Genomic DNA, 72,089 nt, shown 5'->3' with positions numbered 1-72,089 from the left:
TATAAGCATGGGTCCAAGTACTTTCATTGTTTAGCAAGGAGTTTTCTCCCCTAAAGCAGTCTTAAGTACTGGTAGAGTAGAGGTCCTCCCATTTCTGATCCCGGTGAGTTCTCACATCAAAATAGGGAATGTTTCCAGTAGGGAATTTGTTCCACTGGAGGATTCCTCAATGTGGAAATTTTTAACATTCATAAGTCTGAGAAATTTCAAGATTTACAGAAGGGAAGCTAGAGAGAGCTCATGGTAAGGTTCAACTAAGATTGGAACCAGAAGCTTCCTTTTCTGCCTCACAGTCTACTTTTAGGCCAAGGAAAGGTCTAACTGGAGAAGCTACCTCTGCCAGGGTTAAGATACTGAAGAGGCCAGGGGCCCTCATAAGTGACTCAAACCACGGTCCCACTGGGGAGGCCACATGGGAGAGGGAAATGCAACATTTACACACTTTCAGGATGTGAACAAATGAGGGCTAAATAGCCCACAACACTTTAGTGTAATGAAACAATTCTGTTTTATTTTTATTTTTTTTTCCATTTGGTGTAGTTTATTTAGTCAATTTAGAACATTATTCCTTGGTTACAATAATCACATTATTTCCCTCCCTCCCTTCCACCCACCCTTCCCACAGACCATGCACAATTTCATTGGGTATTACATGTGTCCTTGATCAGAACCTATTTCCATGTTGTTGATGTTTGCATTAGGGTGTTCATCTAGAATCTATATCCCCAGCCATATCCCCTCAACCCATGTATTCAAGCAGTTGTTTTTGTTCGGTGTTTTTACTCCCACAGTTTTTCCTCTGAATGTGGATAGTGGTTTTTCTCGTAGATTTCTCCTAGTTGTTCAGGATCACTGCATTGCCACTAATGAAGAAGTCCATTACATTCGCTTCTACCACAGTGTATCAGTCTCTGTGTACAATGTTTTCCTGGTTCTGCTCCTCTCACTCTGCATCAGCACAATAGTATTCCATCACCAACATATAACGCAATTTGTTCAGCTATTCCCCAATTGAAGGGCATCCCCTCATTTTCCAGTTTTTTGCCACCACAAAGAGAGCAGCTATGAATATTCTTGTGTAAGTCTTTTTCCTTACTATCTCTTTGGGGTACAAACCCAGCAGTGCTATGGCTGGATCAAAGGGCAGACAGTCTTTTAGTGCCCTTTGAGCATAGTTCCAAATTGCCCTCCAGAATGGTTGGATCAATTCACAACTCCACCAGCAATGCATTAATGTCCCAACTTTGCCACATCCCCTCCAGCATTCATTACTTTCCTTTGCTGTCATTGTAGCCAATCTGCTAGGTGTGAAGTGATACCTCAGAGTTGTTTTGATTTGCATTTCTCTGATTATAAGAGATTTAGAACACTTTTTCATGTGCTTATTAATAGTTTTGATTTCTTTAACTGAAAATTGCCTATTCATGTCCTTCGCCCATTTATCAATTGGAGAATGGCTTGATTTTTTTGTACAATTGGTTTAGCTCTTTATAAATTTGAGTAATTAGACCTTTGACAGAGGTTTTTATAATGAAGATTGTTTCTCAATTTGTTGCTTCCCTTCTAATTTTGGATGCATTAGTTTTGTTTGTACAAAAACTTTTTAATTTGATGTAATCAAAAGTATTGATTTTACATTTTATGATTTTTTTTCTAGCTCTTGCTTGGTTTTAAAGTCTTTCATTTTCCATAGATCTGACAAGTATACTATTCTGTGTTCTAATTTGCTTATAGTTTCCTTGTAGGGTGTGATATGTTGATCCAAACCTAATCTCTCCCATACTGTCTTCCAATTTTCCCAGCAGTTTGTTTTTATCAAATAGTGGGTTTTGGTACCCAAAACTGGGATTTTGGGGCTTACTATAGACTGTCTTACTGAGGTCATTTGCCCTAACTCTATTCCACTGATCCTCCTTTCTGTCTCTTAGCCAGTACCAAATTATTTTGATGACCACTGCTTTATAGTATAGTTTGAGATCTGGGACTGCAAGTCCTCCTTCCTTTGCATTTTTTTCATGATTTCCTTGGATATCCATGATCTTTTGTTCTTCCAAATGAACTTTATTATGGTTTTTTCTAATTCAGTAAAAAAGTTTTTTGGTAGTTCAATGGGTATGGCACTAAATAAGTAAATTAATTTGGGTAGGATTGTCATTTCTATTATGTTAGCTTGTCCCACCCATGAGCAATCAATGTTTTTCCAATTGTTTAGATCTAGTTTTAATTGTGTGGAGAGTGTTTTGTAGTTGTGTTCATATAGTTCCTGTGTTTGTCTTGGCAGATAGATTCCTAAGTATTTTATATTGTCTAGGGTAATTTTAAATGGAATTTCTCTTTCTAATTCTTGCTGCTGAAATGGGTTGGAGATATATAGAAATGCTGATGACTTATGTGGGTTTATTTTGAATCCTGCTACTTTGCTAAAGTTGTTGATTATTTCAACTAGCTTTTTGGTTGATTCTCTGGGATTCTTTAAGTAGACCATCATATCATCTGCAAAGAGTGATAGCTTGGTTTCCTCATTGCCAATTTTAATACCTTCAATTTCTTTTTCTTCTCTAATTGCTACTGCTAGTGTTTCTAGTACAATGTGAAATAATAGAGGTGATAATGGGCATCCTTGTTTCACTCCCGATCTTATTGGGAAGGCTTCTAGTTTATCCCCATTGCAGATGATGTTTGCTAATGGTTTTAGATATATACTGTTTATTATTTTTAGGAAAGGCCCTTCTATTCCTATACTTTCTAGTGTTTTCAATAGGAATGGGTATTGTATTTTATCAAAGGCTTTTTCTGCGTCTACTGATATAATCATATGATTTTTGTCCATTTGCTTGTTAATATGGTCAGTTATGTGGATGATTTTCCTAATATTGAACCATCCTTACATTCCTGGTATGAATCCTACCTGGTCATAGTGAATAACCCTTGTGATAACTTGCTGGAGTCTTTTTGCTAGTATCCTATTTAAGATTTTTGCATCTATATTCATTAAGGAGATTGGTCTATAGTTTTCTTTCTCTGTTTTTGACCTGCCTGGCTTTGGGATAAGTACCATATTTGTGTTATAAAATGAATTTGGTAGAACTCCTTCTTGGCTTATTCTGTCAAATAGTTTGTATAATATTGGGATTAGTTCTTTGAATGTTTGATAGAATTCATTTGTGAATCCATCTGGACCTGGGGATTTTTTCTTAGGGAGTTCTTTGATGGCTTGTTCAATTTCTTTTTCTGATATGGGGTTGTTTAGGTAATCTATTTCTTCCTCTGTTAGTCCAGGCAATTTATATTTTTGTAAGTATTCATCCATATCACCTAGATTGCCATATTTGTTGCCATATAATTGGGCACAATAGTTTTTAATGATTGCCTTAATTTCCTCTTCATTAGAGGTGAGGTCTCCCTTTTCATCTTGGATACTATCAATTTGGTTTTCTTCTTTCCTTTTTTATTAGACTTACCAGTACTTTGTCTATTTTATTTGTTTTTTTTCAAAGTACCAGATTCTAGTCTTATTTATTAAACCAATAGTTCTTTGACTTTCAAATTTGTTAATTTCTCCTTTGATTTTTAGAATCTCTAATTTAGTCTTCATCTGAGGAATTTTAATTTGTACACTTTCTAGTTTTTTAATTTGCATGCCCAATTCATTGACCTCTGCCCTCCCTAATTTGTTAATATATGAACTCAAGGATATAAATTTCCCCCTGAGAACTGCTTTGGCTGGATCCCATAGGTTTTGAAAGGATATCTCATCATCATTTTCTTCAATGAAGTTATTGTTTCTATGATTTGTTCTTTAACTAACCGGTTTTGGAGAATCATATTGTTTAATTTCCAATTAATTTTTTATTTACCTCTCCATGTACCCTTACTAATTATTATTTTCATTGCATTGTGATCTGAGAAGGTTGCATTTATTATTTCTGCTCTTTTGCACTTGTTTGCAATGTTTTTATACCCTAATACATGGTCAATTTTTGTGAATGTACCATGTGCTGCTGAAAAGAAGGTGTATTCCTTTTTTATCCCTGTTTATTTTTCTCCACTTATCTACTAACTCTAATTTTTCTAAGATTTCATTTACTTCTCTTACCTTTTTCTTATTTATTTGTTGGTTTGATTTATCTAGTTCAGATAGAGGAAGGTTCAGGTCTCCCACTAGTATACTTTTTCTATCTATTTTATCCTTGAGCTCCTCTAGTTTCTACTTTAGAAATTTGGATGCTATGCCATTTGGTGCATACATTTTGAGTACTGATATTTCCTCATTGTCTATACTGCCTTTTATCAGGACGTAATTATCTTCCCTATCTTCTTTAACTGTATTTATTTTTACTTTGGCTTTGTCAGATATCATGATTGTGACTCCTGCCTTCTTTTTATCAGTTGATGCTCAATAGATTTGGCTCCATCCTCTTAATTTCACCCTATGCGTATCTACCTTCCTCATGTGTGTTTCTTGTATACAGCATATGGTAGGGTTTTGGATTCTAATCCACTCTGCTATTCGCTTGCATTTTATGGGTGAGTTCATTCCATTTACATTCAGAGTTATGATTACAAGCTGTGTATTTCCCAGCATTTTGATTTCTACTCCTGGTCCTGCTTTTCTTCTTTCACTATTTCCTTCTACACCAATGTTTGTTTTTAGTCAATCCCCCTAGTTCCCATCCTTATTTTACTTCCCTTTCTACCCCCCCCTTCTTATTCCCCTCCTTATTTTCCTTGCAGTCTTTCTAAAATTAACCCCCCCACCTTCTCCCTCCCTTGTACTGATTCCCTCCCTACCAGTCCATTTGTTACCCTTCTATTCCCCTATAAGGCAAAAATCTATTCTCTGCCCCAATGGATTGGATTGTTCTTCCCTCTTTGGGTCAATTTCAATGCATGTAAGAGTTGAGTATTTCCTATCTCTAACCTCTTTACCCTTCCAGTGTATTGATGTCCCCCCCCCCCGCCATGAGCTTCTTTGTGACATATGAATTTACCCCCCTTTTGTTTCTTTTCCCATTTCTTTTAGAATTAACCTCTTTTTTTAGCTCTAGTTGTATATATATATATATATATACACACACATATATATATACACATGTATATGTATTTATGCATACATATCTCTATATACCTATTTATATCTTGTCATTTCATCCTATACAGTTTGTCACTGTTCCCTCTAAGTATAATTTTTCTAGCTGCCCAGTTGAAAATAACAATTTTTAAGAGTTACCAATGACCTCTTTTCTTATAGGGATATATATCATTTTAACTTATTGAGACTCTTAAAAAATGTGTGAGGTTTTTTTTTGTTTTGTTTTTCTCTCCCCCCCCCCCCTCTTTTTTAATTACCTTTTGATGATTCTCTTGAGTTCTGTGCTTGGGCATCAAATTTTATGTTCAGGTCTGGTCTTTTCTTTACAAATTCTTGGAATTCTTCTATTTTGTTGAATGACCATACTTTCCCCTATAAGAATATAGTCAGTTTTGCTGGGTAGTTGATTCTTGGTTGTAGACCTACTTTCCTTGCTTTCTGGAATATCATATTCCATGCCTTTCGGTCCTTCAGTGTGGATGCAGCCAGATCCTGCATTATCCCCACTGTGGTTCTGTGGTATCTGAATGACTTCTTCTTGGCAGCTTGTAATGTCTTTTCTTTGGTCTGATAGTTCTTGAATTTGACTATACAATTCCTGGGTGTTGTAAGTTGGAGATTAAGTACAGGAGGTGATCTGTGGATTTTTTCAATCTCCACTTTTCCCTCTTGTTCTAGAATATCAGGGCAGTTTTCTTGAATAATATTTATTTGAATAAATATTTGTTTTTAAATATTTTCCCATGGTTACATGATTTATGTTCTCTCCTTCTCCTCTTCCCTCCCCCCTCCTGGAGCTGACAAGCAATTCCACTGGTTATACATTACACGTAATTTTTAACATTTTTAAAACAATTTTTAACATTTAAAAAAAATCTTGAGTACCAAATTCTCTCTCTTCTTTCCCTCCCCTGTTCTTGAGATTGATTAACTGATTTATTCATTGTCTAGACTCAAGAAAGTGATGAGAAATTTTAACAAGGCAGATTTAAAAATGTGCTCTGCCTTTTGAAGAGCCATTAAACTTTTATTGGTATACTTCTGGCCTTGGGGCTAAAGGGAAGAAACTGAAGCCTTCCTCTTCTGGATTTGTGTGTTGGATTTCCCAGTCAATTGCACCATAAACTGTTGTATAGGTAAAAGGCCCACAATCTGGATGGCTCAGTGGATTAGAGAGCCTGTGTGGAATCCAGAGGTCCTGGCTTCAAGTCTGGCCTCAGATACCCTAGCTGTGTGACTCTGGGCAAGTCACTTAACCCCAACTGCCTGGTCCTTATTGCTCTTTTTTCTTGGAACTAACTCTTGGTATTAATTTTAAGACAGAAGGTAAGGGTTAAAAGAAGAAGCACCACATCTTTCTCATAAACAGGCCTGTAAAACTTTACTAAAGGAATACAGAAGATAGCCTCACTTATGGCCTTAAGGAGACTCTTTTAAGAAAGCAGCTTCCTCTCTCCACATAGTTCTTGATACAGAAGAACAATTAGCTTCTTGAAAGTGAATCTGCATTTCAACCTTGATGGAAAAATTTACCATTATTGGCCATAATTAGACCTGTGTCACTTACAAGCAAGGACAGAAGTGGAGAGAAAAGAGAACAGAGACAAAGGAAAACAAGATTCCTTCCAGTAAGTAAAATGTAGGAGTTTCTCATATCAAAAAATGGGAGGATAGAGGACTCCTCTCTTTTTGCTTCCACAAATCTACATTCCTCTGGTGCCGGAACCCTTGACTTATGGCTCAAAGAATAATCCTATATTTCTTCCCTGAAAGTTCTAAATTCACTGGAAGGAAAGAGATGCCCCCCCCCCCAAATCAAACCTTCATGAGTAGAAAGTTTTTCATGAAGCCACAGTTGTAACTAAGATCTGATGGTCTTCTTTGAGCTACATTGGCCAACGTCAGAGTTGATTCTATCTTGACCATCCTCTGATACTGTTCAAGACAGAGGTGGGCCTAATCCTCTCCACCAGAAAGTTATAGACTCTCAGATTTGGAAGGGACCATAAAAGATATCTAGTTCAACCTTTACGCAAAAAACAAATCCCTTCAAAAACATCCTTGGAAGGCTTACTTTGATGGGCCGCTCACTACCCATCTCATCTTGGACAGCTCAAAGGGTTAAAAAGCTTTTCCTTCAACTTGCCTTGACAACTTCCATTCACCTCTACCTGTTCTTTCATCTGGGAGCAACTGATTCCACTAACATGTGACTTACTTCCCTTGGAAAATATTCCAAATTGAAGTCAATTATCATAGCCTCCCTGTCTTCTCTCCTCCTGGCTAGGCTAATCATTCCAAATTCTTTCCATTTATTCTGGTGTGCCATAGTTCCTTCGCCGTCCCGGGTCACCTTTGGCTATTCATCAGTATGTCAATGTCTGACCTAAAAAGTGATCCTTGTGCTTGTCACAAAATAGGCATTTAATAAAGGTTGGCTGACTGATTGATCCTCAGCACTAAATATACGCTGTGTATTATATCAGAGTTGGAGATCAAGGCAAAAACATTAGCGCTAACCTTCCCTTCCTTCTTCGTCTTCTTTCCTTTCCTTCCTCCCCCCACCTCCTCCTTAATCCTTTTCCCTCCTTCCTCCCTCTTTTCCCTCCTCCCTCCTTTTCCTTCCCTCTCTTTCCTCCTTTCTTCCCCTCCCCTTCCTCCCTCTCCTTTTTCCTCCCCCACAGCTCCTTCTCTCTCCTTCTCTCTCCTTTCCTTCTTCCCCTTCTTTCCTCTCCCCCTCCCTCCCCCTCTGCCTTTCCCCCTTTCCCTCCTTCCTTCCTCTTCCTTCCCTCTTCTCCCTCCTTTCTTCTCCTCCTCCCCTCCCTCCTTCCCCTTTTTCCTCCCCCCCACAGTTCTCCTCCCTTCCTTCTCTCTCCCTTCTTTCCTCCCCCTCCTCCCAGGTTCTCCTCCTCCCTGCTTCTTCCTTCCATCCCCTCTTCCCTCTTCCCCTCTCCTTTCCCTCCTTCCTCCCTCTCTTCTCTCTCTTTTCTCTTTCCTTCCCCTCTCCCTCTCCCCCATCCCTATCTCCCTCCCTCTCCCTCTCTCCCTCCCTCCCTTCTTTTCCTGCCTTCATCCTACAGTCTACAGTCTCCTCGGTGGCCTCTGGGTGGCAATCATGCCTCATAGATGCAATAAGGATTCAGGCAGGAACCTGTGGCTTAGGCTGGTGTGGCTCACCTTCTCAGTCTTCACTGAAGGGACCTTTGAGTCTTCATTGAAGGGACCTTTGGGGTCGTCTGGTCCAACTCCTTCCTATACTGAATACTGAGTCCCAGCAAGGGAAGGTGGCTCAGCTAGTCAGTCACAGCGGCAAGGCCTGTCCCCCTCCTTCCTGCCTAGGATTCTCTGCCTGGCAAAGGACAGTGGATTTAGGAACACTACAGCTCATCCCTTGGCTCTATGGTCTGAGGCCCACAGATGGGCAGTGACTTGTCCTAGGGCAGGAGCAAGCTGGTCCCATGACTCTTCACAGCCCTGCAGTCCAATCCAGCAGCCATTTATTGCCTGGCTAAGAGGCAAAAAAAAAATTTTTTTAAAGAAATGCATACTGCCAGGTTCTATTAAAGTGCAAAATCAGAACATCTCAACATAAATGATGAAAAAATCCAATGAAGTGAAGGCTTGGGAAAGGGTAGAGGAGAATTTCATCTTTCAACTTCTTGGGAGAGGACCCTCTTTCCCCCAAACCCCAAAAGAATAAAAGGCTCTCTGGTTAGTGGCTCAGGGAATAGATTACCAGGGCTGGTATTAGGAAGACCTGAGTTCAAATCTTGCCTCAACTACTTCCTAGTTGTGTGACCCTGTGCAAGTCACTTTACCCTGTTTGCCTCAGTTTCCTCATCTGGAAAATGAGCTGGAGAAGGAACTGGCCAACTACTACACTATCTTAGCCAAGAAAAGCTCAAATAAGGGTTAGGGTTGGACACAATTGAAAATGACCAAACAACAAAGAAGATCAGGAATGGAGTGAAATTATTCTCCCAGTTAGTTCTGTTCACTTTATTCTGTATCCATTATGACAATTCACAGAATTCTCCAAAATCATCTCCTTCATAATTTCTTACAACAGAGTATTCTGCTACAAGAAGCTACCACAACTTGTTCAATGTTCCCCAATTCATGAATAGCCACCACAAAAAGACTGATATAAGTATTTTTATGTGAAACTGGGGACTGTCTCATGCACAGAGTGCATCTGCATATGTGACTGATCCAAATTCTCCTTGGAGAAGAGCCAGGAAGCCACGATGGCATGTGATAGCAATGACTTAGAGAAACACTAAAGCATGTGTAGACATTTTGTAACTGGTTCAGGTCAGCTAACCATGTGTTGAATAGGAGGCGATTGGCAGGGATGCTCAGAAAGGATGAGTCTTGGCCATTTTTTTCTTGGCTGCTCTCAGTTTGACTCTTTTGCGAATAGTGTCTTGTAGGAAATAATGCCCTCCCTAGAGAGACAGACCTGTGGCCCCTATGCCCTCCATTTTTTTAATTGTCATTTATTCTTTTCCATTTTAGGTGAAAGAAATTGGAACTATGACTTGAATTCCAAAAAGTCCAGAAAGTGAGCATTGGGGCATTCAGGCATCTGAGCATCTCAATTTGATAACCATGCCTGAGGAGGAAGGAGTGACTTTTGTCAGCTGTGTGACCCTGGGCAAGTCACTTAACCCCTAATGCCTAGCCCTTATTACTCTTCTACCTTGGAACACAGTATTGATTCCAAGAAAGAAGGTAAGGGTTTAAAAAAAAAAAAGAGTGACTTTTGGGAGCTGCTTGGATAAAGACTCATCTAACAGTCATGCCACTTCTAGATATGGTGATGTGTGACCCTGGGCAGGTCATTTAATCCCATTTCCCCAGCCCACCCACATTGGAGGGATCAAGTTTATGTAGGAATTGAGCTAAGTTTGAACCCACTATTCCAAGAAACTGAAGTGGGAAAGGGTGAAGTGGTGCCTCGAGGTATTGGAGGAAAATGCTTATATTTCTGTTCTTGCTATATCTTTGAAGTTAATATCTCTTTACAAATGTTAGTTGATATTCAGTGGATAAATGGAACTAGGGTGCTGGTTGGTCACTTATACCTAACAGTGGGGGAACCCAATGGGTAGGTATTTGAGCCAATGGAAGCAGAGAGAAGATACCCTGGAATCTTGATAAAATGCTTTAGGATTTGCTCTGTGAGAGTAAGGCCAGGCAATACTTGGGAGATAGAGATAGCTATATAGAAGGATGGATGGATGGATGGATGGATGGATGGATGGATGGATGGATGAATAGGTAGGTAGGTTAGGTAGGTAGGTAGGTAGGAGAAAGATAGACAGACAGATAGGTAGGAAGAAGATAGATAGGTAGGAAGGATTTAGATGGGTAGGCAGATAGATAGATGGACACACAGAGACGAATAGATCAATATATGTATATATATATATATATATATATATATATATATAGAGAGAGAGAGAGAGAGAGAGAGAGAGAGAGAGAACCTTTTTCTCTTTTAAACCCTTGCTTTCTGTCTTAGTAACAAGTCTAAGGGCAAGGACTAGGCAAACAGGCCTAATTGGTTAATTAACTTGCCCAGAATCATATAACTAGGAAGTGTCTGAATCCAACTTTGAACCCAGGTCCTCCCAACTCCAGGCCTGGAACTCTATCCACTGTACCACCTAGCTGCCCTGACCTTTTCCTCTTTCTTGGATCTCTTTGAGGGAAACAATGGTATCGCTGGGTCAGAAGGTATATGTAGTTGAGTAACATTTGGGGCATAGTTCCAGATTGTTTTCCACAATCACAGTTCCACCAACAATGCACAAATGTGCCTTTTTTCCTGTAGTCCCTCCAGCATATGTCATTTTCCTTTTTAGCCAGCTTTGCCACCGGCATTGTCTACATTATCCAACACTGGTTCTCTCTGTCATGGTGATGTCTTCTCTTGTCTAGCCCTTGGCACTTCTAGGTCTCATTTTCTCTATCTGTAAAATAGAGAACCCTTATCTCAAAGGGTTGCCATGAGGATCAAATCGGATAATGGATATAAAGCACTCCTGTTAAACCTAACAACTAACATTCAGCAAAGTATGGAATTAGGAGGATTCTCTCCCTTTCTGTCCCTGGAAGGCAGCATGTGGCTTGTCTTGCTATTTCCATGAGCATTGCCAAGGAAACTCAGGAAAGTTCTGCTTGCTGCTCGAGCAGACTTCCTAGAACTTCTGGGACCATGAGCCTTGTTCTTGATCTGGGGCAGAGCCTCCAGTCTCCAAATGCCCTTGAGGTGAAACTTGAAGACGCTGTGGAGTTCACAAGGTACCAGAGAAGCCATCACTGTGATGGCAGCTAGGGCCAAAGGAAACATTCAGATCATGAGATAAAGACAAGACTGGGACTGGGTTGGGGGCAACTAGGTGGCACAGTGATAGAATGTTGGTCCTGGAGTCAGGAAGACTCATTTTCCCCAGTTCAAAGCTGGCCTCCGACATTTACTAGCTGGGAGACCTCAGCAGTCACTTTACCCTGTTTTCCTCAGTTCCTCATCTGGAAAATGAGCTGGAGGAGATGGCAAACTACTCCCGTATCTTTGCCAAGAAAACCCCCAATGGGGTCACAAAGTCAGACATGACTGCACTATGGGACTAGGTTGCTGACCCCAGACAGAAGCCAAGAGGAATAGAGATGGTGACCTGTGGTCAGGGGCAGTGAGGAACTTCTGCCTAACTAACAATTCCTTCCTAGTCTTTCTCTGTTCCCCCCAGGGGAAAAGCAGATTTGCCTTTGGTCAATTAAAAAAAAAAAAGCCCTTTAACTTCCTGTTTCTTTTCCTTGCTCTCTGGGGAGGCTACCCAAGCTCTTGCAGTCGAGAGAAGTTTTCATTTCTCTAATTTATTTTTACTCTGTTTGTCCATATTATCTAAAATATGTCTATAAATCTTAATGTCCATTAATGTCCAAATGTCCAAAAAAAATTAATGTCCATTCATACTGGTTCAGCTTGTATGCTTGGCTTGAGGGAGAGGGAAAAGGAATTTCAAAGATGGGAGACATTTTTTGTAATCTGTAAAACTGAGCCATACAGAGCCACAGTCCAGGAGAGGTATCTGAGGTACCCCAGAAGGACTCTGGGGACTCAGAAAGCTGCAGCTGCTCTCTACAGGGTGACTTGAAAAAACTGCTCAGCCTCTGTTGGGGAGTGGGGAGAGGTCATGGGTCTGATCTAAGGAGTCCCCCCTCCTTCCCCGTTCTAGCAAGGCCATGGGCACCATCTCTTCCCTCATGGGCTCCCCTAGAGATGAGATGGAAGAGAAACGGCTCTCAATTAGAGACACTAAAATCCATCATCCTTTCCACAAAACCATCTCATGCCATTGGCGATCGGAACAAAATCATCCCCCATTTTTCACATACTCCTGCAACTTGAAAAGATGAAATGACTGCCCACAGCCACATGGCCAGGATTAGACGCCCAAGCTTCCCGGGTCCGAGTCCAACAGTCTTTCCCTGATAGCACTCCGAGGCTTGGACCCATTACCCAGGTGTTTGCTGGGAATAGAGATCTGTCCTTATTCAGTTACCCCCGTGCTTCATGACTCAGTTTGTTTCCCAGACAAATGGGGTAAAGGCCTATTCCTTTTTTTTTTTTCTTTTTTAATCTGATCTCTCTACTTCTCAAATTGCTAGAGCCACCATGGCCTGCTGACCCTGTCGGAAGCCCCCACCCCTGCAGGCTCCTTTCTCCCATCTCCATCTCTTTCCCCTTCAAATGGCTCCTGATTTGATCGGGCTGTCTGCTCTGGCTAATGCGGTCTGGGGAGGCTAATGTACTTAGCGCTGGGCTCCCGGCGAGGCATGGCCCTGGAAACAGGGGGAGGTAACAGAGCTGAACCCCTGCCCTCCGCTTTAGCAAGGACAGCCAGAAGGGAACTGGCTGGCACCCAAGATCTCACCTCAACCCAAAGTCTCTGTTACTCACTCTTCCACTTTCCTCTTTTTGGGGACAGAGACTAGGGCATGAATTCTAACAGGAAAGTGTGGGGTACAGAGCCAGAGTCAGTCATCTGGGGAGAAAACCACCCCCTGTGCCTAGGACAGTGAGGCGCTCGGTTAGGGTTGACTACCTTACTGGGTAGAGCAGCTAGGTGGCCCAAATGCTGAGCCTGGAATCATCTTCCTGGGTTCAAATCTAGCCTCAGATACTTCCTGGATGTGTGATTCTGGGCAAGTCCCTTAGCCTTTTTTGCCTCAGTTTCCTTTTTTGTAAAGTGAACTGGAGAAGGAAATGGCAAACTATTCCAGTGTCTACACCAGGAAAACCCCAAATGGGGTCATGAAGGGTCCAACATGACTGAAAACCGCTGAACAAAACAACTCTATAGGACCATGCCCAAGTTCTCTGCCTAAAGGTACCAGCCCTATCCTTGTAGACACATCTATCATTCTATTCTTAATCCTTCACATAGCACCCCCCACACTTAGGGCCTATAGAGGAATCTAGGGACCTAGATCTCTCATGGTAAGGGAAGAGCAGTATGCATTTTACAACAATAGGTTTAGACCTGGAAGGGGCTCCTCTCCCATTTTGCAGACAAGTAACCAGTGGCCCAAAATCACTTGTCCAAAGTCATATAGGAAGTAAGTGGCTGAACCAAGACTTAAACCCAAGTCTTTTGACTTTGAGCCTACAGTATTCTTTCCACTACACTGTGCCATATGTGTGATCTAGTAGGTCCTTTCACCTAGATCCCAGCAGTAATAATGACAAATCACACTTATGTAGCCCTTTAAGATTTACAAAATGCTTTCCTCCCAGTGACTCTGTAAGGCTCATAGTTTAAATATTATTATTCCCATTTTACATTTGAGGAAGGAAGGCTCGCCAAAGCTGTGGCTTGCCCATGGCTTGCCCATGAATGTCTGTCCAGAGGTTTGCTTTGCTTGTATGGATGTCTGTCCAGAGGTTTGCTTTGCTTGTATGGATGTCTGTCCAGAGGTTTGCTTTGCTTGTATGGATGTCTGTCCAAAGAGTCTCTAGGGGACAGGAACCAGGATCCAGGAACAAGATCCTGGTTTTTGGTTCTTCAACTTTACTATGAAAGAGACAGACAGAGAGAGAGAGACAGAGAGAGACAGAGACAGAGGCAGAGACAGAGAGAGACAGAGAGAGAGAGAGAGAGACAGAAAGAGACAGAGAGAGACAGAGACAGAGAGAGACAGAGAGAGACAGAGACAGAGAGAGAGACAGAGAGAGAGAGAGAGAGAGAGAGAGACAGAGAGAGACAGAGAGAGAGAGAGAGAGAGAGAGAGAGAGAGAGAGAGAGAGAGAGAGAGAGAGAGAGAGAGAGAGAGAGAGAGAGAGAGAAGAGAAGAGAGAAGAGAGGAGACAGAAAGACAGAGAACCTGTGAATATAACAGTTCACTGAGTATGGGGAGAGACTTTGAGGGGTGCTAAGTTTAAGGTCTCTCAGAGAGCCTGGCTCTCTGGGCAGTCCTGACCCCTAAGAGGCTCTGTCTGCAATCAGAGCACTTCCTGGTGCCATTGGTCACCTCCCTGCCCCCATCATTGAGTCAATAAGTAACTAAGGTCTGAGCTGTGTTTATGGACATTCCCCTAGTGCTGTTTACCTAAATGTGCCCTCCATAGCCCAGCTAAGAGCTAGGCTAATCTGGGCCAGCTAGAAAAGCAGATTTTTTCCCAGCCGGTCAGTACCAGCCACTGAGTCTAAGATCCAATCCCCTGGCCAACAGTACCTCTCAGATTGGGGGGTGTGGGGCAGGGGGATAGAAGAAAGATGGACAGCAAGGGTAGGTTCTGGACAATTCTGGTGGAGCCCAGGGTGGATGAAGAAGTAGGGGCAGGAGGGGAGAAGGGGATAAGATGAATTATTTAAGAAGTGCTAGGGAAGAGAGTGAAAATTTCAAAATAAACCATGGAGACAAGATATATCGGGGGAAATGGAGAGGATACTGGTATTTGTCTGGACCCTCAGCCTCAGAAAGGAGTACTAGATATCTAGGAGCTGCTATCAATACCATATACAACACCAACAGGCACAAAGATGCATAATAATAGCTGGTGTTTATATAACACAGCTTTGAGATATTTATTTAAAATCAATAGGTTTTATTGACATGTTTTGTTTTTACTTCATCTAGATATTTCCTTGTATCCTTTTATTTCCTCCTTTAGAACAGAAATATAAATTCTTATAATAAAGAATTTATTTTTATTTTTAATAAGCTCTTTTAAAAACTTTTTAAATATTTAATTTTATTTAATTAATTAATTTAGAATCTTTTTCTATTGTTACAAGATTCATGTTCTTTCCCTCCCCTCATGTAGCAATTCCGCTGGGTTTTACATGTGTCATTGATCAAGATCTTTAATAATATCTTCTTAAAGAAAAAGATATTTATTTTCTTATAGCCTCACAACAACCCTGGGAGGGAGGGATTATTATCCCACTTTACAGATGGGGAAAGTGAAATTAAGTGATTTGCTCATGGAACCACAACTAGTTAATGTTAGATATAGGATATGGACCCAGGAGTCTCTCCTGACTCCAAGTCCAGCAATCCATTATACTCTATGTGGTTATAATAAGATGCAATCAAGTACTCTTATAATCTAGTAGAGGAAATGAGACATACGAATGCATGATAAGAAATACTGAGTGATCCATGAGGTCTGCAGGGAGAGGGGTGGAGCAAATTTGGAGAGTCAAGGAATTCTTCTTTTATTTTTTAACCCCTTACCTTCCTTCCCTTTTAGAATCAGTCCTAGGTAGGACTGATTCTAAGGCAGAAGATTGGTAAGGAGTTAAGTGACTTGCTTGGGGTAACACAGCTAGGGAGTGTCTGAGATCAAATTTGAACCCAAAACCTCTTGGTTGGTTATAAGGGAGATGGGGAAGAGAGAGTCAGACTTGGAGAACATTCCAGAATCCACATTTTCTGTTCTATCTCTAATGTCTTAGAATGGTAGAGTTGGGAGGGACTTCAGAGGTCTAACCTCAGCAACTTGTTCCACTTCTGGATTGTTCTATTTGTTAGGAAATAGGTAATTGGGAAAATAAAATATCTTTGAATTAAAAAAAAAAAACAACCCTTACCTTCTAAATCTTAGAATCAATATGTGTTTTGGTTCCAAGTCTGAGAAGAGCAGTAAGAGCTGGGCAACAGGGGTTAACTTGCCCAGGGTCACATAGCTAGGAAGTGTCTAAAGTCAAATTTGAACCCAGGACCTCTTGCCTCTGGGCCTGGCACTCACTCCACTGAGCCATTTAGCTGCTGCCTCAATCTTCTTTTTCAAAATGTCTCAAACGAAACACCCGTGTGCTCTGATCAAGACAAAACAGAGTAGAACTATGGCTCTCTTTGAATGTAATCAAGGTTCCCTTAGCTTTTTTTCAGTAACTACTTCATACTTTGCTTCATGACATGTTTGTAATCATCTAAACTGGACAAGGTGGGGCAATGGGTAGAGTGCTGGGCCTGAAGTCAAAAAGATTCAGCTTCCAGAGTTCAAATCTGGCCTCAGACATGTACTAGTTCTATGACCCTAAGCAAGTCCCTTCACCCTATTTGCCTCAGTTTCCTCATCTATAAAATGAACTAGAGAAGGAATGGCAAACCATGCCAGTACCTTTTCCAAGAAAACCCCAAAGGGGGTCACAAAGATTTGGACCCAACTGAACAACAAAAATCATCTAAAGCCCCCAGATCTTTTTTCACACAAATTGTTGCCCAGTTAAGTCTCCTCTACATCCTACACACAACTTTTTTTTTTTAAACTAAATGCAAGACTTTGCATTTACCTCTATCAAATTTTATCTTCTTGGCCTCGGTCCACCATTGCAATCACTTTAAATCTTATTCTCTCCTCTATTGTACCATCTCCCCAAAACAACCTCTTATAATATAGATAAGATGTATAGATGAAATCTTCTGTCTTATCCCTTCTCTTCCCAAATCCTTCCTTCCATAAGTCTGCATGGTTTCATCCATTCCTCCATTCTTGCTTTCTTTCACTTGTCCTTGCTCCATTCCCTCCAGATTCAAATATAAAGAATAGTTTTCCACTCCTTATCAATCCCTCCATCCTCCTTCAAACCTCAGAACCTACTGATCTTCCATGAAACCTACCCTAGAGAATGTGTCTGTTTCCAAAGCAGGATCATGGAGCCCCTTCTCCTGGTCTGAGGGCGATCCAAGGCATCAGACATCATCTTTCTTGCTTTGTTAGAACAGAATGGGGCTAAGTAGGGAGGGGGGCCAGCATCACCTACACTAGTCTTGCTTAGTCTATTACCAATACCGTCCCTCCCCTCCAATCCTTTCCCTCGCTCTCCCTAAAATAGAATCATAAAATATTGTGGCAACAGGAAATGACTAGTTATTGATGTGGGAGTCATAGCAGAATCAGCTTCTGTGTGCAGTCAGAACATCAACTAGTTAGAGTAAAGGTCAAAATCCATATCAAATTAGAAGAAAGACTAATAATGAGAAGATACTAAACATAATTGCAGTAGCTTCAATCTGACTCGTTAAAACAAGCTGTTGATCACAAAGGCCCACTTTTTTTTTAATGTACTTTTACAAAGGGAGACTGGTGAGCAGATACAACATGCTTGGCTGATGTAATCCCCACATAGAAGAGTCTGGGAAGGCCACTTCTGGAAAGCCACAAAAGGATCCTGTCCTTAGATTTGGACCATTTGTAGTTACAGTCTGCTAACCACATGGCAAAGAGTCATTTTGATTATCAGGGGTGCATTTTTAAAAAGGGACTAACAACTCCAGGAAGAGGGAGGGAAGAGGGGAGGGAAACAACATGAATCATGTAAACTTGGAAAACTTATGTGTTATTAAAATAAAATAAAGATCAAACAAAAAATAAAAATAAAAAAGGGCTAATCAGTGGAAGTCTCTGATTCCTACTCTTTTTCTCCCTGGTAATATTTGAGGAGAGAGACCTGTTGATCCCCTCTGCTTGAGAAAAGCCTTTTGGTCCTTCCCATCTGAATCTGACAGATGGCCTATGAATATAGCTTTCTATTCTTTGCCTCTTTGCATTTGTTCATTCTTATTCTAAAGGAAAGACTTGGACACAGGAGTAACCTTGAGATATTTGAAAGGTTAGAATGGCCAGCAGAGGTCCAGGTGCCAGCATCCATGCTAGGTTTTGAAGCCATCAGTCAGCAAGGCCTGGAGCAACGACATTCAAAATCTAGCCCAACAACATAGGGATGACCTGAGGGATATAGCCCAGCAGGAACCGCCATGAAGACTCATCCACAAGCTGTATCCCATTTGGAAGTGAACTTGGTAGGAGGAATGCAAAATAGAAACTACTGTAAGCTTAAGCCCACTCTACCCAGAGACTGAGATGATAAAGGGGAGAACGTGCCTCCAAGCTGTTAGGGGGAATTGTTTGTACTTCTTACTATTGCATCACAATAAATAAACTTCATAAAGACAAATTGATGTTAATTAATTATGTGGAACTTAAGGGACACAGGATTTCAGTTTCTCTATGATAGGAGCAAAAGTATGGGAACATGACCTCAAGTATCGTGGCTGATGTAAAAACAAAAAGCAGCTCTATTCCATGGGAAAACCTTCATGTGACCCAGGGCCATCCCTAGCACTGTGCTTTCTTTGTTCTGTTTCTATATAATATCTGGTCTGGACTAAAGGTAGTGTGGGGACCCACCATTTTATCCTGATGCTGCCTAGGACTTACCTTCCAAGTAAGCTCCCTCCTCTCCCCAGGAAATTTATTTTTTACCAAGGTGGCATAGGTCCCTCTTTCGCTGTGAGACCATCCTTTAGGAGAGTTTGGCACCTTGTAATTGGCATAATCTGGGCAGGATTGCCTCTGTTGATATAGTTTCCTTGGAAATAGGCTGCAGCCTACTTGTGCCCACTGTATGTTTTTTCCATTGCCCTTTGGGTTACCCCACAACTTTGTTTCTGTAGATTGTGGTCCAATGCATATATACAAACACACACACACACACACACACACACACACACAGAGCCATATAGAAGCATGTGTCTTTTTTTTTTTAAGATAGGCTTTCATCAATTGGGGAAGGGCTGGACACATTGTGGTACATAAATGTAATAAAATATTACTAGACAGGAAGAACTGTTGATGATGATAAGGGTGTGATATTGCTTGGGCCATATATGTTTTCTAAGTGTGTACCTTTCTACTAGTGTACTCCATTTGTGCTCATTCTACCCACTGACAATGTGTGTAGTCATGGGAGAGTATGTCCCAAGTTATGGAGATAATATCCTTTTACTATTTTTCTTACAATACCATATCAATAAATGCCTTTGTTTTGAGCTAATTGTTATATCTGTTGACTGACCACTGAAGGTAAGCATACCACTAGGGGCTTCTAAGTGCTACTTTGTAGGAACGTGGATCCACAGAGTATTTTGAATCTGGGGTAGACATCCCCTTGAAGCACCCAAGCTGGGAGTGAGAGTTGGAGAACTAGCCCCAACTAGTAAGATATCCTGGGGATTCCTAGTCCAAGTGTAGAGGAGATAATAATGTCACCACTGCCTCTATCTATCTCAAGGCTTCCCTCAGGAAGATAGGAAAATATGACTCCATCCTTTGCTTTGGAGCTATCTGTCTAGCTTTAATAGCAAGATTTTCTCCATTCTAACTAGGAATGGGAAAAATCTCTTACCTTAGGGATAAATGGGTTTAGGGTTAGGGAGTATAGGAAAAGACAGGAAGAAGGACACTTTGCTCACACTGAACAAAAACTTGGGTACACACAGACTTTGGAGGACCTTTAAGTCCAGAACAAGGTTAATGAGCCCTTTGAATCTCAGATATAGCAGAATCTTTAAGGATCTGTTGTAGCCCTGGGATTTAGCCCTTTTGAAGGCTAAACTTGGGGAGCTCTTCCTCCCACTCTCCAGAGCTCCAGGGGACTGAGAAAGCAGTTTTTCCTGTCCTACAGGGCAATTCAGGGGTCTCTTCTGTGTCTCTCTTCTCTGGACCTAGCTCTCTAGCTCAGAATCTGTTTATAGCTTATGAATTCAGTTATGTAAATAGAGTTGTCATTGTTGGGGGGAGGGTAGGAGGAAATATGTATGTCTGGTTGTTGTTTTCCCTTCCTTCTTTCTCCCTTTCCTCTTCCTTTTCTCTTCTCTCTTCTTCCTCACATTTTCTTGCCCTCAGCCCTCATATGTTACTCTCTCCATTCCTTCTCTTCTTTTATGTCTTCTCTTTGCTTTTTTTCCTATATCTTCTCTCTTCTTCATTCTCTCCATTCCTTTCCTCCTCTCTTTCCATTTTTTCTCCCCATCCCTTTTTCCTACTCCACCTCTCCTTTTGCCTTGCATTTCCCAAAATTCTGGCTTTCTGTGTGTGTGTGTGTGTGTGTATGCACATATATGTATACATATGTATGTATAATTTTTTTTTACTTTCCTAAGAAAATTGAGGCCATTCACCCCAAGGATCCTTTTTCTCCACTTCCCTTTATATCAAAATCCCTTTAGATCAGTTCCCAATCTTCTGCTCCTTTTCTTCAATCTTTGACAGGAAGGGAGGCTTTTCTCCTCATCAAGGGCAACCTTTCTACAAATAACATTGATCCCATCATCTCCTCTTCTCTAATAGGTTTCCATCCAATGATCACACATCCGCCCCCACTCCATCTTTAATCTTCAGTCATAATGGGTTCTTTCCTATTGCTTTCCATCCTTAAAAAAACTCACTTGTCCCTATCATCCTCTAAAGCTATCGTTCTAAATCTCTTTTCTTTCTCAGCCAGATTCTTAGAAAAAATGGTCCCCATTTTTCATCAATGGTCTTTTCATCTCCTTTCCCTGTCTTTCCAATTTGATCTCTGACCTCATCATTCAACTGATACCAATGATTTCTTAATGACCAAATCAGATGTTTTTTTCTCAGTCTGAATCCCTCTTGACCTCTCTGCTATATTCAATACTGTTGTTCACCCTCTCTTCCTAGATCTTTCACCTCTCTGACTACAGTACTCTTTCCTGGTTTCTGTCCTACCTCCCTGACTGTTCCTTCTCAAACTCTTTTTTTGGCTCAACATACATATTACACTCTTAATTATGCTTATTCCCCAATGATTTTTCCTAGGCCCTCTTTTCTCTCTGTATTCTCTCTTGAAGACCTTGTTGGTTCTAAAAGTTTTATCTGTAGGAAGATAATTTGTAGCCGGTAATGTGCTGGTAAATGATGTGGTAGTGAATGTAAGCAACTTAAAAGGAAGGAAGGAAGAAGGAAGGAAGGAAGGAAGGAAGGAAGGAAGGAAGGAAGGAAGGAAGGAAGAAAGAAAGAAAGAAAGAAAGAAAGAAAGAAAGAAAGAAAGAAAGAAAGAAAGAAAGAAAGAAAGAAAGAAAGAAAGAAAGAAAGAAAGAAAGAAAGAAAGAAAGAAAGAAAGAAAGAAAGAAAGAAAGAAAGAAAGAAAGAAAGAAAGAAAGAAAGAAAGAAAGAAAGAAAGAAAGAAAGAAAGAAAGAAAGAAAGAAAGAAAGAAAAGAAGGAAGGAAGGAAGGAAGAAAGGAAGAAAGAAAGGAAGAAAGGAAGAAAGAAAGGGCAGTTGGATGGATTGAGAACCAGGCCTAAAGACAGGAGGTCCTGGGTTTAAATATAGCTTAAGACACTTCCTAGGTATGTAACCCTGGGCAAAACACTTAACCCCCATTGCCTAGCCCTTACCACAATTCTGCCTTGGAACCAATATATGGTATTGATTCTAAGGCAGAAGGTAAGGGTTTGAAAAAGAAAGGAAAAAATGTAGGACACATTTTAAGTTTATTCTACATTATTAACATTTTTCCATTGTCTTTTTTTTATAAGACAGAGACTTTATTTTATTTTTTTCAGTTATATGTAAAAATAATTTTTGACAATTGTTTTCTGACATTTTAGGATTCAGTTTTTCTCTTCCTCTTTCTCCTCCTTCTCCCTCCCCCATCCAGGCAGTAAATAGTCTAATATAGGTTATAACAGTGCTTTCATGCAGTACATATTTCTGTGTTGTTTATGTCGTGATAGAAGACACATGTCACACAAAGTAAAAAACTCAGGAAGTAAATAAAGTGGAACATGGTTTGCCTTGTTCTGCAATCAAACTCCAATAGTTCCTTCTTTGGCTATGGAAAACATTTTTTATCATGTGTCTGTTGTGGATTTCTTGGGGACTTGATTTGCTGGTATTTTTTGGTTTAGGCTTTCACAGTTCATCATGGTTTAATATTTCTGTTACTGTATACAACAATAAAATGATACATCAAACCTTCATTTATAGTATTTGACAACTTCTCTCTCTCTCTTTCTGTCTGTCTCTCTCTGTCTCTCTGTCTCTCTGTCTCTCTCTCTCTCAATAATCAATTCCAAGACAGAAGAGCAGTAAGGGCTAGGTAAGTAACTTGCTCAGGGTCACACAGCTAGGAAGTGTCTGGGGTCAAATTTGAACCCAAGTCCTCCCAACTCCAGACCTGATGCTCCATCTACTGTGCCACATAGTTGCCCCAGTATTTGAAAATTTCTAAGTTATAAGCACTCTTACTAAAAATTTAAGAACTGGTAGGAGCTGGCTTCAATATAACTCTGTTCAAACATCTAACATCCAGCCTCAGTCTCTCTTTTGAGTTCTAATTCCATATCAGTAATTGCCCACTGAACATTTCAGTCTCCCAGAACCGACTCGGACTCAAGCTGTTCAATGGGGCAGTCAAGCCAAACTGGTTGAAACATCAAGTTATCCTAAGAGAGAAATGGGAGAAATATTGAGCCAGATGGGCCAAGCTACTGCCACCATCTTGACTACTACTTCCCCCAAAACCCTGATGGATACAGCCAAGACCCAGAGCCCAGGAATTCCAGGAATAGCGGCAATCCCCAGATCACTAACCCCATAACCCTTATTTAGGGGAACAACTCTAGTGGAGATGTGATTTGAAAATTACTTCTCCAAATTTTATGGACCCTGTCTCAGCAACTGAAGAACCTGAAAAAGAAAGTGTTCACCCCCAAAGTCCTTGGCATTTTCAAATAGTTGAATATCAAAATATCAAAAATTTTTAGACCCTACCTTCTGTCTTAGAATTGATACTGGTTCCAAGGCAGTAAAGAATAGGCAATGGGGGTTAAGTGACTTGTCCAGGGTCACACAGCTAGGAAGTATCTGAGGTCAAATTTGAACCCAGGACCTCCTGTTTCTAGTCCTGGCTCTGAATCCACTAAGCCACCCAACTGCCCTCTCACCTAGAATATTGTAATGGCTTCCTACCTCAAATCTCTCCCCATCCTAATCCATCCTCCACAAAGCTTCCAAAATTATTTTCCTTAAGCACAGATCTGACTGACTGGCTCACTCCATTACTCAATGAACCTCAATGGCTCTTGATTCTATTATAATATGTAAGCCTCTCTAGCTTTTAAATTGCTTTACAACCTGCCTCCAACCCATCTTCCTAGTCTCATTGATACATTACTTTTCTTTCTTCACCTGTAAAATGAGAGAGATGAATTAACTTATTTAACTTTAATGGCCCTTCTAGTTCTCAACAATCTTTTTCTATAGTTTTATGTTTCAGTCCAATTCAACAAATATTTATTTATTTGGCAGGGAACTTAATTTTAGTTAGTTTTTATTTAAAGAATTTATTTTTCTGTTACCTATAAAAACAATTTTTAACAGCTGTTTTAAAAATTTTTGAGTTCAAATTTTCTCTCTCAATGAGAAGGCAAACAATTTGATTTAGGTTATAGATGTGCAGTCATGCAAAACATTTTTTCATATTAGTCATGATGTGAAAGAAAAACCAGGCTCTCCCCCACCCCCCAAAAAAACAGAAGAAAAATAAAAGTTTCTTATTTTTTTAAGTATGCCTCAATCTGCATCAAGAATTGGTTCTTCCTCTCAAGATGAATAGCATTTTTCTTCATAAGACCTTTGGAATTATCTTGGATCATTAAATTTTTTTTAAAAATCCTTGTTTTCTGTCTTAAAATCAATACTATGTATTGGTTCCAAGGCAGAAGAGTGGCAAGATCTAGACAATCAGGGTTAAGTGACTTGCCTGGGTTCACATAGTTAGAAAGTGTCTGAGGTTACATTTGAATCCAGGATCTCCTTTCTCTAGGTCTGGCTTTCTGCCCAGTGAGTCACTGAGCCACCCCTTGAATTACCATATTGCTGGGAATAGTTCTCATTCATAGTTGATCAATATTGTTATTACTGTGTATAATGTTCTCCTAGGTCTGCTCCTTTCACTTTTCATCAGTTCATGTAAGTTCTTCCAGGTTTCTCTGAAAGCATTTTGCTTTTCATCTCTTATGGTACAAAAGCAATCAACAAATATTTGTGAAGTACTTAGGTCAAGGCACAGGGCTTGACTATGGAAGTATAAAGACAAAACAAAGCAGTCTTGTATTCTACTGAGGGGAAGTGACTTGCACAGCTCTATGCTTCAGGAGACTGGTTATTGAGTGGGAGACAATACTAGATATAGGGAGAATTAAATATAGGCAGATATCTAAGCAGATGATGTATTCCAAGAAGAAAATCTGTCTGTAACAGTGTTTGTAAATAAACAACCCTAGGTGACTCAGTGGATAGAGAACCAGACCTGGAAACAGGAGATCCTGAGTTCAAATATGACCTCAGATACTTCTTAGTTGTGTTACTGAACCCCAGTTGCCTAGCCCTTACCATTCTTCTGCCTTGGGACTGAAACCTAATATGAGTTCTAAGACAGAAGGTAAAGATTAAAAAAAAAGGATATGAAGGAAAGCTGTCTTGTTGAAAAGGAAATAGCAAGAACCAAAAAAGGAAAAGAAACTTAATATTGTGTAATTATAATGACCAATGTTGGCCATGAAGGAATGTTATGAAATTTTTTTTTTGCTTTGGTTTGATAGCAAAATGATAACTCTTGCTTTTTAAAAAAATTCAGCTGATGCAAGATAAATTTTGTTCCAGTCTTTCATTTTTATTCCGTATAGGTTTTCATTTTTGAGATGTGTTTTATGTCTATATATATTGTTGAGATTTATCTTCTTATACATTCTGTCACTCTATTTATCTTTTTATTGGATTTTTTAATCCATTCACATTTAAAGTAATGCTCAAATTGTCTTCCATTTGTTTCCTTAGTATTGCTTAAAAAATAATCTCCTTCTTTTAAATTAGCACTTTGTCCCTGGATTAATTTTGTTGAAACTACTTTGGCACTAAATCTAATCTAATTCCACAGGCTTTCTTCTCCCCCTCATTCTGATCTGCTTACTCTTTCTTACATTTCACTTGAATTGTTCATTTTTTCTTTTATTTTCTTCATTTGATTATCTCTCTCCTGCTCTTTTGTTCCATCTTTTTTCCCACTCAGGTAAGAGCACATTTCAGAATTTCCCCTCCAATTTCCTATACATATTAATTTTTCTTATTGCATCTTTTTCTTTTAAAAAAATCCTTTAAAATTTCTGAACTTAATACCAAATGCGATTTGCATTTCATATTCATAGTAGAACAGTTATGTGCATAGTAGACCCATTATGTGCAGATTATTTTCTTTTTAACAATGCCATAAATTCAACATTTACCTTTCAAAGCTGTTCTAGTCTATTATTCCTTCTGACTTTTCTTTTCTTATTTTCTATATACTTTTAAATGCATCAGTGATGCTTTTAAATTTTTTTTTTTGGTGGAGACAAGCTGAGCCTAGTCCTCTTTCCCTCCCATCCCTCAAAATTGGGAAAGAAAGAAAAACCATTTGTAACAAATATATTTGCTGTCAAGAAAAATAAGTTCTCACATTGTCCACCACTAAGAATCTGCATTTTATTCTGTATTTTGAGTCCACTTCTCTGACAGCATGCTTCCTCATCCTATATAGGATGTTCTAATATAGAAGGTGTTGAGTACATTAATCAGAGTAAAGTCTTTCAAAATTATTCTGCCTTTTTCCCAAAAGTTTTTCTTGATTAGTCTCTTCATCATTTCCCTTCCCTTCTTGTTTATTCTGAACTTTATTTTCTGGTTTATACCTTAATTTTTTTTCATCTTTATTCTCTCTGGGACCCTTGTGGGAGTTAAACTTTCTAAGTACCAGGTCTGCCTTTTAACTGATTTCTTCATGATCTCTTTAGTAGATGTTACCTCCATCTTTCTTTTTTTCTGCTGTGTTTCCCTCTTTTCTCAGTGAAACCTGAATGAAACAATTCCTGGAGTGGGATGGTGATGCTATACATCCCTCTGTCCTCCCTCCCCTCTTTTGCAGAGATGGGGGTTCTATCAGTGTGGAACATTCTTTATACTGTTATTCCTCATTTATTTACTCATTAGTTTTGCCAAACTGCTCTTTACCTTTCTTTTTTTTCAGTCATCATTCCAAGGGATGACTCATTGAGAAGGAAAAGGTGATGTAAAAACAATAAATATCAATAAAAATAAGATTTATTTGTTGAATTGACTTGAGTTGATGAATAGACAAACGAGCATACCTGGCCTCCCTATCATACCAAAATATCCACTCTCAAAAGGTTATACAGGCAGGATTTTCTGACCTTTACTCTCTGGCTGTTGACTGCTAGATAGCTCTTAGGCCAAGATACACAGATCTCAGACCCTTTGAAAAGCAAAGAGGAATATTTCCACAAGACTCAGGCAGGCAATTCATGAGAGATCACAGGTTTATAGAATTAAAATTAGCTTAGAATTAGAAGGTCTCTTAGAAGTCATCACCATTTTTCAATCTTGCTTGACTCTTCATGAGCCCATTGGCAGAGATACTGGAGTGGTTTATCATTTCCTTCTCTAGTTCATTTTACAAAGAAGGAAACTGAGACAAACAAGGAGAAATGATTTGTCCAGGGTCATCCACATAGTGCCTGAGTCCAGATTTAAACTTAGATCTTCCTGACTGAGGGCCTGGTCCTCTACCTATCCACTATACCACCTACCTGCTCCACCAGAAATCATTGAGTTCAATCTTATGCTACAGATGAGGAAACTGAGGCTCTGAGGCTCATCACAGTTAAGTGACTTAAAGGCTCTCACAGAAAGTTGGAGATAAGGTACTGTGATCTAGGCACTTCCAAAGAGCTCCATTCTCTTGCTTGATTCCACTCCACATCTTGGAGAGAAATTAGTGATACAAAAGGAAGTAAGAGCCTAACAAGAGAAGTTTAGACCAACAGTGGCCAGATAAAGGATGGGTATTAGAGGAGGGAGGGAGGGGGAGAGAGTAGACTATATCTATGACCTGGCAACCAGAAATTCCCTTTTGCCCTGAATCGGGTATAACAAGAGGGGAAAATAACCTTAGAAGCCAATAAGATACCAGGAGCTATCTGCTATGCTCTGTTGCCTTTCTGCCAAGAGTAGGTGGTCAGCATTTAAAATATTACCCAACACTTTTGTGATAGCAAAGAACATAAAATAAAGTAGATACTCATCAACTCCTGAATGGCTTGACAAATTGTGATGTACTCACACATGAATATAATGAAGTGTGACTGTGCCCTTAAGAAATGAAGCATATGAAGAATTCAGGGAAGCCTGGGAAGATACATCAACTGATAGAGTAGCTTAAGAAACAACAGGAAAACATGCACAATGGTTATGACCCTGTAAATAGAATAACAAAAAAAAAGTGAAAACTCCATAAGGATAATAATCAAACTTGGGTTCAAGGAAAAGTTGAGAAAATTCATCTCCTTCCTCTCTTTGTAGAGGCTGGGATACTGTGGGGGTAGATATTACATGTCCTGTTATATACAATTAACATACTAGTTAACAAGGTTTTTTTTCTTTCTTCCTTTTGTAAAACTTTGTCATATGGGGTTGGTTCATATAAGGTAGGGGACTGAGGAGGAGGAATATGTTCAGAAATTGAGGTGATATAAGAACAAAGAATGTCAATAAAAATAAAAGTTTTAAAAAGAAATCAGTGAGATAAAAGATTCAATGGAGGGGCTTTACTCTCCAGAGGGGCCAAGGAGGAGAAAGAGCTAGACTAAGAACTACAAGATTTGGATTTTAGACCTGGCTCTGCCAATGACAAACCCTGGGCTTTTCATTTCACCTATTCGAACTTCAGTTTCCTCTTTTGTAAAGTGAAAAATAAAGACCTGAATTCTTTGCCTTGATAAAATGGAATTAATGATACTTGCATTACCAGGTTCAATCCTAGCTCATTTTCTTATCACCCCTGTGATTGTGGGCAAATAATTTATCCTATTTGGGTCTTAGTTTCCTTATCTGTAAAGATCCTCTTCCTTCCTTCCTTCCTTCCTTCCTTCCTTCCTTCCTTCCTTCCTTCCTTCCTTCCTTCCTTCCTTCCTTCCTTCCTTCCTTCCTTCCTCTCTCTCTTTCTCTCTTTCTCTCTCTCTCTGTCTCTCTCTCTCTGTCTCTGTCTCTCTTTCTCTCTCTCTCTACTACAAGAATTCAGATATATTCTAGGTAAAAAACAACAACAACAATCCCTTACCTTCTGTCTTAAAATCCACACTAAGTTATAAATTCCAAGGCAGAAGAGCCCTTTAAGGGATGGGCAATAGAGGATTAAGTGACTTGCTCAGGATAACACAGCTAGGAAATGTCTGAGGTTACATTTGAACCCAGGACCTCCTGTCTCCAGGTCTGGTTCTCTAGCTGACCTTCCTCAAGATCTTTCAATGAAAATCGGGTTAATAATATGTAATCTAACTTCCTCCTTGGATTGTTGCTAGAAGTAAATGAAATAAGACCTGTGAAAGGGGTTAATTTTAAAGGACTGGATGAGCGTGATCACTTGTAAATATTATTATCAAGAAACCTTGGATCTCCTGGAGTCAAATGCAGTATGGATGGGGTTAAAAAGAATAAGGTAGATGAGGGAGGAAGGGTGTAAGGGAGAGGCTTTTTAAAGACAAATTTTGACCCTTTTCTAATGGCAATTAGGGCCAGCCCTAGACTCTGGGCACTGCTTCTCCCATCCACCCATTGACTGTCCTGTTCCTCTCGCCATCATCCCGTGGGGTCCCAGCCGGACTCTAGTCACCCCCCCTTCCCCCCGCTTCTTCTCAGCCACCCCCACCCTCTTGGTGCTCCATCACCTCTGTGTTAGCTGTGTGGCTAGTGGTCAGCAGGGGTTCATAATTACTCCTCGTCATTCGTTAGCAGTGGCTGGTGATTAGTAAGGGGTCAGCTTCTTCCAGAATTTCAAACAGCAAATCAGGACTAACCCCCCGGGAAGAGCTAATGATCAGAGAACTGGGGTGGGAAGATGGCCCCGGAAGGGGTGATTGAATGAATGAGTAATAGCAGATCATTCCTCCTCCCCCCCCTCAGCGGTCCCCGCACCCTCATGTCCATCAACCCTGGCTCTGGTTAGGGGAAGAACTTGGGTGTTTGTTGGTTGAGCCTGGGGGGATCGGAGAGCCCAGGGTCTGGAACTGGGGTCTCGGACTTCAGGAGCCGAACGGCGGGTGACGCTATCCGGGTGGAGTTGGTGAGGGGGGGAGGCGGCCCTGGGGACGTCTCCTCCTCCTCCCTCTCCTCCTCCTCCTCCCCCTCCTCCTGCAGCCACCGGTTGTCGAGGTCTGGAAAGTTTGTGCTCAGTGCCTGGGGAGTCGGGAGCCGGGATCCCGAAGCCCAGTCCTGGGGCTCGGTGACCAGAGTGGAGGGAAGCCGCGATCCCTGCCCCAAGCCCCAGGACCACGGGGAAAAGGACCAGGCGCGGAACCCTCCGGAGCCGAGAGTCTCATGGTGAGCACCTGCCGCGGGCTGGGAGGGCGAGCCTGGGAGAGGGGCAAAGAGAGGGCGGCGGTTCAGCCAAGGTGGGGGAGGCAAAGACAGGAGTGAAGGAGAGGAGAGGAGAGGATCGGAGAGGAGAGACAGGACATTAGGAGACCCTGGTGGGAAGGAAGGAAGCCTGGACACGCAAGGGGAGAGAAGAGCAGAAAGAGATGGTGAAATAGAGGAGGATAGAGAAGGGAGATGATAATTAGAGAGGTGAGAAGGGAAGCAAGGATGGGGCAGAGAAAGAGGGAAAGGAAGGAAGGGACAAGGACAGAGGGGGACACCGAAGAGAAGCGGCGGAGAGATTGCGGTGGGGGTGGATGGGGGCAGGAAAGGAGATAACTGAAGAGTTGGAGGTGCCATTGAGATATCTGCTAACTTGGGACTGCCAGTCACTATTTTTCCATTCCAACCATTTTCCTCTTCAATCCAAGGGCTAAGGTTGCCTCCTCCCCCCAATCTCAGGGGCCCTCCTCCTGTTCCCTTCTTCCACCAGTTTCACAATTTTTTTGAAAAATTAGCTCCAGCCTCCAAACCTCCCCTTGGAACGATGATGCCCTCTAACTAGGGCCAAGATTGGGGAAGAAATGCTGTTACCTTTCAGGAAATCCACTCCTCCAAGAGTCCGTGTCCCCGCTCTGTCCCTTGCTTTCCTGGGACTTTAATCCCCGCTTCTACGGTCCTGGAGGCTCCTGCCTGATATGGGTGGGGGGCGCTGCCTAGAGCCACTGTTTCCTCCCTTCGGTCACTATAGCCTAGGCCCTTAGGGTCCCAGTTCTCCCAAGCCTTTGCCTGTTTTCCCTTGACTCACCTCACACACATACATGTTTACACACATAGACAATACAGTCAGAAAACACTATTTTAAAACACCATCTGGCCTTTCCAGCTATGCATACACCATTCACATTCACCCCTATACACACGAAGAGGTTTTTGCCCTCATGCCCTGTGCCTAGAACCCTCCTTTCCTCCGTCCATCCCCAAGGGCCATGGGGAGGGGGTGGTAAACAGACCCCAACAGGAAATCTCTCTTCCTCCCCCTCAGCAGGTCTAGGCCCCTGAGGAAGACCACACACACAGAGACACACAGACACACAGACACACTGACATGATGGGGAGGGGGGGGGGGTGGCTGCAGACCTCAGTCAGGGGTAACTGCCTTGGTTCCTGGGAGTCACATGTTTTTTGGACCCCAGGGTAAGGGTCATTACCCTTTGCCATCATGGAGCCTTTCCATAACTCCGTGGGAGAAGGTGACATCAACTCTCCTTAGGCAAAAATTTCCCTCTATTTAGTCTCTTATATTTGACCTCTGACCCTTAGTGTTCAGGTTTCCCCACTCTAGGGGTCTGACTACCCTGAGGCAAACCTCTTTTTTAGTGGGAAAGGAGGTGAGTCCCAGAGTAGGAGTCCCATCCCAACTCCCTGGTTGTCCCAAAGCCCTTATTTGGAACCTTTTGTTGGCTCCAGGAATCTAGTTGTGTCAACACTGCATGAGTTTGTGTTCTAGTGCCCTCAGGGTTGTGACCTTCTGCCTGCTGGGTTTCGCACAAACAACCCCCCAAACACCCCTTGAACTTCATCTTCCCGTCCAGGAGCCCCTGGGAAAGGGTTCTGGGTGCCTACAGCTGAGGTAGGAACTTCTACTTTTTGTCCAGCATCCAAGTCGTATTATACTTCCTCCTCCTGTCCCCTCAAAAGTCTTCCTGCTGCTGCACCCAGTCCTCTGGAGCATCCCAGGGTAAATCAGGGCTGGCCCCTCTGACCTGATACCTTAGTTACCCTAGTTCAGCAGAGCTAGAGCACCCTTTGGGAGGCCTGGGCACTGGCCAGCCTAAAGAGCCTCCAGGAGCAACCATGCATGAAGCTGTTTGGCCAAGCGTGGACACAGGCGTGTGCATGCAACTGTGTGTAGGGGGTGTGAGTGTGTGAAAAGCTGGGCATGTGGCCAGTCACACATATGCTTGTGATGGGTGCCTCTAATGCACTCAGAATCAGGTGGGCATGAAAATGTCCCAAATGTATCCTTCCTTAAGGGCTACTGGTTGGCCTAAAAGAGAGCCCTACTCATGGCCACTATTCCCTCCTTTGTGCCATGGCATCCAATTCTTCCAGAGCATTCTCAGACTCCTCTCTGCCTGACTCATTCCCATACACAAATACATTTATACATTCAATCGACAAGCATTTGTTAAGATTTGGCAGAGACAAGGACAGAAAGTGAAAAAAATGCCCTGTCCTCCAATTGACCACAGTCTAACTGAGGAAGACAAACTATACATATATGTGTGTAAAAAAAAAAAGGATTACATACTTTTTGAGCCATCATCTGGCTTTCTCTACCACATAAACATATGTACATTTTAATGCTCTCAGGACCTGGTACTCCCCCTTTTCTTCCTTCTGTATCACCAGTGTGGATTTCTGTATCCTTATTGTAGCCAAGAAGAGAAATAGAGGATTCTGGGGTCTTGGGCCCTAATAACTCCCAGATCATTGGTTGGCTCACTGCATAGTTCACAATGTTAACTATGACCTATCTTATAGGATAAACCTGAGTTTCTATCCCAAATGTTAATTTTTGTTTCTTCATTCATTAATTTATGTATTTTTATTTTATTTATATTTAAAAATTTTTATTTTTATTATCATGCAAAATATACTTCCATATTGGTCATTGTTTTTTACATTTATTAATTTTAAAACATTTTGTCTTAGAATCAATACTGTGTATTGGTTCCAAGGCAGAAGAGTGGTAAGGGTTAGGCAATGGGGGTTAAGTGACTTGCCCAGGATCACACAGCTGGGAAGTGTCTGAGGCCAGATTTGAACCCAGGACCTCCCATCTCTAGGCCTGGCTCTCAATCCACTGAGCTACCCAGCTGCCAAGCTGCCCCCTGAGGCCATATTTAAACCTAGGACCTGCTTATTTTTATAAGCATTTATTATCATTTCATCCTATTGCCCCCTCAAATGAACAATTTTAAAAAATCCTCATGGGGTGTAGCACAGTGGATCTGGAGATGGGAAGTCCTGGTTTCAAATCAGGCCTCAGACAATTTCCTAGTTTGACTAGTTTCCTAGTGTGACTCTGGGCAAGTCCCCCATTGCCTAGTTTTTGCCATTCTTCTGTCTTAGAATTAATACTAAGATAGAAGTTATAGTTTATTTTTTTAAATCTCTCCCAATAAATATGCACAGTCCAGCCAAACAAATTTTCCCACATTAACTTTGTCTAAAAATGTATGTCTTCTTCTGCATTTTAAGTCTATCATCTCTCTGGCAGGAAGTGGGTGACATGATTCATCTTTGGTCCTCTGGACTCAATGGTTTATCATGGCATTGATCAGAGTTCTAAGGTCTTTCAAAGTTGTTTTTCTCAATAGTGTTGTCATCATTGTATAAATTGTTCTCCTAATTCTGCCCGTTTCACCCTGCCCCAGTCGGTAGAGTTCTGTGAACAGTGTCTGTTTCATCGTTTTTTTACAACCTGAATCGATTTATTTCATTTCCCAGAGTTTGTTTAGCTACTCCTCAGGAGGGAGTCAAATTAGTATTCAATCCTTGCTACTATGAGAAGAACTGCTAGAAGTATTTTTTAAACGTTTGGGTCCTTTTTCTCCTTTTTTCAATTGCTTTGGGGCATAGGCCTATGGGTGGTATAGTTGGGATGAGGAGTATGCATCTTAATAACTTTGGAGGCAGAGTTCCAAACAGCTTTCTGGAATGGTTAAACCCATTGACGGGATCCAACAGTGCACAAGTATTTGTCATTATCTTCTTGTGTCATCTCTGCAACTCTTGGAGGTATAGAGATAGAAGTTCAGAGTTGCTTTCTGATTCTAGGGCTCACTCAATCCACTGAACCACCTAGTTGTTTCCCCCCTCCACTTTCATATCTTTTGACCTTTGGAGTCCTCTTTAATCTTCTAAGTCTGAATCAGTTCCTTATAGATCTTTGTCCTAAATTGTATAGCTAAAATTTATTTCTCAAAATTAACCCAGGGACAGTTTAGCCACAGAAGGAGAAGCTCACTACCTTGGCAAGGAATTAGGAAAGGGAACTAAGCCTTTTTCTTTAAAGTGACTAAGAGGGGGGCAGCTAGGCAGCTAAGTGGATTAAGAGCCAGGCCTAGAGACAGAGGTTTTGAGTTCAAATCTAACCTAACTACTTTCTAGATGGGTGACCCTGGACAAATCACTTAACCTCCATTGCCTAACCCTTACCATTCTTTTGCCTTGAAACCAAAACTCTGTATTGATTCTAAGACAGAAGATAAGGGGTTTTTAAAAATAAAAATAAAGTGACTAAGAAAAGGGGAAAATTAAGGCGGGAAAGTGGTATTCCTAGAAATTTGACCAATCTGTACATGATGATCTTTGAATAAGTTGCATAGTACTAGCTCATTGGTTCCAAGGTGATCATTATGACTAATGGGATTAGTCCTGCTATGATGCCATTATTAGAATAACTTTTCTGGGCAGCTAGATGGACAGTGGATAGAGCTTCCGATCTGGATTCAAATCTGCCTTCAGTCTCTTCCTAGCTGTGTGACCCTGGACAAGTCACTTAACCGCAGTTGCCTAGCCCTTGCCCTTCTGCTCTAGGGTTATTATTGAGACTGGAAATGAGGGTTTAAAAAAAAAAGATAATGCCACATTTTTTCAGACCAAACAAATCTCATTATTTAACTTTCCTACCCTTATTGCTAGAAAATCAAATGGTAGCAGGGCATGAGTGATTCCTATGTTAAACTTGGGCAAGCCACTTAAACTTTCTATGCCTCAGTTTCCTCATCTGTAACATTCGAGGATTGAAATCAATGGCCTAAAAGATCTTCCTCTGTTTCTAAATCAATGACATGATAACTCTACCTTCCAGCCTCATTTCTCCCTCCTATTTACCCTACTCCCATTTCCCTGTGTTAAATGGATCTAGAGAATCTTGCCAGGGATCAGCCTAAGCTTGTCACTGGTGCTGCCAAGACCATGAGGTCAGGTTTCTTGGAATCCGAGAAGATGAAAGTATTTGTGCCTGGCTGGATGGGCCAACACTGTGCCCTTGCCATACTCCCGCCTCTGCCTAGGGGCTTCCCTGACTTCAGTGCCAAGAAGCCCAGCCAGAACCACACATGTCCTGGTGCAGAAGAGGGAACACCTCCTCCTGGCACTTGCCATTGGCTGGCATGTTCCCTTGCCAGATACACTGTGGCCTTAGTGAGGAGAGATGAGACCCAACGAGATTTGGCCACGATAGTGTTTTCTGTGATTTTGAGCCATCTGGTTGAGACTCAATTCCATTCTGGCTAAGGGTCAGACAGCAAGGCAGAAGTGGGCACGCAAAATATCTGTTCCTCTTTAAGCTTTCTGGCCCTAATCATGCCACCTAACTTGTGCTGCTTCGGAGACACCTTGATCTGGGCAGCCCAAGGCTGGGCGATAGAGAAAAGACCAGAAGCTGGTTCTCTTGATTCCCAATCCTGTGCCCTTTGAGCTCAGCCCCTCTTCCCAAGCCTTTTTTCTCCCTCTGTCTGAAGCTGAAATAATTGATGCTTAGGTTATTCTCTGCAAAGGGCTGAGACCATGCTTCCTTTCCCTGTCCCCCATCACCCCCAGCCCTGCCACCGTCCACCCTTAAGGTCCATCTCCAGATGAGAACCACAGAGACCAACACGATTCTTTCTACCCTGCCCAGTGGCCGAAACCAGGGCTGGCCACATCAGGGGGAGCTCTGTGGTTCCAGGAGCCTTCTTCACTCTGACTCAGGAACTTTCCCCCAAGGCTGTCCTGGAGGCTCTCTGCTTCTCCCCAACAAGCTAAAAGAGGTTGCTCTTTCTTCCTCCTCCTTCTTTCTTCTCTTCCCATCCCTTCCTGGGTCCTTCCAGCATCGATCGGATCCAGGATGTCTTTCTCTAGTCATCGTCCCCAACTCTCACTCTGTTCTCGGTCCTATACACAGCTCCTCTTCCTTCCTGCTTAGCTGACTCAGTCCATCTGTCCCAAGCCTTACCTTCACCTACTTGGCTCTGTCGACCCAAGATTGGCAGATATTACAATAGCGGAAAAAAGATAAGGTAGGATGAGTAGGTAATATGGGGTGCAGGCTAAGGACCGTAGCCAGATGGCCCTGCGATAGCCCAGCACCTTCTGCCCAACGCATGCCTCACCCTTGCCAGGCTAAGACCTCTGAGGCAGAGCCCTAATGAAGCTGATCTGCCTTTCAGTGTTAGATAATAAATAATGAGGGCACTGGTCTAGTTATAAGAATTCAGCTCTGTAATAACCCGAGGATCACTACAGCTGCACACACTGGAGAATTCCCTCAGGAACATTCCTGTGAAGTGGCCATGCCCAGCCCAGGGGACAGCGAGGACCAGGAGGTCTGAGCCCAATCCCTAGCTGGTGCTGATTTATAGATTCCCAGTAAGGCCAGGCAAACATTGGCCTGAGAAGCCGGAGCAGATGGAACTGTTTGATCAGATGGCAAGATGAGATCAGGTGCCCACTGGTCCTCTCCCTGTCCACCTGCCAGCTTGGTCCTTCTTTTTCCTTAAAGTCTAGAGAGATCTGGGTAGGTAAATGGGCACTGAGGACAAATTGGATGGAAGAACCAGAGTCTGGTGAACTCATTGCTTCTACATGTCTGTTCCCCTACCCTGACTTGCCCTATTGTCTTCATCCTCTGTTCCTAGAACTCTGCCCTTATGATATCTCAGCCTTGCTTTCTCCATTGCCCTCAACTTCCCAACATGCTCCATTGGGAAGTCTTCTTACTATCTTTCCCCCATCAGTTCTACCTATTCTTTATGGAAACATTGTGGAATTTAGGACTGAGACTAAACTTGGGTCTTGTTTCTCACTTAGTCCCCCATACTGGGTCTATTCCATAGTGGGAGGGGGTCCTAAGGGAAGAATTTGAGGTCCTTGGGATTTGGGGGTGGAGGGTTCATGATTATAGAGCTAGACTAAACTCTTCCCCTCCCATATTTGTGAACCACTTTGTAAAGCACTTTTCAACCCTTAAAGTCTAGCTGTTGGAGGCAGCTGGGTAGCTCAGTGGATTGAGAGTCAGGCCCAGAGACAGGAGGTCCTGGGTTCAAATCTAGCCTCAGATCCTTCCTACTAGTGTGACCCCACACAAGTCACTTAACCCCCATTGCCTAGCCTAAGGGCTCTTGCCTTAGAACCAACACCCAGTATTGAGTCTAAGACAGAAGGTAAGAGTTAAAAATAAAGACTAGCTGTTATTATTTTAATATATTTTAATTTTAAAATTAAAAATTTTAAAGATATTTTAATAAATTTTATTGATGAACTAATCAATCATTTTACAGATGAAGAAACTGAAGCCTGAAAAAAGAAATTAAGTGATCCCCCAATTCCCACAGATAATAAATGGCAGAACAAAGATTTGAATCTAAGTTTTCTAATGCCAAATCCACTTTTTTCCTTCCATCCATCCATCCTTCTGTCCTTCCTCCCTCCTTCCCTCCTTTCTTTCTTTCTTTCTTTCTTTCTTTCTTTCTTTCTTTCTTTCTTTCTTTCTTTCTTTCTTTCTTTCTTTCTTTCTTTCTTTCTTTCTTTCTTTCTTTCTTTCTTTCTTTCTTTCTTTCTTTCTTTCTTTCTTTCTTTCTTTCTTTCTTTCTTTCTTTCTTTCTTTCTTTCTTTCTCTTTCTCTGTGTCTCTCTCTAAGACAGAAGAGCAGCAAGGGCTAGGCAACCAGGGTTAAATGACTTGCTCAGGGTCACATAGCCCAGAGCTCTTTTCACTGAGCAAGAAAACATCATGGTACCCAGTCCAGCTGGCCTGGCACTGTCCAGGGTGGCTGTTAACAATTCTGGATAAGAGGTTAATTAGCCTTTCATCCTCTCCAAGTTCAACTCAGAACAACTTCATAGCATACAGACAATTCTCATCTATCCCACAGAGAGAAAGAATCCTACTTTATTTCCTTCCTTTTCCTTCTCCTTTGTCTCCTCTCTTCCTTTATGGGATGGAGAGTATTTGGGCATCTATGCAGCCCTGAATCTAGCCCTAGCATCCAGTTCTGCTCTGTGGGTCCTCTCTTGGCAGAGCTTCTTAGAAAGTTGATGAGTTGGGGAGAGGGGACTCCCTGTATTTGAATATAACAGGATATGGGGATACATAGAAGCAATAGCTCTAGTCAGATGCCTCAGTTGCCTGTATCTCCCTTCTGTAGCCAGGGAGGACAGTTTTGGAGTAGTTCTGCTCCTAATTGGGAGATCCCAACACAACCTCTAGCTTCTGCCAGGGCAGTGGGAGTGGAAAGGGGCAGTCCAGCCACAGGGACTGCCTTGCTAAATATGGTGATCAGGCCCTGGAAGACAGCTGGGACTCAATGATCAATGGGACACCCTTCCTGGGAGGCCTCCCACAGCCAGTTGCTCGTCACTGGGGGGGTCACAGTCATCCAAATGAAATGATTTTCCCAAGGGCTAAAAATAGTTTGGGAAGGAACAGGGAGAGGGAAGCTTCCAGACTGGCACCCAGACCCTGGCATCACCCCAGGAGACAGGAGCAGAGAGAGAAAACTATTCTGGTGCCCTCTCTTGCTTCAAAGAAAAGATTGGAAAGGAGGAGGGAACTGGTATCTGTGTTTGGGGTATCAGAGGAGAAGCTGTTTCTTCCTGTTGTCCCAGTCAAGGAAGGGACAGCACCCTCCTTGCCAAAATAACAGAGGGCCCTTGATAAGGGACTGACGAGCATGGCTGAGTCCCCTCTCCTCCCCAGACTGAGTCCCTGCCATAGTGAGTGAGACCAGCTTGAGAAGCATTTAGCAGAGGGTGTGTGTGGGGATGATGGGAAGGTAGGCTGCAGCAGCTTTGGAAGCCCTCCTCCCTGATAGCAAGAGGAAACCAGAACCTGAGAGAGGACACTCAGCCGGCCTAGGGGGTAGGGGGCAGGGGAAACTGTGGCCTGAATGAACTCTTTGTTAGTTAAAAGACAAATCCCAAGGCCTGAATCAGCTATAGAGGGATTAACTGGTCTTTGGAGGTGGGGATTTGTGCATTTTGCTTGTCAGGTCCCAAAGCATGTAGGTGACCCCTCAAGTACTGACACCTAGTGAATGGGTCAGGTATTGGAAGATGGGGAAAGCTATCATAGATCTCCCAGATCTATGGATAGGCAGGCCCCAACCCTAACCCTGCACTTGAGTTGCTGGGAGAGATGGGAGAGTGAATCTTCACAATCTTTTAGGTTTTACTATCATCCCTCATCTACAGAGGAGGAAACTGAGGCAGAGACATGAAATATCTTGCAGCCCTAGGGAGGAACTGGAGGCAAGAAAGGAGAGCTAGAGAGACAGAAGTACCAGTGGCTAGGCCTCTCTCCCTCCATGTAGAAAGCATTTTAATTTGTCAGGGTTCCTTCCATCCTTTCCTTTAGCCTCACAGGAACCTTGTGAGAGATTGGAAAGTGCTATTATTTTTGACAGATGAAGAGAATTAGATGGGACAAGTTTAAACCAACCTAAATTTTTTTTAACTCTTATCTTCCATCTTAGAATCAATTCTTTGTATAGGTTCCAAGGCAGAAGAGTGGTAAGAATGAGGCAATGGGGGTTGAGTATGACTTGCCTAGCCAGGATGAAAGCAAGAAATCTTAACCTTATTTGTATCCTAGACCCCACTGGCATTTTGGGGAAGTCTATAGACCCCTTCTCAGAATAATGTTTTCCAATGCATAAAATAAAATACACAGGATCACAAAGGAAGCCAATTATATTGAAATATAATTATAAAAATATTTTTAAAAATCAAATGTGTGATCTAGCGGCAGCCTAATAACTATAATAATTTTAAAAACATTTACCTTCTGACTTAGATCAATATTAAGTAAGGGAAGGGAAGGGTCAGTTAAGGTGGCTCAATGGATTGAGAACCAGGCCTAGAGACGAGAGATTGAAATCTGGTCTCAGGGATTTCCTAGCTGTGTGACCCTGGGAAAGTCACTGAACCCCTATTTTAAAATTTTTTTAATTTTTTTCAAGGTTACATGATTCTTCTTGTCTCCCTCCCCTTTTCCTTCCACTTTCCTGGAGTTAACAAGCAATTTCACTGGGTTATATTTATATTATCACTCAAATCCTATTTCTATATTATTCATTTTGGTAATAAAGTAATCTTTTAAAGCCCAAACCCAAAATCATGTACCCATATAAACAAGTAATAAGGGGGCAGCTGGGTGGCTCAGTGGATTGAGAGTCAGGCCTAGAGACAGGAGGTCCTAGGTTAAAATCTGGCCTCAGACACTTCCTAACTGTGTGATCCTTAGCAAGTCACTTAACCCCTATTGCCTAGCCCTTACCACTCTTCTGCCTTGGAGTCAATACACCGTATCATATGTTTTCTTTTGGATTTCTACTCCCACAGTTCTTTCTCTAGCTGTGGATAGCATTTTTTCTCTTTAGTTCTCTCAGAATTGTCCTGGATCATTGCATTGCTGTTAGTAGCAAAGTTTATTACATTTGATTGTCCACAATGTTTCTCACAGAATCCCTATTGTCTAGCCCAGTGATGACTAACTTTTTAGAGGTGTGGGTGATGTAAGAAATGTCCTCAGGTGAGGGGACTAGGGGCCCATCCCCACGTCCCTCCAGCTTTCTAGTAACAAACTCTGGCAAACTGTGCTGGGGCGATGGCAAAAGTGCCCACAGAGAAGGCTCTGAGTGCTCCCTCTAGCGCAAGTGCCATAGGTTTGCCACCACAGGTCTAGCCCTGCTGCCTTGGAACCAATATGTAGTATTGATTCTAAGATAGAAGGTAAGGGTTAAAAAAAAAGTGGTAAACTCCAACCCTATCCCTGCTGGGAGGGATGGGAGAGAGTACATATTTCATGATCATTTGGATATTACTATCATTCCCTGCCCAAGCAGGGATAAGACAAATATCTATGATTGAAAAAAATTTTTAATTCAATTTTATTTTATTTTCAGGTCCATAGATATAACTCAGTCTCTCAGTCTGCATTCTTGAATTCATCAACTTTCTATCTAGAGGTGAGTGGCATGTTTCATCATGACTCTACTGGAATCATAGATGGTCACTATGTTGGTGAGAGTTCTGAAATCTGTCAAAGTTGTTTGTATTTACAATATTTTTGTTATTGTATAAGTTATTCTCATGGTTCTAACAACCCTGTGCTCTTTCCCTTAAAGCCTACTTCCTCTAGCCCCAAACAGGAGCCTAGATGCCCTTGGTAAATTTCAGTGTATAGTTGCCACTGCCAGAAGTCCTCTGACCCCCATCCAGATGTGGTGGACAGCTGTCCAGAGGCATGCGTCTCACTCATCCGTGTTATTCTCATGTCTTGCTGCTGCTGCTATGGATCTCCTGTCAGGTGAGCCCTGCTACCATCCCTCCTCTCTATGCCCTGGATTCCTTTCTCCTGACACGCTTGGGTGACCTTCATCTCAACTGTCTTGGGCTCCTTTGCCATTCATTTCTCCTCTATTCCTACCCCTCAGCTGCAGGCTCCTTTTGCCCAGGTGATGGATTTCCTGTATGAAAAATGGAAGAGCTACAGTGATGAGTGTCGTTACAACTTGAGCCTACTGCCCCCTCCCACGGGTGAGGCACCCCTGCTTCAAGGTCACCTGTCCAGCATGACCCCAAGCCCTCCCTGACACCTGAGTTTAAATTCAGCCTCAGACACTTTAGCAGACCCTAGGCAAGTCACTTAACCCTATTTGCCTCTGCTCATTATCTGTCAAATGAGCTGGAGAAGGCAATGGCAAACCACTTTAGGGTTTTTCCCCAAAAAACCCAAATGGGATCATATAGAGCCACTCACAATTGAAACTAAACAACTACAATACTATGGGCAAGGCATTGTGCTTAGGGCTTGGTTGGGGTGCAAATGATGAAATTGGGCAATCTCTACAAGGGGTACAGTCTATTAGAGGAGATAAGATGGACACAAATATTAGATGGGGATATGTATAAAATTCCCAGTAATACTGTGAGAAATTTCAAAAGGGAAAAAAGTCCTACACCTTCTCCAGATCCCCTTTCTTCATATAAGCTACCATTTTTAGAGAAAATCAGTTTTGGGGTCATGGGGTATGTGATGTCTCCAATGAAGAGGATCAGTAGTGTTAAATCAGGGTAGTCAGGTAGGGTAAGAATGAAGAGGGTCAGGAGAGAAGGAGAGGGAGAAAATATGTTGATAAAAACAGTAACTTCTGTTAATCTACATTTTTCAGTCACTCTCTTAATTAAAAATGTTAAGAAATAATAAAAAAAGAATAAAGAGGGTCAGGGCCAGAGACACCCCCCCTTTTTCCTCCTCTTTCTCTGCCCTGCCCCAAAAGCAGAGCTGGTCTGCAACAGAACCTTTGACAAATACTCCTGCTGGCCGGACACCCTCCCCAACACCACAGCCAACATCTCCTGTCCTTGGTACCTGCCTTGGCATCATAAAGGTAAACCTTGGGAACCTATGGAAGGGCAAAGGGATCTAGGGGGTAAAGGGGCATGGGCATGTTGGGCAAAGGGTTTCACTTGGGGGGGGGCTTGACCAATGCCAATGTGCCTCCCCTCTTCTAGTGCAGCACCGATTCGTTTTCAAGAAATGTGGACCCGATGGGCAATGGGTCAAAGGACCCCAAGGCCAGGCCTTGCGCAATGCCTCTCAATGCGAGATGGACATCAATGAGATCTGGTCACAGGTTAATGGGCAGCCTTGGCTGGGGAGGGTGATTGGTTGGAGTGTCCAGATGACACTTGACAACATCCTTACTTTCCAGAACAAGTCTGCTCAGATGTACAGCAGTTTCCAGGTGATGTACACGGTGGGCTACTCAATGTCCCTAGGAGCCCTGCTCCTTGCCCTTCTCATCCTGCTGGGCTTCAGGTACCTGGGGAAAGATGGTCTGGGAGCATGGGCAGGGTGCTGGGAATGGCAAGACTTCCCAGAGCCCTTATGTGTAGGGAAAGAGCATGAGAGGGGGTGAGAGTCAGGCCTAGAGATGGGAGGTCCTGGGTTCAAATTTAGTCTCAGATACTGCCCAGCTTTGTGACCCTGGGCAAGTCACTTGACCCCCATTGCCTAGCCCTTACCACTCTTCTGCCTTGGAACCAATACCCAGTATTGATTCCAAGATGGAAGGTAAGGGTTTAGGGGGAAAAAAAAGAAAGAAAGAGCATGAGAGCCTGGACCATCCTGGGAGGCTGTGGGAACTCTGCCATATAAATGACAACTTCAGGTTTGCAAAACACTTTACCTACATTATCTTATTGGAAACCCACAAAAACCCTGGGAAGTTGGTATTATTGAGATACAAAATTATTAAGTAATTAAGTGAGACCCTATGAAATCTCTAAAGGGAGTTTCCAGGGAGTAATCTTGGGGTTTCTGGTTGTCATAGGAGTGGGGAGATTGAGACATTGGGAGGATTGTTGGATAGGGGCTGGAACAACTTGGGAAGAACCCTGGTTCTGAAGTTCAAATCTTGGAACTGAGTTCAAATCTTGGTTCTTTTACCCATATGACCTTGAATCAGTCACACTGTGGGTCTTTCTAGGCCTCAGTTTCCTTAATTGTAAATTATGAGGCTTAAATGACCACTAAGATCTTTTCCAGCTCTAATTCCATGGGAGATGTTGGGTGGGAAAGAGAGCCCCCAAAGAGGAGTCTCTGCATTTGGAGGCATGCTTTTGGAGACTGAGAAGAGGGAACAAGATGGAACAATTAGGAAGGGAGGGAAGGGAGTTTGGAGAGTGGTTGGGCATCTAGTTTGAAAATGTGGGTAGGGGTAGGGTTCTTTCATTCCTGCTCTTCCCCCACAGCAAACTGCACTGTACCCGTAACTACATCCACATGAACCTGTTTGTCTCCTTCATTCTCAAGGCCAGCTCTGTGCTGGTCATTGATGCCCTGCTCAAGACCCGATACAGCCAGAAGATTGGAGATGACCTCAGTATGAGCATCTGGCTCAGCGATGAGGTCAATATCCTGGCCCAGCCCCCTGCACTGACCCACACTGACCCCCATCAGCCTCTCTCTTGCTTCTCCTCCTAGCCATCTGACCACTCCTGTTGAGGTTCCTTTGGTGGGGGACTCCACCTGTGTCCTGCTCCCTCCTTAGGAATGTGGCCTGAGGCTCTGTCCTGGACCCTCTTCTTTTTTTCCCTTTAGGCCCTATGACCTCATCAGCTCCTTCTCAGACATTTATTATCTCCGTGCACACGACTCCCAGATCACATTGTGGAGTTCCAGCCTAGTAGACATCTCCAGATGGAAGTCTTGGAGATGTCTCAAACTCAACATGTCCAAAACAGAATTCATCATCCCTCCTCCCAAACCTATCCCCTTTCTGAGCTTCCCTGGCACTAACAATTCTTGGGCACCATCATCCTTCCACTCATCCAGACTTGCATGCTAGGCATACAACCTAGATATCGAGTGCTCGTCTCCTCAGTCCTTACTCCATATATCCAATCATTTGCAAAATCTTTTATTTTTTTTTCTTCTTATTCCTTTTTTTTAAATATATTTTATTTGATCATTTCCAAGCATTATTCGTTAAAGACATAGATCATTTTCTTTTCCTCCCCCCACCCCCCATAGCCGATGTGTAAGTCCACTGGGCATTAGATGTTTTCTTGATTTGAACCCATTGCTTTGTTGATAGTAAAATCTTTTATTTTTTTAAACTCTTACCTTCTGTTAGAATCAATAATGAGTATTGGTTCCAAGGCAGAAGAGCAGTAAGGGCTAGGCAATGAGGGTTAAGTGACTTGCTCAATATCACAGCTAGGAAGTATCTGAGGCCAGATTTTAATCCAGAACCTTCCGGCTCAAGGCCTGGTTCTCAATACACTGAGCCATCTAGCTGCCCCCATTTGCCAAATCTTACAATTTCTTTCTCCATAACATCTCAGTATACCTATTACCAACTCTTGTTCACACATGTCACTCCTTTTCCCATTTGCCTTAGCACTGCCTATCCATCATACCTAGAATGTTCTTCCTCTTCTTGGAATTCTTCATTTCTTTCAAGATTTAGCTCAAGCTCTTTCCTGCATGAGGCCTTTACTGGACCTTCTGGCTGCCATGCCTTCCCTTCCAAGGTTACTTTGGAGCTATATATATATATATATATATATATATATATATTTTTCCCCCTCATATCTATCTATCTATCTATGCACAAGTTGTCTCCTCCATTAGAATGTAAACTTCATGAGGGCAGGGGCTATTTCAATGACCAAATCTATACTAGTTGCTTAATAAATGATTTATCGATCTCTCCAAAGACCTTCACCTATTCTATGGCCAGCCTCATCCCAGAATTACTTCGATCCAAATCCAACTGTTCAATCAGCAAACATTTTATTTATTTATTTACCACATTCTGGTACCCTAACCAAATTTTGTCTTGGTATCAATTCTAAGACGGACGTGTGGCAAGGGTTGGGCAATTGGGGTTAAGTGACTTGGCAAGGGCCACACAGCTAATAAATGTCTGAGGTCAGATTTGAGTCCAGGTTCTCCCTACACCAGGTCTGGCACTCTATCCACTGTGCTACCTAGCTGCCCCTTGACACAAAGAAACAAATAAAACAGTCCCTCGTCTCAAGGAGCCTGCCTTACGCTGGGATTGCTTCATTTCCTTGATCTCTGACTCAAACCAAGAATTCCTACCTGTAGAATCTCTTCCATTCTCCCCTTTATAGAAGGAGCTCCAGCTCTGAGATCTCCTTGACCCTTCAGGTTCCCCACCTCCCCAAACCCCAATTTCCCCTTTTGCCCCCAGCATAACTGTATCAACGTCCACCATCACCTCTCTTTTCTGAGACCTGCCCCCAGTCTGACCCCTAAGTGACAGGTCCCAAGGAAACCCCATCCCAGAGGGTGGGTATGTATAAAGGCTGGTATGGGGTATCTGTGGTGCCCATTTCCATGTCAATATATGTGCCAGGCGGTGGCGGGGTGCCGAGTGGCCACGGTGTTCATGCAGTATGGCATTGTGGCCAATTACTGTTGGCTGCTGGTGGAAGGTGTATATCTACACAACCTGCTGGTGCTGGCTGTCTTCTCAGAGAAGAGTTACTTCAACCTCTACCTGGGCATTGGCTGGGGTGAGCAAGCCAGGGGCAACTGGAGGGAGGTGGCTGGGAAAATGACCTTATGGCATGGGGTGGGGGTGGTTTGTAGGGAGGGGGTTGGGGCTGAGGGCTGGGGGCAGGGAGATTATGGTCAGGATTTTGCAATGGTTGAAACCTGGCTCCCCAGGGTAAGGTGGGGGGCATCTCATCTTACCAACTGTCTCCACAGGGGCCCCCCTTCTCTTTGTCATCCCCTGGGTCGTGGTGAAATTTTTCTTTGAGAATATCCAGTAAGTACCAGTAGCAAAGGGGGGATAGAGGTGGACCAGGGCAGAGGGAGAGGGACCATAGAGCTCCTAAGAGATAGAAGTTATGGGAAGATTACATCTATGTAAAATGATAAATTCGGAGACCTGTCTTCCGAGGCTCTCCCCCATCTCCCACTCCCCACCGTGAGCTCTGCCTTGGGGGACGCCTCTTAGGTAGAGTGCCAGGACTTTTTATCTACAGTATGAAATCTTTCCATTCCACTCCTCCAATTTCTAGACTTCTTTTCTTTGTCTAATTCACTCTGCTTATATTCCTTTGTGTTTGTGTAGTACCTGGTGCTCCATCTCTGGGAATATTGAACTGTGGCGAGTTTAGCCAATGCCTGACAGTGAGAATGTGTGTGAATTTGACAACTGAATGTCTGGTTGTGAATGTGTGTGATTGAGTATATGTGTAATTAAGTATGTGACTATGTCTATGTTGGTGTCTCAGTGGGTACCCAGTGACAACAGATGTGGTATCTGTTTAGTCCCCAAAGGGGACTTAACCCAAGAATTCCTACCTGTAGAATCTCTTCCATTTTCCCCTTTATAGAAGAAGATCCAACTCTGACATCTCCTTGACCCTTCAGGTTCCCCACCACCCCCAAACCCCAATTTTCCTTTTTTCCCCCAGCATTATTATTATCAACCATCACCTCTCTTTTCTGAGATTTGTCCCCAGTCTGCCATATGCCTAGATAACATCTGGTACTTACTTTCTCCTTCAACCCTCCCCTCCACCTGTGTGCTCCTCAGACTTGACTGGCCATTAGGGCAGTGGGAGGTGAGAAGTGGGTTAAGACTAGCTATTGTCCTATGGAATTAATTGGATTCATGTGGAATCGTTGCTGGTTTGAAATGGGGTAGGGCCTAGAATAAACACAGATCACCCCACAAACTCTTGCTCCCTTTCTCAGGTGTTGGACTAGCAATGATAACATGGGTTTCTGGTGGATCCTCCGATTCCCTGTCTTCCTAGCTATCCTGGTGAGTCACGACATCCCTCAAACCTCATCTCCCCACTGATTCTATGCTTGGTCATTTGTCTAGATAATCAGATGGTCAGCTAGGCAATTGGCAAGTTGGTCAATTGAATGTAGGATCACAGAATGTTAGAATTGAATGAAAACTTACAGATCATCTAGTCTCAACCCTTAAAATATTGATGAAAGGGGGCAGCTTGGTGGCTAAGTGGTTTGGGAGCCAGGCCTAAAGATGAGAGGTCCTAGGTTCAAATCTGATGTTGTGTGACCCTGGACAAGTCACTTAACCCCCAGTTTCTAGCCCTTACTGCTCTTCTCTCTTGGAACCAATACATAGAATTGGTTCTAAAATGGAAGATGAGCTAAAAAAATATTGATGAGAACACTGGGGTCAAGAGAGGTGATCACATCAAACCTGCCAACTTCCTATTTCCATCAATGGTGCCACCAGTCACCAAGGCTTGACTCTCCAGAGTAACATTTCACTGGTCTCTCCTTTCCCTTCTCTCCTTATATACAATCTTCTAGTCCTATCAAGTTTTCCTTCAAGATGTCTTTCAAGTCTCTCTCTTTCTATTTCTACTATCAGGATTTTGTCTCATTCCTGGACTATTGATATGACTCCTGTCCTGACTGATCTTCCCACTACTATCCTCTCATCTCCATTTTTCATCCTTACCCAATCCCAAATTTAACAGTTATTTTTGCATAACACATTCCTACTCAAGACCCACACTTGCTTCCCATTTTTTTGGAAACTTTATTTTATTTTTTTAATTACACATAGAACATCTTTGACAATTGTTTTCTGACATTTTAGGATTCAGATGCTCTCCCTCTCTCCTTCCCCTTCCCCCAACAAGGTGGTAAATAGTCTGATATAGGCTACACTAGTACTTTCATGCAATACATATTTCAATATTTCTCATGCCTTGACAGAAAATTCATATCACACATACAATAAAAACTCATGAAGGAAATAAAGTGAAAGGTGGTGTGCTTTGATCTGTAATCAGATTCCAACATTTCCTTCTTTGGCTACAGAGAGCATTTATCATGAGTCCATTGGAGTTATGTTAGTACCTGGTTTTGCTGATAGTTTAGTCCTTCACAGCTGATCATCATATAATATTTCTATTATTTTATTATTCTATTATTATTCTATTCTTCTGCTTCTGCTTCTGCTTCTGCTCACTTCAGTTTTTATCAGTTTATACAAGTCTTTCCAGGTTTTCCTGAACTCATCCTGCTCATTGGAATGGCTCAGTGGTATTCCATTACAACCATATACATTCCATATACAACAAATTGTTCAGCCATTCCCAACTGATGGACACCCTCTCAGTTTCCAATTCTTTGTCACTACAAAAAGTCGCTCCCTGTTTTACAGATTAAAGTTCAAATTCCTCATGTTCATTCTCTACAGTTTTTTTATGCTCTTCCCCAATCTTATGCTTCCCCTTACACTATTCATATTCTTCTTATCTTCAAAGGTCCTATTTCTATATGAAGCACTTTACGACTACACATTACCAACTGATCTTGTCTGAGCTTGATAATGCTTACCATCTGAATCACACACATATTGGCTCTGAATCACATATGATCTTTGGCAATTAGCCAGTCTATGTTATAGGACAGCCCTCGTATAACCTGTATCAGACTATTTACTACCTTGTGGAGAGGAAAGGGAGAAAGAAAGGAAGGGACTGAATCTGAATTTCTGTATGTCAGATAACAATTGTCAAAAATTATTTCTGTGTGTAATTGAAAAAACATTTAAAAAATAAGTTACTGATTGTCCAAACAGTCATTTGGCCAATCATTCAGATGATTATTTGGTTACATTGTCAAATGGTTAGCCATTTAGTTGGTCAGGTGGTTAACTTATCATTTGATTGTTTAGTCAACTAGTCAATTGGTCAGTCAAGTGAACTAGCAGGTCAATTGGTTGGTCCATCAGTTGGCTGACCAGGCATCCAGCCAATTGTTTGACAGTTCAGTCCATTAGTTTGGTTGGTTCATCTGTCAGCCAGCCAGCTTAGTTTAAGCTCAAATATAAGCTATGAAGAAGCCCTTACTAATAATATACATACACATGCAGTCCCCCCGCTTTTATCATTTCAGTTGTATATTTCAAAGAGACCCATTTTATACTTCCTACTGTCTTACCCTCTTCATTCCTTGTTAGCAACAATCCATTTATGGCTGATCAGCTGCTTCTTTGTTCATGATGTCATTTGGTTAGTTGCTCACTGAGGCACTTAGTCAAAGGTAGCTGACCATTTGGTCTATCTCTCCCCACCCTCTCCCCCACCCCCCACCCACCACATTCAATTTATTAACAAGACTTGTTGATTTTACCTTTGCAAAATACCTTGACTACACTCCCTTTCCTTCTGTGACACTGTCACCCCTCCAGTGCAGGTCCTCATTGCCTCATGCCTGGACTGTGGCAATAGGCTCCTGGTGGCTCTGTCTGCCTCAAGTTTCTCTCTACTCCAATGCATGCTCCATTCAGTCCCCAAAGTGATTTCCTAAAGTGCAAGTTCAGCCACATTGGCTCCCTCATTTCCAGAATCAAATACAAAATTTTCTGTTTGGCATTCAAAGCTCTTCAAAATCTGCCTCTCCCACCCCCACATCTGCCATTCTAGTCTTCTTTCACTTCACTCTCCTACAAATACTTGTTGATTCAGTGACACTGGTTTCCTAGGTGTTACACAAGATACTAAACAAGATACTATATCTCTCAGCTCCAGGCTGTCCCCATGCCTGGAACACTCTCTCTCCTCTGTTCTGCCTACTGACCTCCCTAGCTTCCTTTAAGTGCCAATTAAAATCCTTTCTTTTACTAGATGCCTTCTCCAATCCCTCTTGACTTCAATGCCTGCCCTTTCTTAATTACTGTTAATTTATTTCTATTAATTACTCTTATTTCTCTTGTATATAATTTCTCTTGAATATGTTTATTTGCCTGTTATCTTCCTCATTAGATTGTTAGTTCTTTGAAGAGAAGAACCATCTTTTTTCTCTTTTTTGTATCCTCAACATTTATTAAATGTTTATTGGTTGATTGATTATTTGATGCAGTCAGTCAGTTTGGTTAGCCAAGTAGTCAATTTGTTGGTTTACTAGGAAGTCAGTCAGCTGATTAGTTTAAGTTCAAATATGAACTATAAAGAAACTATCATTTATACAAATATCAGTGATCTCCCCCCTTTTAGTTCCTCATATTTCATTAGTCCAATCCTGTGACCAACAATCAATTTGCCAGTCATTCAGTTGCTTTTCAGGTTACTTGGTTGGTCATTGGGCCAATGACGCCATGTATTGGCTCTATGTGAAAACACCATGACAAATATTATATGGAGAGATAAAGACAGGATCTCAGTCTTCTTAAAATAATATGAGCACAGGGCAGTTAGGTGGCTCAGTGGATAGAGCTCCAGATCTGAAGTCACAAGATCCTGGGTTTAAATCTGGCCTCAGACACTTCCTAGGCAAGTCACTTAACCACAATTGCCTAGCCCTTGCCAGTCTTCTATCTTAGACTTGATACGAAGTCAGAAAGTAAGAGTTTTACTATTGAGTGGAATGAAATAAAATGACCACCCATCCAAATTATAATGATAAACCTGCAGTCAGAGAGTAGATAGTATAAGATGCAGCCTTTATTCTTCCCCATGAGAAAAGGGATGACCTATGGCATGAGTGCAGATACAAACATTTTATAGATTCTTGATGCAAGACCCCCACCCCTCTCTGTCTGATACCCCATGTTCTGGAGCCTGAATTTACAATCTAGGTGTGAATTAGAAAACAAGTTCCATAGCATGAGCTTCATCATGAGCTTCCACTGGGGGTGGGGGGGGGGATGGGGAAGGATGGTCATGCCCTCAGGAAGGGCTCCTGAGAGGAGATAAGGAGGTAGGATAGTCTAATAGTTTTCTTCCTTGAGATAAGAGGCCTCCCACTTCACTGAGCCTGTGGCAATAATGAAATGTCTTTGAAGGCTTTTTCTGAAACCCTAAACAGGCTTTCATTCCTTTCATTCCATGGGGTCTAGGATGGAAGTCCACCCTGAGAAGAACAAATTAATTCTTTTCTCCTCACACGATCCCTCCCTTTTCTTTTTAAGATGTTCTTCTCACAGTGTTACTGGAATATCTCCTCATAACAACCAACTACAGGTTTTCAGTAGTTCTTCTAACAATCCCCATGAGGCAAGGAATTAGGCAGGATAGGATTAGAAGACTGTCTAAAGCACCAATCATAAAGAAACACAAGTTGTTCTTCCATTTATCCAAAATAGCCATCCTCCATCAATCAAAGAAGATTACTTTTGAACCGGCACATAAGCTGTTTTATGAATACCTTTGCCAATCTCCTTTACCACCTCCCATTGTCATCTTTTTGAATGTAGCAACCAGTAGCATTTAATCTACACACACTATGATCAGCAAAACAGGGGCCTAAGATAACACCAAAGGACTCGTGATAAAAAAAAAAAGCCACAGCCAAAGAAGGAACTGTTGAGATTTGATTGCAGATCAAAGCTCACCATCCTTCACTTTATTTCCTTCATGAGTTTTTTATTTGCATGTGTGATCTGTGTCTTCAGGCATGACATAGGGAATATGGAAATATGTATTGCATGAAAGCACGGGTCTAACCTATATGAGACTACCACATCAGGGTAAAGAGAGGGAGAATCTGAGTTACAAAATTTCAGAAAGCAATTATTGAAATTATTTCTATAATCAAAAATTTTAATTAAAAAAGAAGGCAACAGTTTTAAAAATAATAATTATAATGATATGAGCAGAATGGCAATAACTTACATCAGAGACTACATGGAAGATTTGGAAGCTAAGCTGAATGGTCAGAAATGCTAACCAAACCCTTTAGAGATAAAAATTTAAATGAAAAACAAGCAATCCAATGTTCCTTATGCTATTCTGGTATTCTAGATGGGAAGTCTGTTCTGATTAAGGCAGTACCTGGTAAGGGGAGAGGTCCACAAGGCCCAGACTAACCATGGGCTTGAGTAAGCAGGGAGTTGCTATCAAATTAGAAAACCATGATTATTTTACAAGGGAAACATAGAGAGCCAGACTCTTTGCTAAATGCTTATTACAAATATTACCTCATTCTATCCTCAGTACAATCCTGCAAGGTAAGCAAGAAAAATGAGGCAAACAGATGTTCAGGGCCTTGCCCAAGGTCACACAATACTTTGGTCATCGTCTGAGGTCCCATTTGAACCCAGGTCTTCCCTACTCCAGGCCTGGCCACCTAGCTGTGCAGAATAAGATTGATTTTTTTTTAACTCTTACTTTCTGTCTTAGTAACATCTCTAAGAAGGGAAAGGGCTAAGCAAACAGAGTTAAGTGATTTGCCTATGGTCACACAGCTAGAGAGTGTCTGGAGTCCAATTTGAATTCAGCTGTTCTTGGCTCTGGGACTGGGGCTCCATCCACTGTAGTGAATCTACCAGATGTCTCGTCTGACTTGCAGAATCTTACAAGTTTCAGGATGGGAATGGGGGTTAGCTCACTTTCCCTCTCTGAGTCACTGCTGCCCTTCTCTGCAGATCAACTTCTTCATCTTCATCCGCATCATCCAGATCCTGGTCTCCAAACTTCAGGCCCACCAGATGCGATACACCGACTACAAGTTTCGGTGGGTGGCTGGAGGAGTGTGGGTATATGTGAGTATGTGGGTGGAGATATGAAGACTTACTGGAGTCACCCCCTCCTTACCACTCTTCTGCCTTAGAACCCATATATAGCGTTGATTCTAAAACGGAAGGTAAGAGTTAAAAAAAATGGCAATGACTAGAATGATGATAGGATGATAGGGACAGGGTCTAGACCATTGCTTTCATTTCTAGAATAAGAAAACTCCTTCAATCAATGCCGGCCAACCTTCTCTACAATTTATAATCTTAGAGGGCAGAGATGTCAAATTTGAAGCAATGTGGCCCATAAAAATGTAATTGAGAAATAAGTAACAAAATGAATAAAATAATATAAATATAGCCTTATTACATTGATATTTAATATTATTAATATTTATGTATTCACAGTAATATTGAATATAAATATAAAATAATCTGTAAAACAGATAATATCTCATTTTAAGTTACTCTTAAGTGGCCCTTTGGGATCCTTGTTTTTGGATTGTTGGTCCCTATTCTATTTGAATTGGATGCCACTGGTCTGGGTCACTGAGAAGTAATTTGCCCACAGTCATACAGCCAGCATGTGTACAAGGGAGATCTCAAGTTCAAGAACCCAGATCTTTGTGGTGTCAAGGCAAGTTACACTGGATATACTATTTATAATAGTTATACTAGAGACAAGTTATAAAAGATACTATTTGTTCAGTCAATTCCAACTCTTCATGATCTCATTTTTTTTAACCCTCGCCTTGTTGATACTAAGTATTGATTCTAAGACAGAAAAATGGTAAGAGCTAGGTAATTGGGGTAAAGTGACTTGCGTGGAGTCACAGCTAGGAAGTGTCTGAAGCCAACTTTGGACTAAGGTCCTCCTGACTATAGGCTTGGTGCTCTATCCACTGTGCCGCCTAGCTGGTCCTTATTTGGAGTTTCCTTGGCAAAGATACTAGAGTGGTTTGACATTTCTTCTCCAGCTCATTTGACAAATGAGGAAACTGAGGCAAACACGATCAATTGACTTGCCCACGATCACACAGCTAATGAGTATCTGAGGCCAGATTTTTAATTCAGAAAGATAAGTCTTTCTGATTCCAGACCATCTAGCTGCCCCTTATTTACTACGCCACTCAACTTCTCAACTACCACCTTACATACATTTATGTAGCACTTTGAGTTTCAGAGAGTAGGTGCCCAAGGCAGTAGGTGGTGAGACCAGGGCAAAAGGTGACTTATTAATGCCTCCAGAAAGCATTCAGACAACCCTAAGATGAGGACACCGAGTAGGGATGTCGTGGGGAGGTGGAGAGGTCCAGGACGGCTTGGCCTTTGAAATCCCACTTGCAGAGGGACTCCTAGATCTTTTCTGCATGCCCCATTCTACACCAGTGTCCCCAGGGTGCAGCTGCAGCTACATCCTGGCAGTGACTGCTTAGTACCCCTTGTGGCAGGCTGGCCAAGTCGACGCTGACACTGATCCCTCTTCTGGGCATCCATGAGGTGGTGTTTGCTTTCGTGACAGATGAGCATGCCCAGGGCACCCTGCGCTCCATCAAGCTCTTCTTTGACCTCTTTCTCAGCTCATTCCAGGTGAATATGCCTCTAGACACTCAGAGCCCTAATGTCCCCAACCATGAGAACCAAGTCCAATTTCAGGACCGATGCTCCCCTACCCCTGCTAGGGTCCCTTTCTCCAGAGAATCTATGCCTGGGGCAATGGGGCATGTGGGTAGTGCCTCTTTCTCCCCTGATTTGGCTTTCTCTTCTACTGTAGGGCATGCTGGTGGCCATTCTCTATTGCTTTGTCAACAAGGAGGTAAGTGTGACTGTGTCCCCCTGGAGACCTTCCCCATTCTAGGTTTTCCCAGTCTAAGTGTCTATAGTCACCCCGATGTGTTAGGAGCCATAAAGCTGAGCACCAGCTTGGGTGACCCACCCACAGTCTGGGTGCTGGCTCTACTCTTTACCAGTTCAAGCCTTTCATGTTCAAGTGGCTCTGAAGACACAGCCCATGAGAGATGGATGGAGCCTCAGCCTAGGCCCCTTGGCCTGAGGAAGAAATAGAGCCTGGAGAGGAAAAGGGACTTATTAAAGTGGTTAAAATGACAGAGCCAGACCTAGAACGCAGGTCCCTTGGTTGCCTGACCAGTGTTCTTGCCATCTCTTCTCTCTAACATGCAATGGCTTTCCATAAGATCCCAGTTCTAGGGTAGCTGGGTGGTTCATTGGATAAAGAGCCAGGCCTAGAGATGGGAGGTCCTGGGTCCAAACTGTGTGACCCTGGGCTTAACCCCAATTGTCTAGCCCTTACCTCTCTTCTACCTTGGAACCAACACTTAGTATTGCTTCCTTGGAAGACAAGGCTTTAAAAAATAATAATCTTGGGGGCAGCTGGGTAGCTCAGTGGATGGAGAGCCAGGCCTAGAGATGGGAAGTCCTAGGTTAAAATCTGGCCTCAGACACTTCCTAACTGTGTGACCCTGGGCAAGTCACTTAACCCCCATTGCCTTACCCTTACCACTCTCCTGCCTTGAAGCCAATACACAGTATTGACTCCAAGATGGAAGGTAAGGGTTTAAAAATAATAATAATAATAATATGTATATATAATAATGTGAATATATGATATAGTATAGTATAATATTAACAGTATAGTATTTATATTATCTAGTATAATATATGGCATAATATAGTATAATATAATATGGGATATAGTATACTATAGTATACCATGCTATATTATATGATACTATATTATAATATAATATGCTTATAATATATATATTTATCATTCTAAATATATAAATTATATATATATATAATAAAAAATAAGATTTCAACTCTGGCTTACTCTACCCTCCTCTTCCCATTCCTCCTTTTGCCTATACCAACTGTGATCTTCATCTTTTTTTTTTAATACTTACTCTCTGTCTTGGAATCAATATTAAGTGTTAGTTCCAAGGCAGAAGAGAGGTAAAGGCTAGGCAATGGAGGGGTAAGTTGCTCAGGGTAACAACTAGGAAATCTTTCAGGCCAGATTTGAACCCAGGACCTCTCACCTCGGAGCATGGTTCTCTATCCACAGAGTCACCTGGCTGTCCCTCAGCTGTACTCCTCTAAACAAACTTTTATTCCAATGAATCCATGTCAATGTGTCCATTCATATATCCCTACTGGGATTATCCTTGCTCAGCCCCATTTTGTGATATATAACATGTTGCTACCTCTGAGTACATGTGTGAATGTGCCCAATCCCTGGCCGACAGGTTCAGGGGGAGCTGCTGAAAAGCTGGCACCGTTGGCAGCTCGGGAGAGCCCTGGAAGAGGAGCATCGCCACACATGCAGCCACATGAGCACTGGTCGCCCTGGCTCCACCTGCCCTGGTGAAAAGCGTCAGCTGGTAAGCTGTAGCAGCACCAGCAATGGGGCAGGATGCAGTCAAGCAAATGCTCTAAACCGAAACTCCTACCTTGAGAAGACTGAGGCCAGCCCTGGTGATCCAGGCACTGAGGGTGAGGGAACCCACTGCTATACCTTCCCAGGGGTGGCTGAGAGCAACTTCTGAGCCTTCTATGTGAGGGAAGGGTTTCTGGACCCAGAAACTGGACCACAGAACCTTGAACCTGGAAGCCGGAGTGGCAGGTCAGGAGAAAGAGAATACTGGCATCCAAAACCTAGAAAATCAAGGGAACCCAGGTAAAGAAAGGGGACCTTACCCAAAAGACTTGGAGGCAACATGGTGCTGTGGGAAGACCACTCAGGTTAGCTGTATGACCGTAGGCAAGTATTTTCCCCACTCTGAATTTTATTTTCTACATCTGTAAACAGAGTTGGATTAGGTGATCTCTTCAGCTTTGGCATTTCTATAAATTAAGAGTCTAGAATCTGCAACCTGGAACCTTGAGATCATTGTCTAAGGTTGAGAGAAGCCTGGCAGAGAGGGTGAGGTATGATGGGAGAAGGGAAGCAGAGTGGTCCCCGCTCCCCTAACTGAGTACTAAACAGTGCCATCTACACTTTCTGTGGCTCTCACTGTCTTCCCTGCCTGAGGGAGCAGAGAAAATGGGGACCAACATTGTTGGATCCATTAAGCAGGGTTAAGGATGATGTGATCAGGGCTATTAAGCCATTCTTTTTTCTTCCTCACCCCAACAACTACTGACTTGTTGCACAGATGGGTTTTCTAGTATAAATATTCCTTCTCCATTCTGAGAGGTAGTATCAAAAATAACATGATTAAGGTGATTAACATTTAAATTGTCTTTATAAAGATAAAATAAATTTTTTTTGAAAGAAAGGTAAACAGACTTTTCTCAGGTACCCAGTGAAAAAAAGGCCCAGGCTCCTGTGAGAGAGCTCAAGAGGCTATGGGATTATGGCCATGGCATGGGTGTTGGTGAGAGGAGAGGACTGGGAATTTAGAGGGTTCAGTCCTGACCTACATCTTGCCCAGAGTTCTAGCCCCTTTCTTCATGGTCAGCACCTCTGCCTGTATTTGCATTCTCCCCAGCTCTGCATGACTTCATGCAACTTACCTTTTTCCAGCTTCATGAGTTTTCTACTGGTCCCTTCAGAAAATGGGGCCTTCTTCAATACAAAATTGTCCTCAATGAACTGATTTCTAAAGGTCACCCAGCGTTGTGGCCTATAATTCTTCATACTATCATGTTGCTTCCTTTCTGATGTGTTCAAAGGACCTCATAATTTGTACCTCATAAAGGGATTGCCTGGCGTGGCCAAAAATGTGCAACTAGTTCAATATTGGCACTTTTTCTGTGATTAAGTCTGTGAAAGACCAATTCCCTTATCTGCTTTTCTTCCTCCTTCCTTGATGCCATGTCAAACTCTGTCCTAGATCCCAGGAACCATCCAATTGATCTCTACCCAGTTGGGCAGAGAATATGGACCAGTCAACTGGGGTGAAGTAGTTGGCAGATAAACCCTGCATCCATACAAGGAGAAGAAAGCCCAGATTCCAATGAGCATTAGGGATCAGAGTCATGGTGAAGGAGGGATGGCAGGGGTGGGGGGAGGAGGGGGCAGTCAATACATTGTGTATGATGTCTGTGTGTGTTTATGTGTATGTATGTTGCCTCATGTGTACGCTCCTGCATGCATGTGGGTTTGTGTATGCTGCAAAATAAATAACTCCCATAGTTCTTTCTGATCTACACTTTCCTTGCTTTCCTAGGGGTGAGGGTGGAAGGAGGACAAGGGAGGGTAATTTAAGATGGAAAGAAGAACACTCACACTCTATTCCAGGCTAAAGTCAGGTGGGTATCAATGTAACAGTACCCAAGCCCAGGAGAGGAAGGCAGAGGCTGACAGTAGGAGTCCATGCCAAGTTTCACTCAATAGCCTGAGCCATTGGGGAAAAAGAGAAACAAGTGTAGTGGCAGGGAAGTGGTATCAGCTCTGTGGTTCCTGGCTAGTACTTAGTGCCCTTTCTGTAAAGCTGGAGCTGAGGAGCCTAGAAAGAGAAATATTAAAGATGGAGGGATTCTGTGGACCAAAGACGCCGGATGGAGATATGAAGGTCTTCAAGGATATTCCAAGGATATACCAAACAGATATTCCAATGCTTAGAAATATCCAGAGATGAGGGGCAGGGAGGTGGCTCAGGGGATTAAAAGCCAGGCCTGGGGATGTTTGAGATATCTAAAAGGCAATTGGAGATATAAAGCTATAGGTTAGGCCTAAACAAATAGAGATGAGGGTCATTTGTATAGAAATGACAATTGAAATAATGGAAGGGTATGAGATTATAAATTAAATAATATAGAGGGAGAAGAGGACCCAAGACAGAGCTTTGAGGGACATAGTTAATAGATACTACAAAAATAAAGATCCAGCAAAAGGGACAAAGGAATGATCAGACATAAAGGAGAATCAGGAGAAAGCAGTGTCATGAAAGCCCAAAGAAAATATCAAGAAGGTGATCAATAATGTCAAAGACTACAAAGAAATCAAGAATGAGGAGGATTGAGAAAAGGCAATTGGTTTTGGCAATTAAGGGATCATTGTTTGGGGTGAGTAGAACTCAGTGACTTGAGAGCCAGGTCCAGAGATGAAGCCCTGGGTTCAAATCTGACCTCAGACACTTCCTAGCTGTGTGACCCTGGGAAAGTCACTTATCCCCAGTTGCCTGGTCCTTGCTAGTCTTCTGCCTTGGAACTGATACTCAGTATTGAATCTAAGACCAAAGGTAAGAGTTCAAAAAAGTAAAAAAAAAAATATTCAGAAAATGACAGATCTGCTTAGAGGGTCCACTTTGGGCACCCTGATTTGCTCCTGCAGAGACTGATACCAGGGACTTGCTGCTTTGGCCAATAAGTGAATTTCTGGGATTTTGGGACTATGGTGGTTGAGCTAACCCCAAGACCCTCAGAGACGATCTCTTTCCTCTGTGACTCAAACAGTCTAATGGGGAAGAACCAAACTATTAATTTATTGAATGAATTTTCTGAGTATTTTTGCCTTCCCCTCTTCCTATGAAGGAAACAAGCAGAAAAACTTGATTCTTGCTCTGGCTAGCAGTATAGCCTGGAGTGGAAGGCTTTCCCTCTCCATCCCATTTTCCACTCATCTGTCAAATTAATCTTCCTAAAGTGCAGGGAGGACCATATCACCCCTCTATTTAACTCCAAGAACCAAAAGAAGATCCTGTTTGCCTTTTAAAGTCCTTCACTCCCCTCCCCTCCTCAAAATTCTGGTGACACTGACCTCTTGTTCCTCTCCTTATAATCCAGCTCTTGACTCCATGGAATTCTCTCCCTGCTCATTACCACCTTCTGACTTTTTTCAAGTTTCCTCTAAAATAAGCCTTTCCTGATCCCTGTTAATGCTAGTGCTTTCCCCCTGAGATTATCTCCAATTGATCCCCTATTTGTCTTGTTTGCACATAATTACTTGCAAGCTGTCTCCTCCATTAGACTGTGATCTCCTTGAGAGCAGGGACTGTTTGGCCCTTCTTCATATTCCCAGCACTTAGCCCAGTGCATGGCACATAGCGTGTGCTTAAAAATGCCTCTTGACTTGACTTGTTTGGCTTCTCATATAACAGTAACTGTACCTCTCTCTCTTACTCTGCTTTTTCATTGCTATCATCTATTTCTCTTGCACATAAAGAAAAATGGTAGCTACTAACACCTCTTGTGTAATTAATGATAGTGGCAAAGATGGAAATTGGGCAGGGGAGGGGGGAAATGTGTGAGTCTGGACAGAAAACATAGGGCAGTGAGGTGGCTCAGTGGATTGAGAGTCAGACCTGAAGATGGGAGGTCCTAGGTTCAAATCTGACCTCAGGCACTTGCCATATGACTGGGCAAGTCATTTAACCCCACTTATGTAGTCCTTACCAGTAGCTCTTCTGCCTTGGAACCAGTACACAGCATTGATTCTAAGACAAGGTAAAGGTTTTAAAAAATAGACTTAAAAGATGAAAGACTGTTCCCTGCCCCCTTCCTTCTTGTGCAACCCTAAGCAAGTCATTTAATTCTAATTGTCTAGTCCTTATAGCTCTTCTGCCTTGGAACAGATACTTAGTATTGATTCTAAGACAGAAAACAGAGGTTTTAAAAAGAAATGAAGGATGGAAGGAAGGAAGAAAGGAAGGAAGGAAGAAGTTAGAGACACACCTCTTGTCAATATTACATGGGGAAGTGATAAAATAGTGAATTCCAACTGGAGGTCACAAACACTTTGGGTTTACTTTGCAATTTTATTATTAAAACAGATTAAGTTGATTTATAAGAAATATTATAAGCAAAGAAAGATTAATAAACCAAAGTGAATTTTTAAGCCCCAGATATATCAAAAATAAGTTGCTTCGGGTAGAAAGAGCCAGGATGCAGAAATAGAGGTATGCATTACCATGTATGTCACATGGATCTCTTTTTGGACTATTTCTAGGCATTACATAAGAATTTCTCCTTTTCTAATATACCCTACTTTTGAGTGAAGATTTATAGAAGAGGGATAGAGGGATACCCTTTGCCTACTAGCAACAATTCTCTGTCTCTCTCTCTTTATAGCTATCTATGTGGATATATATATATATATATACACATGTGTAGAATGTATTTCTATATGTACATTTACTTGGATAAATAGATGACATGTCATAGAAGGATTTCTAATGGAAATAGACTGCATTTATTAGGCTGAATTCTCTTAGGACTGCACACACTTTCTTCCTCCATGATTTCACTAGCACTTATGGATTTAATTATCATCTCTGTAAAAAGTATTCCCAGATCAATATATCCAGCCCTGATCTCTCTCCTGAGTTCCAGTTTTTCATCATCAACTCCCTATTGTCCTAGGACAGCTAGATGGCTAGAGAGCCAGGCTTGGAGATGGGAGGTCTTGGATTCAAATTTGGCTTCAGACACTTCTTACCTGTGTGATCCTGGGCAAATCACTTAATCCTCCTTGCCTAGCCCTTGCCACTCTTTTGCTTTGAAAGTGATATTTAGTATCTAAAACAGAAGGTAAGGGTTTTAAAAAAATAAAAATAAGCATTACAAATTCAACGTGTCTAAAACAAATCACATTATCTTTCCCCCTTTTAATAGTTTCTCTGTTTCTGATGAGGGCACCACCATCCTTTGAGTTCTTCAGTTTGGCAGCATTAGTCATCCTCAAAACCTTTTGTTTCATCTTATTTTTTAATTGTCTAGTCTTGCCAAGTTTTCTTAATTCTACTTTCACAACTCACCCTCACCTTGTTCCACTTTTTCCTACTCACTGATGCCACTACAATACCATTCAAGGTACTCCTCATATCACCTCATATCTGGATTAATTCAATCACCTCTTAACTGTTCTCTTCTCTCCAAGACATCCTTCACATGGTTGCCAAGATAACAGTCCTAGAGCTTAGGTCTAACTGGGACATTCTCCTGCTCAAAAATCTTCAATGGCTCCCTATTGCCTCTAAGAACAAATACCTACTCCTCCATTTGGCAATGAAAGTCTTTCACAGCCTCGTTCCAAATTAGCTTTCTTCTTCATATACTCTTCTCTTTAGGCAAATTGGTATCCTTGCTGTTTCTTATATCACAACATTCTACTTCTCATCTCCCTTCGTTTTCACTGTCTGCTGTCCATAGGGAGGACACACTTCCTTCTCATCATTGCCTCTTAAAATCTCAAGCTTCCTACAAAGTTCAAGTCAAGTGCCACCTCCTAGATAAGGTCTTTTCTGATCCAGCTGCTTATGCCTCCCCAATGAACTTAACTTGCATTTACTGTGTATAGATTATGCATGCATGGGTTGTTTCCTCCACAGAATGGAAGAGGAAGAGGAAGTGGGCACTTTCTACTTGATCTTTGCAGCCCTGAGGCTTAGCACCAATATACAAAGAATACTAGGTTCTTTTTTTTTTAACCCTTCCCTTCCATCTTAGAATCAATATTGTTTATTGGTTCCAAGGCAAAAGAATGGCAAGGGCTAGACAATGGGGGTTAAGTGACTTGTCCAGGGCCGCACAGCTAGGAAGTGTCTGAGGCTAGATTTTAACTCAGGACCTCCCATCTTTAGGCCTGGCTCTCAATCCACCTAGTTGCCCCTGCATAAATTCTTAATAAAGGCTTACTGTGTTTAATCCAGACATCTGGTAAAATTCTTTCCAAAAAAGCAGAGCAGCTAAAAATATCTTGACTTGCCTCAGTGTTAATTTTATTCTTCAAAAGTTGGAGGAACCAACAAGAGGAAATTCCATACTCAATATGGTTTTTACCAAATAGAAGGAACTATTTGACAGGATAGAAATGATGGGAATTCTGCACAGAAATGACCACTCCCTTGAAGAGTTTGTGACGCAGAAGAAGAAAAGTTGGGCATAGTCTAATATTCACCCTAAATTTTAAAAAAAATTTTCAGGGCAGCTAACTAGCATAGCCCATGACCTGGAATGGGAGGATCTGGGTTCAAATCTCACCTCAGACACTTCCCATCTATGTGGCCCTGGGCAAGTCACTTAACTCCAATTGCTTAGCCCTTGATGCTCATCTGTCTTGGAATTGATGCTAAGACAGAAGATGTGGGTTAGTAAATTAAAAAAACACTATCAGTAATGGGATGGGGTTTGTGAGTGACTGTTGCATTTCTAGCTTGCAGAGAAGAATATTGAGTGACGAGTAAATAAAATAAAAGTAAAAATGAGCTGGACTAAATGAAGTTCCTTCTATCTCTAAAGCAGCAATCCTACCTAATAATCCCATTGAAGAGGAGAAACAGAAGTTGTCTGAAGAAACTTATGTAGATTCACAGGAAGGTCACTAACCGACTTAGCTTATACAGAAGATGGAAGCAAAGGCAGCTAGCAAAATAGAAATGTAATCACATAGTACAGTCTTGTAAAAATAGTGTCTGGAGTGCTAATGCTCAAAATGAGCTGAGATTAGCAAAATAAGCCAAGGTCAAAATAAAAGGGTATTTTTAATCCATGTTGGAAAAGGAGAAGGATCACAGAAGGAATAGGACTGGGTTGGATGGGAAGATAATAACCAGAAAGAACAGCTACTTCTTTCTAATTTTTTGCTTCTATTTCTCTCCCAAGGAAAATTCTTCATCTTGGAAATGGCAGACTAGAAATAGCCAAGGAAGAGTTGATACCCAGGATAAGTCAGGAGATAGTAAAGAAAGTAGCTAGTTAGCCTTGATGAATTCAAGACACCCAGATAGACAACTTTGGATGCTGAGATAATGGGAAGACATGATTGTTAAGCCATTGTCATTGATATTTGAGAAAACATGAGAAGGGAAAGCGGTACTCTAAGATCAGAAAAGGGCAAATGTCCCAGTGTTTGGAAAAAAAGGAAAGTAAATAAAATATGCAAATTATAAGCCCTTGGACTTGATTTCAATCCTGGAAAAATTCTAAAATAGTTCATTTAAGAGAGAGCTGAGGGCAGGGGGCAGTTAGGTGACTTAGTGGATTCCGAGCCAGGACTAGGGATGGGAGGTGACCGCAATGTGACTTCAAATACTTCCTAGATGTGTGACTGAGAAAGTCACTTAACCCCCCATTGCCTAGCACTCTTCTGTCCTAGAAACAATACACTAAGACAGAAAGTAAGAGGTTTTTTTAAAGGCAGCTGGGAAAGCTCTAGAGAGAGAAACAATGGAAAGAACCATCATGGCTTCATTGAGAATAGTTCATACTAAACCATTCCTATTTCCCTTTTTGGCAGCATTACTAAGCTGATAGATGAAGAATATGCTATGGATAAAGTTTACCTGGATTGTATCAAGGGCTTTGATAAAGTATCTATCTCATACTATTCTTGTGGAGAAGACCAAAAGATGTCAGTTTTATAAAACCAGAATGGATTGGATGGCTCCATTCAAAAGAGTAGCCAATAATGATTCAATGTCGGCATGGCAGGAGACCTCCAGGAGTCCCTGGGATCAGTGCTTGACCCTCTGCTGTTTCACATTTTTACCAATTACTTGGATAAAGGTATAGATGGCATCCCATTAAACTTGAATATGTTGCCAAGCTGGAAAGGATAGCTAATACACTGGATTTCGAAGTTTAGATTTCAAAGGAAACTTGAGAGACTAGCTAGCACATTGGGCTGCAACTAATAATGAAATTCAATAGGAATAAATGTAAAGTTAGGGTTGGATAGGGCCATGGTTAGACAGCAATTTGTATGAAAAAGATCCAGAGTTTGTAGTGGACTGCAAGCTTGATATGAGTCAACAGTGTGAGGTGGCATCCTTAAAAAACTTGTAATTTTGGGCTGCCTTGATGGTAGTCCCTCTGAACTCTGCCCTCCTCAGTTGTCATCTGGAGTATTGTATTCAGCTCTGGACACCATACTTTAAAAAGGACAGTTATAAACTGAAGGCCACCAAAGTGGTAGGGGACTTTGAGTCCACATCAAAGAGGATAAGATCAATTAATTAATTCCCAAGTGCTTGTTCCTAAGTGCTATGAACTTTAGATTACTCCACCCTATTTAGTCTAACAAAAACAGGAATGTCTACACCCATACTTAAGGATTAAGTATTTAGGAGGATGGCCAATGATGACAGACATGTGCTAGCAAATGACAAATAAGAAACAATTGACAGACCCCTGGACTGTCCTAAGTCAAGCTTAAGCTACCATTGGTACATGTGAGATGCAGGAAAGTGATGTAAAAACCATCTATATATTTCATGTCACTTCCTCTCTCCAGCCTCTTTGGGGGTGGAGAGGTAGCTGGCTGAGCGTGCTGAGCGTTTTGGCATCTTGGGTTTCAGCTGCTATTGTCCAGGTTTAGCGGTGAGTTTTCCTTGATACCATACTGGAGAAAGCTGAGTAGCCTAGTTCAGGTGAGGCATCTTTATTGAGCTCTATCGGAGTTTAGACTGATTCTTTCTCCTTTACCTTCCAAACACTATCCTCTTAAAAAGCCACTAATCTTCTTTAGGGACATCATGGCGGAAGACTTTGAACTTCCCCCTGGCACAGGCCAGGCAGGAGAAATCCTACACCTTTTCCCTCTCCCTTCTCCTTAATTCCTTCCTTCTATATTAATTAAACCACCATAAATTTAAAAAACTGACTTGGATATTTTATTTGGGATATTCCCTGGTGACCAAAAATAATTTAGATTAGGTCACAACCCTGAAATTATCCTTACAGTGCTAAGTTCCAAGAATATGAAGGAAAAAAACCTTGCTCTCAAGGAGTTTATATCCTAGTGGAGGAGATAATATGTACATAAATATGTATTTATCAAATACAAACAAAGTAGAAGGCACTAGAAGTTGGGAGGGAGAGCCAGGAAAGGTTTTACACTGAAAGAAGTGTTTGATTTGGGTTTTGAAAGAAGCCAAGTATCCTAAGAAGCAGAGATGAGGAGGTAGAATATTTCAGGGATGAGAGATAGCTATCATGAAGTTGTAGAGATAGGAAATTCAAAGAATAGCAAGAGTGCAGAGAGGACAGCAATATGTAAGAAGACTGGAAAGAGAAAAATGGACCTTTACCTACCAATCAGAGGAATTTTTCCTTGATCCTAGACCTGGAGGTCATAAGTAGCTGGTGGAGTTTAATGAGTAGAGGAGGAGGAAGAGGAGAAGGGGGTTGACATGGGCAGACCTATGCTTTAGAAAAATTACTTGGCAATTGTATAAAGGAAGGATTGGAGGAGGAAGAGACCTGAGGCTGGTAGAACAATTAAAAGGCTTTTGTAAGAGTAAAGGGGAGTGGTGATGAAGGCCCAAACTAGATTAATGGCTATATGAGTAGAGAGAAGGGGACACATCCAAGAGATGCTGCAGGGAAGAAACTACAAGATTTGGCATCCAATTGAATATGAGGGTGAAGAACAGCAAGGAGATGAGGATTACAATGAAGTCAAGAATCTTGATGACTAAAAGATAAAGGAATTAGTATTGTTTAGTACAGGAAAAAAAAAAGATTGTGGAAGAATTTGATAACAGCCTTTAAGGATTTGTGGGATCATACTATTAAAGATTGTTCTGTTTGGCCCCGGAAGGTAAAACTACAACCAATATGTGAAAGTTAGAGAGGCAAATGTATTAGACACCTGAAAATTTTGGAGCAGAGAAGTGACATTGTCAGACCTTTATATAAGCAAAAATTATTCTGGCAGTGATCTGAAGGATGGATTAGAGGGAGGAGAGAGTGACAGAAGGGGAGAAATCATTCTAGGAGCCTAAGCTAGTGGCAATGAGCACTTATATTTGGATGATGGCAGTGGGAAAAAAGAGGTAGGGATGCATAACTGTGGTGATATTCTGGCAAATAATTCTTTGGAAAAGAAATGTATAAAAGTTTAAGCTTAATATCAGTGTTATTAACATTTTCTTTATCACCTTTTTCTTAAAAAAAAAAACTTTACCTTCTATCTTAGTTATCAAGTCTTAGAAAAGTGACAAGGGCTAGGCAATTGGGGTTAAGTGACTTGTCCAGGGTCACACAGCTAGGAAGTGTCTGAGGACATTTAAACCCAGGTCCTCCTAGCTTCAGGGATGGTATTCTATCCATTGTGCTACTTATATGCCTTTCTCTATCTCTTTCTTAAATCAACCCTTCCACAAAACAATAAATCAAGCTCTGATTTATAGCATTTGCCAATTTTCAAGGTGCAAACACACTGAGAATTTAACAATCAGCTCCCACAAGCAAGTATGAGGTAGCTCCAGCACACTTCAAGAAATGTTATAGAGAGCTGCGCTCTTTGTGGTGGCAAAAAAATAGGGAAATGAGGGGATGCCTTTCAATTGGGGAATGGCTGAACAAACTGTGGTATATGTTGGTGATGGAATACTATTGTGCTCAAAGGAATAATAAAGTGGAGGAATTCCATGGAGACTGGAACAACCTCCAGGAAGTGATGCAGAGCAAAAGGAGCAGAACCAGGAGAACATTGTACACAGACTGATACACTGTGGTACAATCGAATGTAATGGACTTCTCCATTAGAGACAATGCAGTGATCCTGAACAACTTGGAGGAACCGACGAGAAAGAACACTATCCACATCCAGAGGAAAAACTATGGGAGTAGAAACACAGAAGAAAAACAACTGCTTGAATACATGGGTTGAGGGGATATGGCTGAGGATGGCAAACACCTAATGCAAACACCAACAACATGGAAATAGGTTCTGATCAAGGACACAAGTAATACCCAATGAAACTGGGTGTTGGCTGTGGGAAGGGTGGGTGGAGGGGAGGGAGGGAAATAATGTGATTATTGTAACCAAGAAATAATGTTCTAAATTGACTAAATAAATTAATAATAAAAAGAAAGAAATGTTATAGAGGTAGATTCAACAGAATTTGATAATTAATTAGATGTAAAGACCACATTTATCAAAATGAGAGTCTGAGTAAATGGAATTCCCCTAGTCAAAAATAGTAGAGTCAGAATAAGGATGAAAATATTTTTGAGGAAAGATAATGAATGGAGCTTAGTTTTATTTTTATTGAGTGTGAGGTATTGGTAAGACATCCAGATAGAAATGTCAGTGGCGAAAGGAATATTATAAAGGTATAAATGAAGGATGAAATGGAACATAAAATAATCCAAGAGAACCATCACAGAAATAAGATTCCTTTTGTACAAAATATCCAGAGGTCATCATTTGGTAACTTCAGCTATCTAAATATAGCTGAAAACCACCACACAAGGACATGTGCCCTTGGTAAAGGGCAGCTGAGGCTCAGTCAGCTTTGGAGAGAAGGGGGCCTAACTCGCCCTTGCCACCAAGCCCTCCTCTACCCCTAGAGTGCTTTGCCCCACTGCTCCTTCCTATCTCCAAACCAAGGACACTTGGAAAAGTGGATGCCGTTCTCCTTGCCCTCCAAGATATATAGGTTCCAGCCCTTTGGAGGAAGGATCCCCTCTGAACACCCCCATCTCTGCTGAGTAGCAAGGCTGGGGATTATTTTTAAATCCATTTCATTGTTTTGAAAATAAAATTGGGGGTGGGGTAGGAGGGAAGATGGATGGTGAAGGTCCAGGGGCAAGCAAGGGGCAGCTTCTCCCCACTTTCTTTCCCTCACCCCTCCCTTTCCTCTTTCTTGTCCTTGCTTGGTAATGAAGTATATTTATTGGTAAGGGAGACAGCTGCTGCTGGGACCTGATCTCTCCTTTCTCTTTTCCCCAACTTCTCCTCCAGCACAGAGTAAGAGGGAGGAAGGTAGGGCTCCCTGGGGAGGTGAGGCCTGGCATTGCTCCTTCACTTTTCTGACCACTCACTCTGCTCCAGCCCAAGCCCCCCTTCCCGGCGCACAGTGCGGAAGAAATCCAAAAGCCTTACTATCCACCTAGGCAGGAGCAGAATTTTTTTTGTTCCTCTGCTCCCCCCCCCCCACCTTGCCCCAGCAGGATGAGGGAGATGATGTGATTGATTAAAAAACATTTTGTTCTAATAAATAAATATAGCTGAAAACCAAGAAAGAAGCAACAAAGAGTCACCAGCATAGATGTCACAATCTTCATGCTCTTAAATTCATGCATCTTATAGAAGATTCGTTTAGGCCCTCACTTTGCCTTTTACTTTTTTTTTAAACCCTTACCTTACATCTTAACGTCAATTCTGTGTATTGGTTCCAAGGCAGAAGAGCAGTAAGAGCTAGACAATGAGGGTTATGTGACTTGCCCAGGGTGACACAGCTGGGAAGTGTCTGAGATCAGATTTGAACCCAGGACCTCCTGTCTCTAGGCCTGGTTCTCAATTCACTTAGCTACCCAGCTGTCCCTTTTCCTATTACTTTTGACACAATTTGAATATACTTGATCATCTAGATTCCCAATTGATAGCAAGTCACTTTCTATCAATCCCAACTGATTGCAGAGGCTGCTCAAGGCAGGCACACCAATAGGAATGAGAGACATCTGACCTCCTAACAAAAAGAGAAGGAACAGAAAAAAAAAGAAAGAAACTATTATAAGAAGCAGACATAAGAGCTAAGAAAGCACAGCAGTAAAGGGTGATTTAGTGGAAGGCAAAGTAGACCTGTGGGTAGATAGAGTCAAGCTTTGAGTGAGGAAGATTCATCTTCCTTAGTTCAAATCCACCCTTGGATACTTATTAGCTGTGTGACCCTGGATAAGTCATTTTGTCCTGTCTTCCTCAGCTTTCTCATCTGTAAAATGGGCTGGAAAAGGAAATGGCAAATCACTCCAGTATCTTTGCCAAGAAAATCCAAAATGGGGATCATGAAGAGATAGACATGGCCAAAACAAATGAACAAGTAGCCCTGAATTCCTTAATTGTCTTCTATAATAATTGCTATTCCTGATGATCTTGAATCATCAATAGAGACTGGCTCATGATGGCATTAACTATGTAAGAAAGCAGGAATCTATTTCAAAAAGATTCCCATACAAAGTGGCTAGAATAAAATCAAGTCAAAGAGCTTAAAGACCTGAAAAAGACCTTCCTGATGGCATTAACATCTACCACTTTATTGATAACATAATGTTGACTGGGGCAGGTAGGTGGTACAGTGGGATGGAATCTTGGGCCTGGAATCAGGAAGGCTCATCTTCCCAAGTTCAAATCTGACCTTAGACCCCAAAAAGCATCATGAAGAGTCAGACACGACTGAAATGACCTTACAACAACAACATTGGCTGGGCCAATGTGCCAAGAACCTAGCTTGGATGTTGGAGTGGGGGTCCAAAGCTAAAGCCTGATGTTATTCCAGCAACAAGTGAAAGATGGACTCTAAGAATCTAGTTAAATTTTTGGGAATATGGCAGGCAGGGAAAACCCAGATGATTCTAGACACAGCCTAGAAAGAGGTACTGGCAATCACTTCTCCACAGCCTAAAAAGTTAGCCCAGAGGTTTATTGGACTATTTCAGTTTTAGAGAACCAACATTCCTCACCTGAATATCCCGATGGTTTCCATTAACCAAGTCATTGAAAGTTTGATTCTTCTGAGTGTAGCCTAGAATAGGTTATTGGCCATTTAAAAGACCTAAATGGACTATCCAGCATTCTCTCTCTAGGCCCTTGTGATCCTGTGAAGACATTGTTGCCAGTCTAACCATAAAAACAAGAATAAGTAGAGCCTTTGGCAGACACCTAGGGTGGCTAGACCAAATGACCATCTGGTTTATTGAGTGGCCATTCCTTGTATCAAAAAAAATTTTTTTAACTCTTCCCTTCTGTTCTAGAATCAATACCAAGTATTGGTTCCAAGGCAGAAGAGCAGTAAGGGCTAGGCAATGGGGGTTGAGTGACTTGCCCAGGGTTATGCAGCCAGGAAGTATCTGAGGCCAAATTTGAATCCAGGATCTCCTGTCTTCAGGCTCTATCCATTGAGCCACCTAGCTGTCCCCACCTCCTGTTCCACTTTTGAAGAGCAATTGCTCACCTGTTCCTGGGCTTTCATTGCCATTGGATAGATGATAACTTTCATTTAGAATTGCCTTTTATGAGTTTGGGTAATGTGAGATGGATTCTCTACCATGGATGCGTAGGTCACAGGAGGCTTCTATTGCTAAATGGAAATAGTATGGTCAAAACATGTTTGCCCAGTTCCCTTAACTATTAGTTCTTTTCACAAACAAGTTGCAACTCAACCAGAAGCTGGAGCCTCCAGTCCCAACCTTGACATCCCATCTCTGAGGAATGCCATTTTGGTAGATTCATCAATGGCTCCACTTGCTATAAGAGAGGCACGTTGTTGATGTTGTCATTCAGTCATGTCCCACCCTTTGTGAGCCCATTTGGGGTTTTCTTGACCAAGACACAGGAGTGGTTTGCCATTTCCTTCATTTTATAGATGAGGAACCTGAGATGAAATGAATTGTCCAGGGTCACAGAGTTAATAAGTGTCTGAAGGTAGATTTGAAGTCAAAAAATTAGTCTTTCTGACTCCAGACCTAATATTCTATTCATTGTACCACCTAGCTGCCTCTGTGGATTCATACCACTACTAGAACTTTCTAAATTATTTTACATAATAAACAATATCAATGATTTTTTAAATGCCAGGCAGCCAAAAGGGGTAAGAAAAAGAAAGTGCTGGACATATGGTTAATCCTAGGAAGGGAAATCTGAATTTCCTCTACCTCCATGGATCACCTGAAAAGAAAAGGATGAATGACATTTAAAGAGGTGGTGGCCTCCCTGAATTATCTACTCTACTCTGTTCTTGCAGAGGGATCATAGGGATTAGAAATTTGGAGGTTGAAGGGAACTTAGAATCATCTAGTTCAATCTCCTCATTTTACACAGGAAGAAACCAAGATCCAGAGAGAATCATGATAAATAGTTGAATTGTGGTTTGAAACAGGTCCACTAACTCTAAAATAATGTATTTTTCCACTCCACCCCAAAGAAGAGCAGATGAAGGATGCCAGTTAGCAAAGGAAACAGACTGAAGAGAAGAAAAGGGCCTTGATGGACCAATAAGGAGGCAAGGGAAAAAATGGCATCCCAGGAAAGAATGAAGACAGATATAGCAACAAGGAAAGAGAGTAGGGAAAAGATAAAAGAGGAATAGGAAGATTAAAAGAAAAGAGAATAGCCAAAAGGAGGGGGAAAGCTGAAAAGTCACCAAAGGCAAAGGTTTCCTTCTTGATACTCTTTCTTCAAGGCATTTACAGCACTAAGAGGTGCTAGGTGCCAGGCTGGAGTTCAGAATTCGAGAAGATGTA

At 41.9% G+C, this 72,089-nt stretch overlaps 1 protein-coding gene across 5 annotated transcripts; it reads left to right on the top strand.

The window, feature by feature from the left end:
• Positions 1–29,714: 29,714 nt before the first annotated feature.
• GCGR (glucagon receptor) lies at positions 29,715–58,105 on the top strand. Of its 5 annotated transcripts, none has more exons than XM_056817336.1 (16): positions 29,717–29,851; positions 31,398–31,520; positions 40,845–40,907; positions 41,081–41,248; positions 41,376–41,478; positions 42,222–42,332; positions 42,457–42,578; positions 42,657–42,763; positions 43,699–43,855; positions 45,834–45,993; positions 46,190–46,250; positions 47,189–47,258; positions 52,851–52,939; positions 54,389–54,527; positions 54,712–54,753; positions 56,204–58,105. In XM_056817336.1, exons 4-16 carry the CDS (start codon positions 41,186–41,188, stop codon positions 56,501–56,503), a joined length of 1,524 nt encoding a protein of 507 aa, XP_056673314.1. In that variant the 5' UTR covers positions 29,717–29,851; positions 31,398–31,520; positions 40,845–40,907; positions 41,081–41,185; the 3' UTR covers positions 56,504–58,105. The 5 variants fall into 5 exon arrangements, with proteins under 5 accessions (XP_016286202.1, XP_001379748.1, XP_007482920.1 ...); XM_007482859.3 differs by having other exon boundaries at positions 41,067–41,248; XM_016430716.2 differs by lacking the exon at positions 31,398–31,520 and having other exon boundaries at positions 29,715–29,851.
• Positions 58,106–72,089: the final 13,984 nt, after the last annotated feature.

This window comes from Monodelphis domestica, chromosome 2 (assembly GCF_027887165.1).
Source record: "Monodelphis domestica isolate mMonDom1 chromosome 2, mMonDom1.pri, whole genome shotgun sequence".
NCBI lineage: Eukaryota > Metazoa > Chordata > Mammalia > Didelphimorphia > Didelphidae > Monodelphis > Monodelphis domestica.
This window is presented reverse-complemented; position numbering and strand designations above follow the sequence as displayed.

Coding starts and splice junctions, on each gene's coding strand:
- GCGR (XM_016430716.2), top strand. CDS start 41,186: ATGCGTCTCACTCATCCGTGTTATTCTCATGTCTTGCTGCTGCTGCTA. Junction 45,994..46,189: donor CTACCTGGGCATTGGCTGGG/GTGAGCAAGCCA, acceptor CTGTCTCCACAG/GGGCCCCCCTTCTCTTTGTC. Junction 46,251..47,188: donor TTTTTCTTTGAGAATATCCA/GTAAGTACCAGT, acceptor TCCCTTTCTCAG/GTGTTGGACTAGCAATGATA.